The 60,948-nt window shown below is 33.9% G+C and overlaps 1 protein-coding gene and 2 long non-coding RNA genes across 8 annotated transcripts in view; 2 read left to right on the top strand and 1 right to left on the bottom strand.

Annotated features, from left to right (window-relative positions):
* Positions 1–8,697: 8,697 nt before the first annotated feature.
* Positions 8,698–46,140, bottom strand: LOC115958520 (AT-hook motif nuclear-localized protein 2-like). Of its 5 annotated transcripts, none has more exons than XR_004084551.1 (4): positions 45,891–46,140; positions 45,673–45,753; positions 43,745–43,812; positions 42,091–43,334 (listed from the first exon to the last, which is right to left on the bottom strand). XR_004084551.1 is itself a non-coding variant. In XM_031076931.1 (3 exons), exons 1-3 carry the CDS (start codon positions 45,961–45,963, stop codon positions 8,841–8,843), a joined length of 330 nt encoding a protein of 109 aa, XP_030932791.1. In that variant the 5' UTR covers positions 45,964–46,140; the 3' UTR covers positions 8,698–8,840. The 5 variants fall into 5 exon arrangements, 1 of the variants encoding a protein (XP_030932791.1); XR_004084552.1 differs by having other exon boundaries at positions 42,091–42,557; XM_031076931.1 differs by lacking the exons at positions 42,091–43,334; positions 43,745–43,812 and adding an exon at positions 8,698–9,047 and having other exon boundaries at positions 45,922–46,140.
* LOC115958521 lies at positions 11,822–13,553 on the top strand. Its single transcript, XR_004084554.1, has 3 exons — positions 11,822–11,891; positions 11,995–12,061; positions 13,532–13,553. It is a non-coding gene; the product is annotated as an uncharacterized LOC115958521 (long non-coding RNA).
* Positions 46,141–57,157: 11,017 nt separating the features above from the next.
* Positions 57,158–60,948, top strand: part of LOC115954599 — a 5,087-nt gene continuing 1,296 nt past the window's right edge. For both annotated transcript variants that reach the window (XR_004083930.1, XR_004083929.1), the window contains exons 1-3: positions 57,158–57,462; positions 57,767–57,942; positions 58,247–60,948. The exon at positions 58,247–60,948 is cut by the window's right edge and continues 321 nt beyond it. This is a non-coding gene — a long non-coding RNA (uncharacterized LOC115954599). The remainder of the gene's footprint in view (positions 57,463–57,766; positions 57,943–58,246) is intronic.

The raw sequence follows: 60,948 nt of genomic DNA, 5'->3' as shown, positions 1-60,948 counted from the left end.
AGCTGAAAAGTATGGTGAAGAGCATAGACCTGTTAGGCGCAGAGTACTTTATTGCAGTATTGGCAGCCTTTTACTTGGGCCGCTCCTACACTGTGCTCGCCCTTTCTTTTAGGGGCACTCTGGGATGCCGAGGACAAGATCGTCCTCGGCCATATCCCTAGGCCATTTGGACTTTCATTGTGTGTACTCGACAATGCCTCTACTTGGCTCGGGCCTTGGACCCTAATGTAAAGTAGACCGGGGTCATAAATTCTCTGACCCCACAATTTCATTGAGATTTTATTTATTTTTTTGTTTTTTTATTTTTATTTTTATTTTATATATATAAGATTTGAGATTTTGTTAAATCAACAATAATGTACATATTAACAATTAACGTTGACTTCTAGCCTTATAAATATATATATATATATATTTATATATATATATATATATAAATAATATCCATTAAGGTTTGACTTTTAGGTGGCGTTTTATATTTATTGACATATTTACGTATTAATCACACCTATCTTGGTACTTTTTTTTCCCTTTCAAGTATCAAATTTTTTTTTATTGTGTTCATATATTAAAGAGAAATCCTATGTTCATAATATTTTCACACAAATTCTAAGTGGTAGGTTGTTGTTGATTATTGTGCGTGGACAAAAAAGTAATTAAAAATCTCTATTAAATTTAATTAGTTTTTTAATAATATGTAATATTTATATAAATATCTATTACCTCTATTAAATTTAGTTAGTTTTTTAATAATATATAATATTTATATAAATATCTATTAAGTTTAATGTCAAAAAATTCATCTTATCCTTTAGGAATCTTTTTTGTTAAGGATTCTAATTGGTCTAAAGTGACTAAGAAAAAGGAGTTAGCTGGCCGAGTGGGAGATGGTATGTGATGTGACCCTCTTCCAAACTTAAAAAAATTAACATAAACTTATATATATATATATATATAAAAATATATATAATATTTTTGGTATTTTATAGTACTATATTATTTTAGTTAAAAAAGGCAAATTTTCCTAATCAAAAGAAAATTAAGAGTGAACTGAGAAATAAGAGGTTTAGAACCTTTAAGCAAGGTTATTGTTTTATTTTTACACTAAGATACGGAGTTCCATGTCTTGAAGATGCATACGTGTCTTTCTTTTATATTAATATATTTCATATTAATTTTCTTTTTCTCAAAATTTTGATGTAGATGGTATACATAGATCTGAAGATCACATAATTTTTTTTTATCATCATTTTATTTTGGAATTTGCCAATGTTTAGTAAGGATTAGAAAATTAAAATCCTAACAACATGCATGTTTTAGAATGATTTCATTTCGACTTATTCTTATATTTTTATTATTGTAACCACAGAACAAGGATTTTTAGCTATGAATAATAAATATTGTTAACAGTAGTCTTCACAACAAAAAAGAAAGATGATTTATAATAGACTTTTTGATTTTATAAATTGAAAATGATTCGTAAATTAATATAGAATCAATTATGACTTTCGAGATGTAGAAAAATGTTGAATTCCATTTTGGTAGATGATTAATTCAAAATGTATTGGTGAAAAATTATTATTTTTATTTAATTACACTTTATCACCCTAAATTAGACACCAGATTACACTTTACACCCTAAACTATTTGAATGCACACTTTGCATCTCAGCATTACTTATTTATGAATTAAAAAAAAAGGAAAGACATTAAGTGCCTGTTTGGATTGATTGGGAAATTATTGTGTACTCCTGGAGTATCATAAATGTATACTCCCTTCTCTCACATGAATGATGGATCCTACTAATTAAATTCATGGTGGGACCCACCATTCCTGTGAGAGGGGGGTTATGCATTTATGGTATTCAGGGAGTACCTAATAATTTTCTGGATTGAGAGGGGAAAGTGGAGGAGTGGAGGGGAGTAGAGTAGAGTAGAGTAGAGTAGAGTAGAGTTGGCTGTAAATAGGTTAATTTACTCTATTTTACTCTACTCCCCTTCCATTCCCCTCAATCCAAACGAACCATAAATAATTTAGTGCTTCCTTGAAATAGAAGGCAAAAACCAGGCTGAGCAGTGCCTAGATAACTAGGAAAAAATATATATTGGTAAACCACTTAAGCATTTCCATACATGGGAAATCCATCTTCCACTTTTCTAAAATCTGTCATTCTTGAGAGATTAATTACCATACAACAAATTAACAAGTACCATTAGCCATTGCTGCAAAATAAAGGACAAGCATGTAGTATGGCTTAGCTTAGTTTGTTTATTTATTTATTTATTTATTTATGATAATTCAATAGTTATAATATGGGAGAGGAAATTTGAACTCTAGATATCTCCTTTGAAAGCACCAAAAGAAACTAATTGAACTATAAGACTCTTGACTAGTTTGTTTATTATTATTACAAAGAATATTTATTTTATGTTAATGTGATCCCTTTCTAGGCCTTGTCCACCGGCTGCCAATCAATTTCTGAATTTCATGCTAAAATGAGTGCAACCTTTTCTCATGGTTTAAAATGTACCCATTTTCTTTTTTCTTTTGCTAAGTATGGCTTAAATTGCATAGGTCCTATACAGGCATTCAATTTTTACATGGTACAATTGTCCAAGACCTATATAATCTGTAAAATATTTAAGTCCAAATAAAGACGTGTGGCTTTTAAGTTTTAACATTGCCCATCATTGTAAGCCTCTAAGAGCATTCCCATTGGAACTGCCAAATGGGAAATGTAGGTTTGATTTAGCATCAAACCCTTAAAATGATGCTCCATCCGAGCTGCTAAATGATGACAATTGTAAAAAATTTTACGATGTTGTTACAGTGCCATCCTAAATGTAGTATGGCACAGTAGCACTATTGTATTTTTTTTTAATGACTTTTATTCTCTCTCTCCTTTGTCTTCTCTTTTTCTGGGCTGAGAGATGATCTCTTTCTTTCTCAACTCTCTCTTTCTTCATCTACCCTCTCTCACTCTCTGACTCGCTGTTGGCCGGAGCATGGTCCGAGATCAGCGTGATAGTCTTTAGGTGGATTAGCGTGATCGGTATGATTGGCTTGTGATTTGCTTTTCTAGCGGTGGAGATCGGCGAGTTGTGTGGGTTTCTGGCGGTGGTGGGTTTGTGTCTAATGTGGGCATGGGTCAGGTGGTGCAGCAGCAGCGTGGGTTGGTGGTGGGTTTCTGGTTTTGATTTTGGATTTTGGATTTTGATTTTGATTTTGGATTTTGATTTTGGATTTGGATTTTGATCGAAGATCGGCAAGTGATTTGCTATAGATTTTGGATTTTGATTTTTGATTTTGATTTGGATCGGAGATCGGCGATGGATTTTGATTTTTGATTTTGATTTGGATTGGAGATTGGCGAGTGATTTGCTATGGATTTTGGATTTTGATTTTGGCTGGATTTTGCTATGGATTTTGCTCAGCGGAGGTGGGTAGTGTGACTAAGAAGCTAGACAGTGGTGGTGATGGGTGGTTGAGAGAGTAAGAGAAATAGAGATCAGAGAGAGAAGTGGGAAATATTTTTATTATTATTTTAATGTGTAGTATGGTAAAATAAAATTTAGACTATTGGGTATATTGTAAAATAGTATTGTATACTTGATAAAGTAGTTTTTTGAGAGGGTAAAATAGAATAGGATAGGATTTCGGGAGGTGAATGCTCTAGACATTTACAAATTATGAGAAGAGAATTATATAGCATAAAGTATAATATACATGGACCTGGAATATTTCAAGAATAACTAGAATACGTGTATGACCAAAAAAGAAAAAGAAAAAGAAAAAGAAAAAAATTTAGTCAAAAAGAAAAGGGATATTGACACCTATTGTTTTGGTAAGAATACATGATATATACACGCCAAACTGTAAAGCCATTTTGGACAATCCAATGCCACCAAAACATGAACAGAGTTTGGAAAAATAGTACCTGAATCAATGGTCTCAATTTATATGAACTTCGTGGCTAAATCTATACCTGAAACTTGAAACCAACATGGATATGAAATGAAGTTGGCCTTTGTCTAAGGCCAACTGGTATGATTAGTATATCATTGTTGAGGTTGATTTTTAATATCTCATTCCATTTAACTTTACAATCTATTATTCATCATTCATTTGTCTGTGTTAGGCGACTAAATTAGTTGATCCTCATGTTCTGCTTAGGAATTTATGATCTACTCTAAGACTAGTACGAAATCTTATCCTAGATATTCAAGTGATAAGTATCAATATGAGCCAGAAACTTCATGCCAAAGATTGCACCCATCTTTTTGTTCAAATTATGCAGGAGGTCATGTTGTTCAAATTATTGTTACATAGCTTTACATAATAAGATTCACAAACCAATTAGCAAAATCTCCAAAGAGATCAAATCTAAATGCCTAGGTAGCAAATTAACCTTGACTTTAAAGAACAAAATCAAATGTCTAGGTAGCAAACTTTGTCTCTAAAGAACAGGTCTAAATGCCTAAGTACTGAACCTTGGCTGTGAAGAACAAATTCCTAGGCAGTGAACCTTGGCTATGAAGAGCAAATTTAAATGCCTAGGTAGCGAAATTGGCTTCAAGAACTAAATTAAATGCTCAAGTAGTGAACCTAGGCTGTAAAGTACAAACCTAAACTCCTAGGTTGGGAACCTTTTTTTATTCATGCCAATTTGTTGTAAAAGTAGAAAAGTTGATATCAATTTGTTGTTATAGTTGAAGCCTTATTACCAATTTGATGTAGAGAGTGGCCTTTAGATAGCATTCCCACACAAAATTAAATGCGGAATATGGGTTTTAGAAAGATGTCCTAAACAAATAATTAATATGAAACAAAAATAGGAAAGAAAAAATAGAAACGAACACATATAAGAGAGAATACCAAGAATTTATGTGGTTTGTCATTTGACCTAGGTCCATAGATGGTGATAAGAAGAAATTTCATAAGTAAAAACAAATCTCTAAGTTTAGCATATATTATAAAGCTTTCAGCTAGATAAATTCTCTATAACTTATTAAATTTCCACTAGTCAGTAAACTAGAGTCTGTATTGACAGGTTTGAGATCTTAAAATAAAATTCATTATTCTTATAATAAAATCTCAATAGCTGTAAAACTTGATTCTAAATTTAAGCCCCATGATTAGTATTTTAACCCTCCGCAATCAACATATATGACTTACTACAGATTTTTAATCAACATTAATACAGACACTGTCTAAGTGACAGATTTGACACAATTAAATAGTAAATGATCATATTTTCATGTGCGGAATTTTATACCTACAGTGGACATGTTAAAATATATTAATAGGCAGCTAATTAACCATTTTAATCATCATGGCTTACAATAAAAATTCCAGAAGCAACCATAATAAACAGTCATCCTAATTTGTCTACTTCTTAATCACATAAAATCATAAACTAGCAAGAACCCTAGTCCAACTTAACCAAACTAACACCAATAATTTAATAACTCATCATATACAGCATAAATCATGATAGTTTTAACAAGTTATCAAACAAGAACTCCAACATGCAACCTACCAACGACAACCACCAATTAATCCATGCAATAGTTACATCCAACAATGATGAATTTCTATTAATATAACTAGACAAGACAACATAGACCACTTAAAACGTTTAAATTAAAATAAATTACCTGTCTTTCACGCTCTCGAGCTCGTTCCAAATACTCTTCCCGATCAAAATTCCTTCTAAATGTGTTATCAACCCCAACAATCTACACCAACAATCCCAAACGACAATTAATCGAGCCAGTTAAGTTATTTTATTTCAAAGATGAAATTTGAAAAATTTCATAATTTTTAAAAACTTACCGTTGGGGAGATTAAGAGGGGTCTGAGTGAGATTGAGAGAGAGGTTGTTTTGTTCTTGCAAGAAAACAACAAAATACCAAAATCCCATGAAGCTTGTCCCTCAAAAAGTCCATTTAAACCCAAAATTGAAACCCTAGATCGAAAATCAAAACCGTAAACCTAAAATCGAAACCCTAAACCAAAAATGGGAACCCTAAAACACAAATCAAAACAAACAATTTAAAAAACTTATTGTTAGTCGGCCTTGTGAGTGTGTCTTTAGAGAGAGAGAGAGAGAGAGAGAGAGAGAGAGAGAGAGAGAGAGAGAGAGAGAGAGAGAGAGACCCAAGGCTTTGACGGCGCCGATTCTTCTCTATTGACAAATGCCTGTAAACCTAACTCAAAATTAGTGAATCAAACCCTAAATATATTATTGCATACAGAGACAATGCAAAGTGTGAGAGAGAGAGAGAGAGAGAGTGTGTGTGTGTGTGTGTGTGTTATCAATCGATGAGAAGGGAATGGAGAGGAGGGAAGAGCGGAGGGAGGAAGGGGATTCGGAGAGGGTGGAAGTGAGGGAAGGAAGGGAGTGTGTTAGATAGAGAGGTAGCTTGAGATCGTTCAAAGTGGTCTGAGAGTGTTCTGTGGAGTTAGGGGCTTTTTCAATTGTGTTTCGTTGAGGGATTTTTATTATTATTTTTTTATTTATACTGAAAGTTGAAGCCACGTTTAAAGAATCGCAACTCCAACCATGTAGAAGCTACATTTAATCAAACGCAACTCTATAAATGTCTAAGCTGCATAGCGTTTATTAAATGCAACTCAAGCTATACAAAAAAAAAAAAAAAAAAAAACCCCGGATGGGACTGAAGTCGCGTTTTTAAAAATGCAGCTTCAGTTCTGGGGAGCTAAACACAACCTCACCTGGGCAAAATGCGGCTTCAGTGCTGGTTTATAGCTGAGTTTAGTAAACGCGGCTATAGGACCAAGGGTGGAGCCGTGTTCTTGAAAAACACGGCTAAAAGGAAAAGCTGTAGCCGTGTATTTGAAAAATGCGGCTAAAAAACACGGCTTAAGAATGCATTTTTTGTAGTGTGAAATGATGATAGAAGATATCATGATAACAAGGGTAGCCAATCACCGATTTCAACTACATCAAAAGATCCTACTCATACACCTGCAGAAACCTACATAATTAGCCTACAAATCAGATCTACCTCATAAGAAAATGTATAATCCTAGTTGGAAGTTCAGTACTCTTACCCTACTTCCTCTTAGAATAATCAATATCAAATGAAGACAATTTTAGTTATTCGAAGCAATACTTGATACATATAGAGAAACAAGATCAGGGAACAATATAGTCAGCAAGACTTTTGAGATAATAATCGATTGCAGTTTATCATGTTAACCTCCACGTAAAGATACATTGATATCAGTTCCAGACTTTCTAGAGTCCTGCATGTGCATGGCCACCCGGTTTTCTCTTTGGAAGGATGATGAAGAAGCAAGGTTTGGTCTTGGCATGCCTGAATTTTGATGTCCATTTCCTCCCAGTCCCTCATCATCTTCAGCACCAGAAAAAGGTATCACAGCCATGGTAGTAGCTGGTGTAAAAATAGCAGGGGTGGACTCATTTTTCAGCTTCTTTGGTTTCTGCTCTTGCTGGTTGCTTGGTAGAAAACTCCCTACAACAACCTGACTTGCTCAAATAAAAGATTAGAGGTATTCCAAGCCAAGGTTCACTAAAGTAAAAAAAGTATATAACTAGTGTTTCTAAGGTTGTCATCTTGCAAACCATAACAACCTTGGTTACTTTAACTTCTGTGGTTCTTGACAGTCAGGCCTCTACATTGATGCGAGAAATTCTAAAGCCCTAGAAAAGTTTTGCAGCATCTTAAGCAAGCCTAATGCACTAGTGGTAATTCTTAAAGATGTATAGAAAGAAGAAGAACAGTGGTAAAGTTTTCTATACCTCTTAAATGAACCTGTACGTTTTTAGATCCTTGTAAATTAGATTGTTTAACCTAATTAATTAACTAAGTGAATACTTAGGTTTATTATTCAGATCTAGGTTAAAACAATAACAATCATATCATGTAAAGCAGCGGAAAATATAAAGAACACAAAAATCTAATGATCCAAGAAAACTTAACGGGTAAAAAACTTGAGAATGATTTAACCTAACTATCCTCAAGGTAAAACCAATCACTATGCATGAAAGAATTGAATTTTGTACAATAGAACTTAGACCACTAAGATCCTATTACTAGCTCGAGTAGAAAACTTACTATCATGACCACGTGACAGCTCCGAGTCTACGGACTACTTCTTTCTTTGATCTACAGCAACCACAAGTTCTCTTACTTGTGACTTTAAGACTCCACTCAAAGGTTTTGGATCTTCTTGAAAGTTCTTTATGTAGCTACTGAAACCACCATCAAGTTCTTGATGCAAATCTTGATCTTGATAGCTCTATGTGTGTGTATGAAAATAAACACCTCTCAGATCTCACAAAAGATTCAACATACAACTCAACAAAGACCTTAGAGAGCTTTTGGGTACAAAACCCTAGATCTACAAAAGAGGCACAAGTTGCACTCTAATCTCTCTCTAAAAAGCCTTGTAAATCCCTCCTAGGGTTAGCTTATGATGTCCTTTAAATACTGGAAAAAACGGATTACAATTTAGGTTTCAAACAAATAAATTATGGCATTTTTATTTTTGCTGATTTTTGCTAATCTGCGACTTTCGATCGATCGAATCTAATTTTCGATCGACCGAGTCTTGTAGAAATTGAATAGTAATTTCCTGCAATTACTTGATTCCGAGCTTAATTTAAACCAAACTTTGAGCAAATCTAAACCTAAACTAAATGTTTTAATCATGGTTTGCTAACATATACAAATTGAAGTTCTAATATATTAGTTCCTAAAGTCTTAGAAACTAACATAACCATGTTCCAATCCTAGTGAAGGCAAGTGGACAATCAACCATACGCTCCCAGTTGCTGCTTCCAAGCTAATTTAACCCACCACACCCAATTGAAACATAAACATAAAAAGGCTTACCTGCACAGGACTGGCAGCTACCAGGAGTCTAGCAACTCCACCGCCAACAACACGGCCATCAGGGCTTGCCAAAGTGACACTCATCCCACCTAACCTACTCTTTGTCCCTTGAATCTCGGTCGGCATGAAAGATCCGGACAACGAAAGTATCTCAAAACGACCCTACAAGAAAATAATAAGAAGAGACCTTAAATACATAGAACATATATTGATTTAGTACAGCCAAGAAGATTTTATTCTTTCTTTATTTTGATTTCCCAATGTACTGACAAAGTACTCATCAAGAAAAACCCATTCTCTATTTCTTAAAAGAACTTCGAAGGGGTAGGATTCGTCGATTGTGAGGGTTAATCAATGTTTATCGGCTCCTTATTTCATTGGCTGTCAGTAGATGCAGAAAGACCAAGTGATATTGTAGATTTCATAGACTGCATTTTTCATAGTTTTGTTGGTCTTTCAGAGCGTATACACCCAGAAACACCCCATATTGAAGACCTGCTGTACTTCATTTTTTTAAGACAAATTATTCTTTTCCTATCAAATTATAGGTGTTTGTGCATGTGTGTGTATGCCTATATATATAATCTATTTCTGATCTACCTCTCAAATATGCTCCAGTTAATTCTACAAGCCCCACACTAATTCCTCAGGTCTCCTGTATATATGGGAAGAAGATATAAAGGCATGCAAAACATAAGTATACAACATGTAGAAAGTTGGCAACTTTTTTTTAATTCCTTATAAGATCAAACCAGTTTACAAAACTCCCATTTCTCTGAGGTCTTGAGAGGTGATTGGCAGGTGATATCCCCCCAAAACTCACCTCTTTTGTGTGGAGAGGCTGATTCCAGCAAACCCACATCATTTTTGAATCCTCTGTCAAATAAAATAAGGGCTAAACACCTAACTCTCCTAGAAGAAGGATCTCAGGCATTTAATATATGCATCCCCTCTTACAAACGTGTGGACCCAGTCGTGAAATGGGGGATGCATATATTGGATACAAAAGACAATTATTGTCTCTCTCAAGACCCTGCAGAAGCAAGAGCTTAATGCATTGTGTACAACCTTCTCTTTTCTTTTTTTCACTTCCCAACCATTTCTAGGACCCAACTTCCTATTGGGTTTTCAGATGATGAAATTCTTTAAAATCAATTTCTATATGACATGGCACTAGAACATCTATTTCTGTCAAACAACCAAAATCTTTTGACCTTTGGTTTGTTTGTTTGTTTTTTTTTAAAAATTAAATTTTATGGTCTATCACTTGTTCAGTTACAATTTGGGTTTTGTTCAATCTCCAATCAAGATTCTGAAACCTAGTTCCGAGCAACTTTTGTCCTCATTACAGTTATAGTTGAGGTGCATGCAACATAAAAGAGACATATACATCAACTTCTAAACACACCTGCATGACATGGGATTTGATTGGTTTTTGAAGTAGAAGTTCAAAAAATCTCTTAAACAACGAATGTAAATCAATCTCCACCACTATTTTTAAGATACAAATTAAAAAAGAAAGCACATTGGAATAAATTAAATAGATTGGAGGATAACATAGAATGATCCAAGGATTTGAGTTTACATACAAACTCTTATAGTGGATAATATTCATATTCATATTCCATAGTTTACTAATCAAACTAATAGTATGCTTGTGCGATGCACAGATTAATTTTAATTTCACATGTAGAGAAAGTGCTAAGCAATTACCAGTAAAGTATAATTCAAGAAAAAGATGATCATGATAAGTTTGAGAATAGTCAAGTTGATAAGGAAAACTTTCGGCATATTGGAAATTAACTAACATTTCTTGTAGGGTATATATTGGTATCTTTACGGCATAAAACCTCAGTCTATAAGCTATAACAATCAATTAAACAGCTCATCCGACTTTCGTTTTGTAAAGTTTAAACCAGAGTCAAGCATATGCATGGTAAGTGTCGATTGCCTTTGACATTTCCATGGAGTTTGGTACTACCTGCATTCTTTTTTGTTGGTTCTATTTAGGAAATCCAAATTTTTATGGGGACATCATTTTAATGCATTGTCTTTTAAACAAAAAAGTATATATCTTATTTTGAAATGATAGAGACGTATGATCCTTCATTGTCAATGGTTAATCAAGTGAAAAATACTACAATGATCTCCCTTGAGGTTTAATAATCTACAAGACTTGGCCCTGGGTTTGATAAACGATGATGATTTCCCACACTTTTAAGTGATTTCCCCTGACACTAAACTTATTTGCTGATTTCATGCTAAAAATGACCTTTTTTATACCCCAAGTATGCCCTTCTTTTATTTAGCCAGACTCTGGAAGGACAAATATTCCTTTTTGTCAAGTGAAATGGAATGAAAAGAAAGTGTCAGTTTTAACTTTGGATTTTAAAATCTTTCTTTAAGAAGGTATAGTTCTCATAAAATGTGGTGTTATCAGAAAATAACATTACCTATAAGCATTGTCTACCCTTCCACTATGACCAAGGAGGTTGTGTCCTGGATTAAGAGGAAAGTTGTTATGAATTCCCTAGAAAGTTTATTGTAGATTTAATCATGCTCATAAATTTGGGTGACCAAGATTAGGACTCAAATGCCTTCTCCCCTGCCTCTTCAGTGGAGGTCACATATCAATCAACACATGACATTTTGAATCTCACACAAGTTCTATTATTGTCCTCTCTAGAACACTTTCTATCATTTATAGCTGATTTAACATGGGCAAGTGCTTGCACACATGCATGCATTTTCAGATTTGACCTCAAATAGAAAATAGCAAGTATTTGCAAAATCATAATCAGGCCCCAGTTCAAACAATGCATCTGAGATGATTTATAACACCCCCCCCCCCCCCCCCCCCCCTTTTTTTTTCCCTCTGATCAGGTATGTGAAGCAACAGCACTTGGTTGACGTAACCGAGATCTATAGCCAGCTGAGATTGGAGAAAAAGCTGCGCTTTTTAAAGCTTGCCTACCTACTATTCCTATTCTTCGTTTCTCTGTTCTGGTATTCTGATAATAGACATTCTTATACCCTTGATAAATTGCCGTTTACACTTTTAGAGCAACTTTGGTGAGATGTGTTCCCTATCATGTACAATCTCTTTTAGGATGATTTGGAGTATTGCAGATGAACCTGAGTAATCTGGAATTATTGCATCTGACAAGCATGCTGCTGTAAGTTTATAGTACTTCTAGATTACCGTTTAGCACAGGTCATATGTAAGCAACATAAAGTTATAGATGATGATTTTTTTTTTTTTTTTATTTTTTTTTTTAGCATGTTAAAGCAATTCAATTTTTCTTGAGGAGTCACTTGGAAAAGGGAACTTAAAAAAAATGGATTTTAAGTGACACCTGCTCCCAATGGGTTTTGAACTCCCAATCTCCCTTCACCCATTCTCATGGGGGAAGGAAGTGCCATTTGAGCTAGAGCTCATTGGCTGTAAAAGGATTATTACATCATGATCATGTCATAACATGTATTGTGTCTGATACTTGTATTGAAGTATGGATGAACTCTTCCTCCCGAACTTTATTTTGTACTTATAATTTGAGAAATTAATAAATATCTGACAAATGATAGTTATCAATTACATGTTCCTCACAATTCTCTCCTTTCTTTTTTAACTTTGTTAGGTTCTAAAGTCTTAGGATTTTATGTATTTAGAACTCTAATTTGTATTGTTGGCAAACCATGATCAAAACAATGTGTTTAGAAGTGTTTTAGTCTAGCTCAAAGTTGTTCTTTTATGTAAAGTTGGAATCGAGTTAAAGCAGGAAAGTATTATGCCTTTCGGCCTGGCTCGATCGATTGATCGAAAGACAAACTCGATCGATCGAAGCTCGGGCAGAATGATTTTCTGCAGAATTTTCCAACTCAGCCCTAAGTGTTTTAAAAATGTTTTTAGGGTTTCTTTTTTGTCCTAAGTATAAAAGGCAAACCCTAGCCACGTTTTAGTGTTGCTTATAATTGCGGTTTGTGTAAATCTCTTGTGAGATCTAGAGGAGTTTTCCTTTACACAAACTTAGGGTTTTCAAGGAGAAGATTTATTTACGCCTTAATGATCAATTCAGTTGCTGTCATTGAAGGTTAAAGAAAATACAAGCGGGTGTGCTTGTATCTAGTGGTGAATCCAAGAAAGAAGGAGTCTGTGGATTCGGAGTTTGCACGTGGTCATGTCAGTAAGTTCTACTGGTTGGTAACAATAAGAAGTCGAGCGTGGGGGCTTATAAGTCTTATTGTATGAACTTCGATTCTTTCAAAATAGTGGATTCAAGTTTACCTTGAGGATAGTTAGGTCAAATCCTCCTCAGGTTTTTACCGGTTTGGTTTCCTAGGTGATCATATCTTGTATTATTTATTTTCCGCTGCTTTGCATGATTTGATCTTGTTATTGTGGTAACCTAGACTTGTTTAATTGGACTAAGTAACAACTTGGCTAATTACCTAGGTTAAATCAATTGTTTAAGGGGTCTAAAAACCATTAAACTTAAAAAAAAAAAAAAAAAAAATCTCTCCTTTCTTTTTAAATCAAAATTGGTCCATGTTACATTCAAAGCTTCCCCTTGATTCATGTAGTATCAAATTCATGCATTGCCTCTTTTCCCTCATGAGTCTGATTTACTCTTTCTGGTTAATGCCAGGTACTTTCGATGGATTACACTAGCCAAAAAGAAAAAGGAAAAAAAAAGGGGGGGGGGGGGAGGGGATGGGGGGGAATTTAGATACAGTTTTTTCTGGGATAATTTTCGGGAAGTCTGTAAATTTGGCCGGAATTCGGCAACTTATATTGTTGGTAGTGCCATTGATGCTCCACTTCTTCTATGCATTGCAGGCATTCTTTTTATTGTTGTATTAAGTTTTACATTGATACAAGGCATGAAGTAACAAAAGTTATGGAGGTCGCCCATTGTGCTTTTCCAAGTGATACATGCAACAGTTAAATAGAAATGATGATCTTTTAATTCGCTAGTATAAGTTTGGCTTTGGCATAGAATTACTTATCGTGGAAACTTAGAATTACTTATCTTGGAAACTTTGTTTATATATATCTTACCAAGACACGAATGATTTGATGTCTTCCAGGCCGAATTTCCATATTGTTAATGTTTGTTTTGTTTGTATGTTGGGGATGGCTTCTCTGTGCATGGATTTATTCAAGAACAAATAACTAGAATCCAAATAATTATTAGGGTGGACCCTTTAATGCATCGCTTGAGATTTTTTGGTGAACTATAGACTAATAAGAAAGTCGTAACAAGCATGTTTCCCATGTAAGATTGCTAAAATTAATTTTGTATAGCTGAGGCAACAAAACTGATGCTCAATGTGTCAATTTTGGAATTAATAAAACATGGTTAAGGATTATATTGTGGAGGAAACACTGTATCAGCTAAAATGTGTTCGCATTGACTGAGGATATTAGTGTTTATTAGAGGCTTACATAACTGGTAGATAGATTGAGTTGACAAGTCCATACATATTAATTTGCTATTTCAGGAAGTTAATATCTACTAACTTGTGTAGATAGATTCATACATACACGTATGTGTATATATATACTTTAGAGAATCTATGTATATTATGGAAAATACTGACAGAAACAAGCCAACAGCATACGAGAACACTAGGAAAGTAAGCTTTGTGAGCAACTATAAATTTAAAGACAATAAATTTCACAATATTTTTCATAATTGTTAAGGTGATATGTTATAATTGGTATATAATAAAAGTGAAAGCAGTGGCGATGAAAGTAAGCTTTGTGAGTAGCAATAAATCTATGACAACAAATTTTATAATATTTTTCATAATTGCTAAGGTGATTGGTTATGAATGGTGTATAATAAAAATGAAAATAGTGATGATTCGAATGAAAGTAACGTTGCACTAATCAATCTACCACCTCAACAAATTGTTCCTATGAATGGTGTATAATAAAAATGAAAATAGTGATGATTTGAATGAAAGTAACATTGCACTCATCAATCTACCACCTCAACAAATTGTGAGATTTGTTGCTGATGCATGTAATGGTCACAAGTGACATAATAACATGTATTGACTGATACTGACATGTATTGACTCAAGCGTGAACTGAAGGCACTAATTCAAGAATTCTTCTTTTAAGTCTCTACTCTTAATGTGGGTAGGCAGGGTCCAACCCACATGGACTTAACCCAAGTCTATGCGGGCGGTGGAACATGTGTCTAGACTATATTAAATTCCAACTACTATGATCGTTGTTGTGATTGTTCCATTAACGTTATCACGAAAGGAGAGACTATCCTATAACTATGACAACAAAACTCATAACACAAACATTAATGAAACAAATTAAGCAATTCAATTCTTAAAATTTCACATAAATTTTAACAAAAAAGTTTGATATAACTAAAACAAACAGCAAAAGAAAAACTTTAATCTTAAAAAAAAAAGGAGTGAAACATGTCACCTTTGTGACAATACCACTATCGTGACCACATCTTCAAAATCACAACCAAGTAATGTGAAAAATTTAAAGTACAATCACGGAAAATTTTAAATTTCACGATCAAGGAAACCAAATAACCAAATCTGAATCTATGGAACTAAAATAATAATAAAAGAGTTTGGTTGGGATGATGAAAAAGTGAGGGAATAGAAAATATTGTGAAAATAGAAAATATTTTAGTTTTCCACTATGTGTATTTGATAGAAAGGATGGGAGAGTGGAAGAATTGAAATTAAATTTTTAGTATGCTTATTATAGTCTAAAATATTGAGGTAATAGGGGTAACAATGTCTTTTGCATCTGTCACACATTTTCCTCCCCATTTTTCTTCCAATTTTGGAGGATACACATCATTTTCCATCCACCCAAATTTCCAACTAAATGATAAAAACTCTAATTTAATTTTTCTTTCTTATTTTTCCATCCTTCAACTTTTTCTCCCGTCCAAATCAACCATTAAAGATTGAGAGAAAGATTAGATAATAAGTTGATAGAAGAATTAATAAATCATAGAAATAGAAATCTCAATTGACACTATTAAAACGAACCAAATGATGTTGGACTTTTTTTTTTGTTGAGAATACTAAGTATTTTAACACACACACGGAGAAAGGGGAGAAAATTTTAAAGAAACTGACAATAACGTATACCAAAATGATGTTGGACTTTAACATAACAAATTTAGAGAGAAAAAAAGTAATAATAAAGTAGTCTCTAGATATAGAGCATAAATGTTGTTATCAAATGATGTTATGAAAAACAAAAATTATTGCTTAAAAATAATTTGTGACATGGCACTTTGAGGATCATGTATTTTTAATCCTCCCAAAAGGAAAAACTATGTGATAGAAGCTCAAGCTATTGCTAGGAATTTTTCCAATGGTTAATGAATCTTAAGTGACGAGTTAGTATTTTAGTATGAAAAACATTGGCCATTGATGAATGATGAGAAGAGAAAGTCATTATGGATTATAATGTTTTAGGCATAGTTGTAGTATCAAACAAATTATTTAATACTAAACAGGGCCAACCTATGAACCTGACCTGATGAAAAAAAAAAAACAATGTAAATCTTAAGATTTGAAATTAATTTTAATAAAAATTTAAATAAACTAAAACAAACAACAAAAGACAAACTGTTATCTTTTAAAATGGAAGAGAAACATGTCACCTTTGTGACAAATTATCAACTCATCTAACCTTTCTCTAAATCTTTTCATCTTCTCTTTTATCAATATTTAAGTTCCAAAGCATCATATATATTTAGTTATTTGGTTTTTCGATGGTAAAAATTTCTGGGACTGGACTTTTCGTGATGCTTAGTTGTGGTCTTGAAGATGCTGTCATGATAGTGGTATTGTCACTTGATATATAGAGGAAGATTTGAGAGGTGTTAGAAATAGAAAGCTTAATCGATACTATTCAAACGAGCCTAATGACTTTGGACTTTAACGTAGCAAAGTGCTTTTAACAAAGTGGTCTTTAGATATCTATTGATGTTAGGATAAAAAATAAAGAATAAAAAGTCTTTTTCTTTTTCTTTTTTTTTGCTTAGAAATAAGTTGTGACAAGGCTCTAATTTGGAGATCATCTATTTTTAATCCTATCAAAAGAGAAGTTGTATGATGGAAGCTTAGGCTACTGTTATAAGTTTCACATGATTTGTGAGTGATAGAATTATGTGGTTAAATGATTAAATTTATTATCTCCTAATAATTTAAAATTTTGAAATAATTAGTAATTTAACATTGTATTAGAACGAATCTTGAGTTCTCAATCTACACTATATGCCATTTAAAATCTTATGTGTCGAGCTTTACCTATTAAAAAAGAGTTTAAATCTACACGAGGAAGAGTTATTTAATACCAAATGAAGGATAAAGGATGTTGGGCTTTGTGGAGCCTAGTTTTGTTTTATCCGGTTCGACGACCTGACCCGACCTGAATAATATTACGTGGTTTTTAATGGGAGATTTATTGAGGCTTAGCCCATTGTGGAACCGACTTTGGTGATTAGGGTTTTATAGGGTTGTTGCCATGTTTTTAAATTGTGAAAAATATTGTAGCCGCATGTTGAATTTTCTTTTTCCCTGATAATAGTGAAATCTCTACAACTTTGTGGACGTAGACAAATTGCCAAACCACGTAAATATTGTCTTGTGCATTTGATTGCTTTCTTTGACATGTGTTTTCTCTATTTTTTTTGTTTCTCACATGTTGAGATTTTAGTTAAATTCCCTACAACTGGTATCAGAGCTTAGGGTTAGGTTTGAGTGGGAGCAATGGTAGAGGAAACAGGAAAAGCGTCTGGAATAGAAAAGTTTGATAGCATAGACTTTGCATATTGGAGGATGTAGATTGAAGATTATCTCTATGGGAGAAAATTGCATCTGCCTCTTTTGGGGACGAAACCTAAGAGTATGAAGGCTGAGGAATGGGCGTTTCTTGACAGACAGGTTCTAGGAGTTATTAGGTTAACTCTGTCTAAGTCTGTTACACACAATGTTGTAAAGAAGAAGACCACAGCAGATCTGATGAAGGTTTTGTCCGGTATGTATGAAAAGTCATCCGCAAATAACAAGGTGCATCTGATGAAGAAATTGTTAAATTTGAAGATGACAGAGAATGCATCAGTAGCACAACATCTGAATAAATTTAATACTATCACAAATCAATTGTCATCTGTAGAAATTGATTTTGATGATGAGATTCGTGCTCTGATCGTCTTGGCTTCTTTGCCAAACAGTTGGGAGGCAATGAGGATGGCAGTAAGCAATTCTACAGGAAAGGAAAAGTTTAAGTACAATGATATACGAGATTTAATTCTGGTTGAGGAGATTCGTCGAAGAGATGCAGGCGAAACCTCAGGATCTGGTTCTGTCCTAAACCTTGAGACAAGAGGCAGAGATAATGACAGAAATTCAAATCAAGGCAGATCAAAATCCAGAAATTCTAATTGGAACAAAAGTAAATTTAGATCAAGCCAATAAGTATAATGTTAGAATTGTGGGAAAATAGGTCACTTTAGGAAGCAATGCAAAAGTCCTAAGAAGAAGAATGAAGATGATTCTACTAATGTTGTAACAGAAGAGGTATAGGATGCATTACTTCTTGCAGTAGACAGTCCACTTGATGATTGAATTTTGGATTTAGGAGTTTCGTTTCATACCACTCCACACCGAGAAATCATACAAAATTATGTTGCAGGTAATTTTGGTAAGGTATATTTGGTTGATGGTTCAGCCTTGGATGTTGTAGGTATGGGAGACGTTCGGATATTGTTGCCCAATGGATCTGTTTGGTTACTGGAGAAGGTTCGACATATTCCTGACCTGAGGAGGAATCTAATTTCTGTTGGACAACTTGACGATGAAGGACATGCAATACTATTTGTTGGTGGTACTTGGAAGGTTACAAAGGGAGTTAGGGTATTGGCTTGTGGAAAGAAGACTGGTATTCTGTATATGACCTCATGTCCAAGAGACACAATTGCAGTTGCTGATGCAAGTATTGATACAAGCCTATGACACCGCAGACTTGGTCACATAGGTGAGAAAGGGATGAAGATGTTACTGTTAAAAGGAAAACTACCAGAATTGAAGTCTATTGATTTTGACATGTGTGAAAGTTGCATCTTAGGAAAGCAGAAAAAGGTGAGCTTCTTGAAAACTGGCAGGACACCGAAGGTTGAAAAATTGGAATTAGTACACACTGATTTGTGGGGGCCTTCTCCAGTTGCATCCCTTGGAGGTTCAAGGTACTATATCACCTTTATTGATGACTCAAGCAGAAAGGTATGGGTTTATTTTCTGAAAAATAAATCTGATGTATTTAAAACTTTTAAGAAGTGGAAGGCCATGGTTGAGACAAAAACAGGTTTGAAAGCAAAATGTTTGAGGTCAGATGGAGGTTTTAGTGAGTATTGTGCTGCACATGAAATTAGGATGGAGAAGACCATTCCTGGGACACCACAGCAGAATGGTGTGGCTGAGCGCATGAATAGAACTCTCAATGAGCGTGCTAAAGGTATGAGGTTGCATGCTGGACTACCAAAAACTTTTTGGACTGATGTTGTTAGCACTGCAGCTTACCTGATAAACCGAGGACCATCAGTTCATATGGAGTTCAGACTTCCTGAGGAGGTTTGGAGCGGTAAAAAGGTAAAGTTTTCACATTTAAAAGTTTTTGGTTGTGTTTTTTATGTTCATATTGATTCTAATGCTCGTAGTAAATTTGATGCAAAGTCTAAAATATGTTTTTTCATTGGCTATAGTGATGAGAAATTTGGCTATAAGTTTTGGAATGAATAAAACAGGAAAATCATCAGAAGCAGAAATGTAATATTTAATGAACAGGTTATGTACAAAGACAGGTTAACTGTAGTGTTAGATGTTACAGAGATAGATAAAAAGAAATCTGAATTTGTCAACTTAGATGAATTGACTGAAAGTACTGTCCAGAAAAGGGGTGAAGGAGATAAGGAGAATATAAATTCACAGGTAGATCTGAGTACACCTGTAGCTGAAGTTCACAGATCTTCCAGGAACATTAGACCTCCACAGCATTATTCACCTGTTTTAAATTATCTCCTGTTGACTGATGGTGGTGAGTCAGAGTGTTATGATGAAGCCATGCAAGATGAGAATTCAAACAAGTGGGAGTTAGCCATGAAGGATGAGATGGATTTCTTGTTGGGGAATCAGATATGAGAATTGACTGAATTGCTAGTAGGAAAGAAGGCTTTGCACAACAAGTGGGTATACAAAATAAAAAATGAGCATGATGGTAGCAAACGTTACAAGGCCAGATTAGTTGTTAAAGGGTTCCAACAGAAGGAAGGCATTGACTACACAGAAATATTTTCTCCAGTTGTGAAGATGTCAACAATCAGAATGGTACTGGGAATGGTGGTTGCAGAAAAATTACATCTTGAGCAGTTAGATACGAAGACAGCATTCCTTCATGGTGACTTGGAAGAAGACCTTTACATGAGTCAACCAGAAGGGTTCATTGTTTAGGGACAAGAGAATCTAATTTGCAAACTAAGAAAGAGCTTGTATGGCCTAAAACAAACTCCTAAACAGTGGTACAAGAAATTTGACAGTTTTATACATAGAATTGGGTTCAAGAGATGTGAAACTGATTACTGTTGCTATGTTAAATTTTTTGACAATTCTTACATCATATTACTGTTGTATGTGGATGATATGCTTATTGCAGGGTCTAGCATTGAAAAGATTAATAATCTAAAGAAGCAGTTGTCCAAATAGTTTGCAATGAAGGATTTGGGAGCTGCAAAGCAAATCCTTGGTATGAGAATCATTAGAGACAAGGCTAATGGTACATTGAAACTTTCACAGTCAGAGTATGTAAAGAAGGTTCTCAGCAGGTTCAACATGAATGAAGCTAAATCAGTGAGCACACTCTTGGGTAGTCATTTCAAACTAAGAAAAGAACAGTCACCGAAGACAGAAGAAGAAATGGTCCATATGAGCAAGTTGCCCTATGCCTCAACTATTGGCAGCTTGATGTATGCTATGGTATGTACAAGGCCAGACATTGCACATGTAGTGGGAGTTGTGAGCAGATTCTTGAGTAGGCCTGGAAAGCAACATTGGGAGGCAGTCAAGTGGATTCTGAGATATCTGAAGGGTTCATCTGATACATGTCTTTGCTTCACAAGTGCAAGTTTGAAACTGCAGAGTTATGTAGATGCTGATTTTACTGGTGATATTGATAGTAGAAAGAGTACTACTGGGTTTGTTTTTACTCTGGGTGGTACAACTATATCATGGGCTTTAAATCTACAGAAGATTGTTACTTTGTCTACTACAGAAGCTGAGTATGTTGTAGCAACTGAAGCTGGAAAGGAGATGATTTGGCTACATGGTTTCTTAGATGAATTGGGTAAGAAGCAGGAGATGGGCATTGTACACAGTGACAGTCAAAGTGCATTTTTCTTGCCAAAAATTCAGCTTTTCATTCAAAGTCGAAGCATATATAGACAAAATGCCACTTTATCCGTTACCTTGTTGAAGATAAGTTGGTAATACTTGAGAAGATTTGTGGATTTAAGAACCCGATAGACATGTTGACTAAGGGTGTCACTATTCAGAAGCTGAAACTGTGTGCAGCTTCACTTGACCTTCTAGCTTGAGGATAGGAGGATGAGTTGCAGGGATGAGGGGATTGTGTGTTTGGAGGATTGCAGTTGATGTTGGTGATTGAACTAGTCTCCAAGTGGGAGATTTGTTGGGTTTTGTGGAGCCTAGTTTTGTTTGATTTAGTTTGACGACCCGACCCGATCCGATCCCGAATAATATTGCATGGTTTTTAATGGGAGATTTATTAAGGCTTAGTCCATGGAGTGGAAACTTGGGCCAATAGGCCTAAGCTAGAGTGCTCATGGATAAGTCTCATGGGGGTCCGGGGGCAGTGCCCTTGAGAAATTTTTTTTTGGCTCGTTTAGCCCATTGTGGAACCAACTTTGGTGATTAGGGTTTTATAGGGTTGTTGCTGTGTCTTTAAGTTGTGAAAAATATTGTAGCCGCACCTTGAATTTTCTTTTTCCCTGATAATAGTGAAATCTCTGCAACTCCGTAGACGTAGGCAAATTGCCAAACCACGTAAATATTGTCTTGTGCATTTAATTGCTTTCTTTGATGTGTGTTTTCTCTATTTTTTTTTTTTGTTTCTCACATGTTGGGATTTCAGTTAAATTCCCTACAAAGGAAACCGATGGAGAAATTTGCATGAAGTTGGCTATTCAGTCTTTTATTTATTTTTGCTAATGTGCAGTAGTGAGAAGCCAACTGGTTGTTGGACTGACTTGTGGTGTGTTCCGGCGAAGCGCCAAGTTATGACTCTTCATTTGGATTATTTGTGCTCAAGTGTGAACTTAAAAGACACATTGCAAAGTATTAGAGTTGATTAGGACACAATCGGATTGGTAAGAAAATGTTCAGCAAATTACATGAAAAAAAAAACGTACGGCACTTGCGCATATATATATATAGAAAAATGAGAAATTTTAGTGGAAAAGTCAACAGCTAGAACATGTACGAAAGGCATCTACAGTATGTACGGAATATTAACAAGTGACATGCATGCATGTTTTGACTATTCTCTCACTTTCTCAGACACGATCAATCTCAAAGGCCCCAGTTCAATCGACCATTCATTTTTTTCATTAATTATTATCTAATCAATTTGAACATAATGAGTAATGACAAACATTATTGGAAAGTTCATCTTGTTATAAACTCTGTATTCTAGAAAGGTTCGATTGGGAAAAAAGGGGAAAAGAAAAGAAAAGAAAGAAAAAAAAATTAGCAAGTTGCGAGGTGATGATAGTTAAGTTCGTGAATAAATTAATCAAGGTGATATAGTTGGAATTGGAAACTAACTTTTCTTTGGAAAATTGAAAGAAATTGCTAAGCAATTACCAGTAAAGTATAATTCAAGAGAAAGATGATAAGTTTGAGAATAGTCAAGATGATAAGGAAAACTTTCGGCATATTGGAAATAAACTAACATTTCTTGTGGGGTATATATTGGTATCTTTGCGGCATAAAACCTCAGTCTATAAGCCTGTAACAATCAATTAAACAGTTCCATCTGGCTTTCGTTTTGTAAAGTTTAAACTAGAGTCAAGCATATACATGGTATGTGTCGATTGCTATTTGCTAGCTAGAGGTGTTTAGTCTTCTACCACGTGATCAATGCATAGTCAGAGATAATTAAAGATGTACACTTTCAACAAAATAATTGAAGCAACTTGCACTTTTAGGTGAAGAGCACTACCAATGGCTAAATCAAACTCAAAGATTCCACCATCTGATGAGACTAATGTATAAAACCATCTCTTTCATATTAATTTGATGGTCCCACAACCTACAATGATAGGTTTAAGATCACTTCAAAAAAAAAAAAATGATAGGTTTAAGATTTTTTTTTTTTTTTTAAGTAGTAGTTAAAAATTTTTAAATTATACAAAATTTAATAAAAAAAGAACTTTAAAAATCAACATTAAAAAAAAAAAAAAAAAACCACACACACATATACAAATATATGAAATTTTAGTATCTTACGATTTCTTTTTACAAGTTTTCATATTTTAAAACTGTTGTATAAGAGGTTCACTATCAAAGTTGATACTGCAAAACTAAGAAGAGTATAAATGTCGGCATTATTGGGAAAAACTTATGGCCACAATATCTCTCTTGGTATACCTTTTTTTTAAAAATAAAAATGAGAAATGAAATTAAATATTATTTTATGAAATGAGTTAAATGAGTTACCAATCTAAATGATTGAAGATTTTTATTTATTTTTAATGGGATTTTTGTTGAATATTTTGTTCATTTATTAATATTTTGACCTAATCTTATTATTGTTTGGACTAAGGATTATATTTGGAGCTAAGATTATTTTTAGAATAGTGCTAATTTGGTTTCTTTTTTCTCCTGGAAGTTCATATATTCTTGTCATACTTGAAACTTCCATCTTATTAGCATTGGTAGAGCTAGGAAATATTTTTCAGGGGGGCCAAGGTAAACACAATAAAGTTCTTATTTATAAAAAAATGACTAAAAAAATCTTAATTTCACAAAATAACTATAGCTTAAAAAGGTTGCTTTTACACTCTTTCATGGCACTAAAATCACTTATAATTGATGCTAAACTAAATTGGTGCAAACAACATGAGAGGTCATTTTTGCATCAATTGTAGATCTTTTCCCCATAAGTTATTACAGAATATGAAATCCTAAATATTAAATTTTATAACCTCAATACCTCAAATTGATAGAATAAACAAGTTTATAACGATTATTTAATTTAATTATCCAAGCCACTAATATCAATTAAACAAACAACTACCAAATTACTATTATCAAATTATAATAAATTTAATTTAAGTACTAAACTACTCAGTCATGCTAAGGACCTACAACTGCATTACTCTATTCTAGTCCTAGACCCATAGTTATTTAGTTTTTAGGACTGAAATTGTTGTATATATTTTTTGTCAAAAATATTAGGCGGGGCCACGGTGATTAATTTCTTCCTATTTTTATTTTATATTTCATTTTAGTACTATTATTTAAAGATCTTCCAAACTCAAGGGGGCCGGGCCCTTTGGCTCTGCCTGTGCTTATTAGTGATAAGTACCCTACTGGTATAGTTTAATTCTTTGGTTGGCTGCCCCCTTAGACACATTATGTAATACTAGGACCCCACTCCTTATTTACAACTATCATATGTGACATATTGTGACTAACTCTTTGTCACTTTTATATTGACCCACAATTTTTTCTCTACTACTTACAGTTTAACACATTAAAGTTGTGACACAAAAGGGTATGATCTAGATTTTTTTTTCTAAATACATTAGCATAGAAAAAGTTTCTCTCCAAATTAGTCTGGAGAGAAATCATTCAAACTCCTCTTATATCATTTTATTGAATGTGAATTTTGAAAATATAATTGTTAAATTGTATGTTCTTATTATATCATCTATGCTTGCAAAATTTCAAGAAGATCAAAGATCCATATAACTATGTTATCAATTAAATGTTTAAATTTCATGTTTTTGTGATTTAAAATTTATGCATAAAAAATGAGTTCATTAATTAAATAGTAAATAACATCCAATTTTAATAAAATTTTACATGCGTGTTAAGAACATACAAAACATGCAATCCAGCTATTAGAATATCAAATTCATTTGAACCACCCCCCCCCCCCCCCCCCCCCCCCCCCCCAAACAAAAAAAAAAAAAAAACTGGCCCACTTGCTTCACTTACAAACAAATGGAATAAGACAGGTACATCTGGCCTGAAATGATGTCTAGAGTGACCAAAACATTGTACTTTTTCAAGAATACTAGGGCATCCCCTACGAAAGGAAAAACAAAAAGAGTCAAAAGAGACAAACATTTATGTTCAAAGTAGGAAGAGTGTACAATCTTGAGTGATCCCTTCAGGCATGAGTAGTCAAAGTGACAAGTGATTCGATCACGTAAATTTCTTTTGCTATTTCCCTGGATCGAAAACATCATGTTACATGCAACTATGCAAGTTCCATTGATCTGTTGTATTTGTATGGTAATCAGGATCAGAACTCTATTATTTATTCCTAACTTGCCGTCAAGGTTCGGAAAGGAAAAAAGAAAAAAGATGTTATTGTTAAAAAACAGACGACATGCTGTGTATAGTAGTTGAGGTCAAGGTTATCAAAATCAGAATCCTACGTAGGATCGTGGGAGGTAGGTAGGATCGTGAATCGTAGGATCGGATCATAGATCGTAAGATCCTTCCTATTTTCAGATTTTAAGTAAAAAGTCTATTGATAGTGACATTGTATGTTATATAATCACTTAAAATATGAACCCATCCATTAAAAAAAAATTGCATCATAAAATGTAATTTGCACACACTATATTGTTCTTATGTCATTCTAATGAAACAAAATATATTTAACTTTTAACATAATGTATCTAAAAAGTTCAGTACATATTTAATTAGCAACTAAATACCAAAATATTATCTACACATATGGAAAATGTTTTTCAAATTCTAAGCTCCAAATCCAAAATAAGTTAGGCTAGTTAGCATATAAAAACTAGCTAATTACAAATTTACAATATGTAATCCAAAAGAGAATTCTCAATCTAAGGTAAACTAGCTAATTACAAATATGAAATTCAAAAGAGAATTCTCATTCTAAGGTTCTTCTAATCTAATCACTGTTATTGTCATATCCCATTTCATCATCTAAATATTTTAGGTTTTGTTTTTGAAAATGTTAAACTTAAGTACTATAGGTTTTTTTGAGATTTTATGTTGACATAGGGGTAAATTTGGGACTTCAATTCATTATTGAGCTTCTGATAACTCGTTGGGCTTGTGGGTTTAGGTGGATTATTTTACCCAAATGAAACTCACTTAAAAAAAAAAAAAAAAAAAAAATCAAGCCAAATGGTAGGATTGGTAGGATCCTACGATCCTAGGCGATTCTACGTACGATCCTACCATTTTTGCGATCCTGCTATGATTTTAAATTTTTTAGTGAGGTGAGATCGTAAAATTGTGCGATTTTACAATCTAGATTGCGATTTTGACAACCATGGTTGAGGTAACTCGTACGTCACTAAGATTTTTTTTTTTTTTTTTGAGGGGGTTACTAAGAAGTCAATAAGGATTAGTTTACAGGACAATGATAGGTTTATATTCACCACTTATGTAAATTGTACACACTCATATACCCATTATTCCGATGTGGCTAATTTTTGCCATATGGAAGGAAAAATTTACAATTCTTATAAACTATAAATCTATAATGCACACCTGGAATTTTCTTTGTTTATATTTAGAATATTTTCACAATACTTTCATAATAAATTTTATGTGATATGTCATATGTCGTTATTTGCTGTTATTGGTGGACAACAATGTTCAAGTGTGGATTTAAATTAAAAACCTATAACAACATGTTAACTAAGATTTGCTGTGAAAATTTTGTGGATATAACACTTCTTGAGTGCTCTAAAGAACTCTCTTTTCTAGCTACCAATGAACTCATAAGGAGAGAGTTGGATTTTTGTGTTTGGATGAACAACACGCATAATATGTAAATCTCACGATTAAGGCTCAAGGCGTGGAAATTTCAATTAAATAAAAACTCTGAAAAATATATCATAGGGAAGAACACTCTTTTAGGTTTAAGAAGGTTACTCGGCATAATCTTGATACAGTAGCCTCCCTTCTCTCAATTTGTGCACAAGAGTTGGTTTTATATAGGAAATTATTAGGTTAAGTCTTTAGGCCTTTAAAGTTGGTTTACTATTTGCTGCAATTTGATTGAGCAAACTCTTGGGTACAATACAATTATATTAACTTCAAATGATCATGTTTTACTTATTTCAAATCTAGGTTTGGTCAAATTTGTGTCATTTCTTAAGCCCTGAGTGTTTACATACTTTCGAATGAAACAAGTTTCACTTAAAAATTTGTTATGGTGTAAAAAGTAAGAGTAAAATATCATCAACTAGTCATCATTGAGCAAATCAAAACCTTGTCGTCTTTGAGCCAAACTCAAACCAAATGCAATTCAATTGATAAAACACAAATTTGATATGTTTTGGTAATAGAATTTTCAACATATCTATGAACCCTAGCAGTCTCTCTATTTGGCAATTTTGTCACAAAACATCACAAACATTTTCAACATTCACATTAAGATTCTTAGCATTCCCAATTTTTGACCCTTCAACCTTGGGGTTTCAATTTTTGTTGCCTTGGCTTGATAGGCAACACAAGATGCTTGTCTACTCTTTGATCTAAGAAAATTTAATGCAATTCAGTTGAGTGTGACCATACCTTAGTGGTGACAGGTAGGAGCATGCTAGATTTAGGAGAAGGTTTAGACTTGGGCTTTGGGACTTGAACTTCAGCTATGGGGTCTTTTGCCCTCATGTACCCGAACTTGGTTAGCCTTATTATGGCTTTTGAGTTTTGAATAGTAAGGAAACAAAGATTATTTTCCTTCATTACTAGCAGGGGACTATGATGTAGATGGGAGTATGGGATAAAAGATCCCATTTTAATGAATCATAAACCACTCCTGTCACAACTTGAGTTTTGAAAACTGAGCATTTGAAAAAAAAAATTCACTTTGAGAACTTCTTTAGTTGAGATCTAGACTTATCAAGCTTATTTTTTAAGTTCTTGACCTTCTCCATGAGGGAGGCATCCCCTTCCTTACACTTTATTGTCAATTTGTCGGCTTGATCAACATTAAACCCCAAAAGTCTTTCCAGTACAACATCATTCAATTTTTCTCTAGGGATTTCTTAGAAATTTTCTTCAAATATATACATTCCCTAAAAATCTTATTATAAGCTTCTTGAATTTCATATTCTTCATCTGAATAATTTGGAAACGGCTCATCATATCACATTCATTGGACTCATTTTCCTAAGTGAAGCTCTAGGAGATAAGTAATTTTATTCTATCAATGTAAGGGGGAATAATAAGGGATTGCTACTTATCCATTGAAAGTAGGAGTCAAAAATCATAGTCAAGGAAAGATTCTTAAGTAGTGTAACTAAACTCCGATACCAATTGAAATAAATAAAAACAAAAAGGATTTAGGAGAAGGTTAGTTTAGACTTGTCTACTCTTTGATAGGCAACATAAGATGCTTGTCTACTCTTTGATCTAAGAACTATTAAAGCAATCTAGTTGAGTGTGACCATACCTTAGTGATGACACCTAGGAGCATGCTAGATTTAGGAGAAGGTTTAGACTTGGGCTTTGGGACTTGAACTTCGGCTATGGGGTCTTTTGCCCTCATGTACCCGAACTTGGTTAGCCTTATTATGACTTTTGAGTTTTGACTAGTAAGGAAATAAAGATTATTTTCCTTCATTACTAGCAAGGGACCATGATGTAGATGGGAGTATGGGATAAAAGATCCCATTTTAATGAATCATAAACCACTCCTGTCACAACTTGAGTTTTGAAAACTGAGCATTTGAAAAAAAAAAAAAATTCACTTTGAGAACTTCTTTAGTTGAGATCTAGACTTATCAAGCTTATTTTCTAAGTTCTTGACCTTCTCCATGAGGGAGGCATTCTCTTCCATACACTTTGTTGTCAATTTGTGGGCTTGATCAACATTAAACCCCAAAACTCTTTCAAGTTCATCATCATTCAATTTTTCTCTATGGATTTCTTAGAAATTTTCTTCAAATATATACATTCCCTAAAAATCTTGTTATAAGCTTCTTGAATTCCATATTCTTCATCTGAATAATTTGGAAACGGCTCATCATATCACATTCATTGGAATCATTTTCCTAAGTGAAGCTCTAGGAGATAAGTAATTTAATTCTATCAATGTAAGGGGGAATAATAAGGGATTGCTACTTATAAATGGAGTCAAAAATTATATTCAAAAAAAGATTCTTAAGTAGTGTAACTACACTCCGATACCAATTGAAAAAAAATAAAAACAAAAAAGATTTAGGCCCTCAACAACTTTTTCTTTTAGAGAGTTTCAACTTATAACGTCTACTCTTGATAATAACTCTTCATCATCAATCCAAGTCACCAGTTAGTTTTTTTGAGTAGGCAGGGATTGAACTCTAGATTTCTTATTCAACTATCAGAGATTTTACCAGTTGAACTAATTGGAACCCACAGACCCTCAACAACTTAAATGGAAAATTAATTGATAAAGTTATGGTTTATTTCAATGGATAACACAAACAGTTATCTTCAGCCAGACACTCTTAAAAACACCAAATCAAAAGCAATAAAGATATAAAAAAGTAAAAGACACAAATTTGGTAAGAAAGTGAAAAACCGATTAAGAAAATTTCAGAGAAAAAATCACTTTAGGGGATTTAACCTCATAGAAAATCCACTATTATAATAAAGGTCGGTTTCATATAGGAGATCATTAGCTTAAGTTGTTGAGCCTTCAAAGTTGGTTTACTGTTTGTCGCAATTTCAATCCAACAAGTGTCTAGAAAGGGTACAACCAATTCTTGGAGACAAGTTGTGACAACACAGCCTAAATCTAAATCATTGTACCCAACAAATTGGGTTTAAGCAGGTCCACAAGGTTTAAATAATAAATACGTCGGCATGCATACACCATACTAGAAACCCAACCACCAATCTTTATTAGAGAAATATATTATCCGACCTAACCCAATTGACCAATACAAACTCTCTGGTCCTTGTCCATTGGCTTCTATATAGTTTTAGTAAGAGAAAATGAATACGCAGAAAGGTACTTGTGCAATGTTCCAGCTATAAAAGTCTGATTGTAATTGACATTTGATCACTCTTGGAAGATTACTGTAAATTGAATCTTTTTTTTTTTAATACAGATAAATATTCTACTCTAGTCTAATTTAAGTATATATGTGTGTAAAACTCTCTTCTAAAAATTTGAAAGCTCGACTCTTGTCCCTCACACTCCATAAATACTTATACTTGTGAAGTGACCATCGCACCAAGAGTATATAAACTGAATCTTTTGAATATTATATACATATGCACAATAGTTTTCTAGATTATGAATCTTCCTCCATAGAATAAGTCCGAAACTTTTTTTAAGAAGACTTGTAGTCAATAATTATTATTTTTTACAGGATATTTCCATTTCACTCAAATTAACAGATGCTCGATCGCATCAATGATTAAGCTGGTTTGGCAACCGAAACCTTCTTTATTAGACTTTGCTCTAGCTAGTAGACTTTTAGTAAATTTATCTTAAGTAGATAATATTTTAATTGCTTAACACACTTGCTTTTACCCAATTAATGGAAGCTAACATCATTGGAAATTTAGCAAAACTTGGCAGCTACGGATGATCTTTTGCTTTTTCTATTGTTTTGGCTGTGTTAGGAATGTACCTACCCAAAATAAGAGGCCGTGACTGTTATGAATGATCCCACGTTATCTGTGTAATCAAAATTTTAAATTAGAGGTTTCTCAAAAAAATTAAATTAGATTAGAGGATTTATCTTACTATTTTTTAAATAATAAAAATATTAGATGGTTTATCTTAAGCATTGATATGAGAATTAAGTCATTTGTTAAGGTTATATAAGACTGATTAGGGACTCTGAAAACCTGACCACCCAATTAGTTCGATTTGACCCGAAGGGTCATAGGAGGTTTCTACGAGTTGATTAAGTGAATATATATCAAGTGGAAGAAGCTCATTTTCTAGGGTTTCAAGTCAAATGTCAAATGGATGATAATTTCTCCGAACTAATTAATTTGATTTTTATAGAATTCATACCCCTTTTTTACACATGCATATATGCTTGCCACTGGTATTTTGGAATACACCTTTTGGTTAACATATAAATTATAATGTAAATGTAAGTTATAATTTGTTTTTTCCATGCTTGGTTTCAATTCATTTTTTGAGCCTATTATTAGAGTTAATATAATTATTGTTATGCTTAATCTACCTCATATAATTTAAGTTGATTATAAATATATATTTCAAAAAATTAAAACAAATAATTAATAATTAATAAATAGCCATTAGTATATGAAGTTAAAATATTAATCTAAATGTAATATACTCAAATAAGTCGTTCAGATACTTAAAGGTAACATGAAAAAAATAAATTAACTCGGAAGTATCAACAATATGATCATATACTCTAAAGACGTGATATAACTTTATTATTTTGAATTCATTTATGTATGCCTTAATTTTTTAAAGACATGATATAACATTTTTATTTTGAATTAATCTAAAGGCATTAATTTTTTAGATTTCATTTCCAATTATCAAAAAGTGACTCGCTCGTAATAGTGATTCATGGGGGGTGCATGCCCCATTATTTTTTTTGAGTTTGATGGTGAGAAATCATTCCAAGCACTGCAATTGACTATATGATCAAGGCCGAAATTATAACTTTAAATAAGTTGATTTTATAAGACTCAATAAAACCCTATGAACGTATTGAACATAGCGATATGTTCATAGAAATCAAAATACTGCAATTATTTATGAATATCTTACATTCATACTTATGTACTCTTCTAAATCATATTATTGTAATTATTTATGAATATCATACAATTCATTATTCGTACATATTTCAAGCAAATAATGTACATTTGCTGAGTCGTAATAGTGCCTTTGAAAAAACCAGAACTATCAAGACTATAATCAACCCCCCCAGAGAAACTCTTGGTATATACATATATAAAAACTTAAATTTACAACGACTTTTCAACTAACTTGCATTTTTTTTTCTTGAACCTTGGAAGCTAGAGCTCGTTTATTGAAACTCTGTAGCTGCTATGCAAAGAAACCTCTCATAAATCAACTCCTCTCTCCATTGCCTATGGCCCTTGGCAATGAAATCTTCAATCCTCGTCTCCAAATCCTCAGCTTGCTCATCATTACTATCAACATCATCATCACTACCTTCACCATCATCACCATGATACTCGTCACTATCATCATAATCTTCATCTTTTGTATCATCATCAAATTCATATACTGTAAGAGGGAAAGAAAGAAAGTAATCAAAATCTCCATCGGATGGCTTAAAACTCCCACGACAGATTGTGATAACAATAACATTAAACACGAAAAACACAGCCCCCCGACTAGACTTTTTCAAAAAAATAAACTCGTACGTAGAAAGAAAAGGGTTATGCTGTTTAGAAGCTGAGAGTGACAAAGAAAAGAAGATAAAGAGGATTAGAAGGATTATTAGGCACAAAAGAAGTGCAGGAATATTGGAAGCTATCTTCATGCCAAACTCGGTACCTGTAATATTGCCTAGCTCTCATGTGAAGAAATAGCTCTCTTTCACTCTCTTTATATATGACGATGTGATTGAATATTATTCATTAAAAAGTTAAGAAATCTTCTGAGAAATTTACGGAAAGTCTACTTCTGAAAGTAATAGGAGGAATACTTTTTTTTTTTTAAGGAATAGTTAATTGTATAAGACAAATACCATTTTATATTTGATTATTTTGAAGAGATTGTATAAAACAATTGCAATATACATGTACTTTCTGTTTTCGTTGCCGTCTATGTGTATATATACATTTATATTTGTCATTCTGTACACTTACATGTGTGCTTTGTACATTCCACGCAAATCTTGATTGCAAAGTAAGAGGAAATTTCCCAGCTGAATTCTCTGACTGAAGAAATTGACGCTGATAAAGGAACAATAAAAGAATATGCAAATTTGCAATAAAGAACGAAAAAAAATTCTGACACCTAGTCGTGACATGTCAAGTTCACTGACATGTTAGATAATAAATAAATAAAATAGAAACTTGAGGTCAGGTCAGAAATATGATTATCATGTAATATAAATTATTCCATCATTTCTTTAAAGTTATTTTAACTTTTGAATGTGCCTTTATATTAAAACTTTATTCTACCTCTCTTATGTGTTTGATTCTAAAAAAGAAAATTAATAGTAGTATTTATTATTTATTTATTTATCTAAGGTCAACTCTCATGTCATCTAGATTCTAGAACCCTAAAGTATGAGTTCCTTGACAAGTAAGTACTATTATGTTTATAGCCAAGTATGGTCTCCACAGCTAATTGTCCCCTTATCCTATTTCAGGCTATTTGTTCGGGGAAAAAAAAAAAAACCTAATGAAATTTAATGTAAACGTCATTTTTAACCTGATTATTGTTTATATATATATATATATATATATATATCTGTATGTATCGATTATCAGTCAAGTTTCATTGAGATTTTTTTTTTTTTTTTTTATATATATATATATATATATATAAGATTTGAGAGCTAGGCAATATAGAACTCTTCCTTTATGAGGTTTGGTCTTTAGAGAATCCTTTTTTGGGTCCAAGTGCATGATATCCCGATTGCTTATATGAACCAAGCTACGGCAGAAGAGCTCTGTTCTGTGATCGGTGAAGTGATTCATATGCCAGGGGGTCCTTCGTTGGGCGGACAGGGATTTTTGAGAGTTAGAGTACATGTGGATGTGACTCAACCCCTCTGTCGTGGAAGAATTGTGACGCTTGAGAATGGAGAACAATCATGGGTGGCGTTCCGGTACGAGCGGCTACCCAATGTATGTTACTGGTGCGGGTGTTTGGATCATGCTGATAAAGACTGCGAAGTCTGGATTCATAGCAATGGTTCTCTCAAAACCAAGGATAGGAGGTATGATTCTAGTATTAGAGCCCTTCCTTTTTATTCCTCCAGCAAAAATGTTGTTTGTGTGCCTGGATATTTTGAATCACAGAAACAGAGACTGAAGGAAAAGGCTGCACATGTGAAGAAAGCCAACAGGAGCAGAAAGGACGATCATCCGTTCCGACCAACGATGCAGACAGAAACGGAAGGTGCTGATATCCTGGCTGGCATTAATGATGATTTGAATTTAAATAGGGAGGATTCTTTGCCTTGTTTTCAGAGTCATAATGAGGCACGGACAGTTGACATGCAAAATCCCATAAATCCGGAGAGGATTTTCGGGGATTTGGAAACGCATGAAAATCTTCAACATCTTGGGCCGGGCTGTGTTGGCAATGAGACTAACGTGGACCCAACTAGCTCATCTTGTGGACCTGGATTAAAAAGCCTAAATTGTGATACTCCTTTAGTGAAACCGGGCCTGGTGAGGGAGACTTCAATCAAATGGGTGAGAGCTACTCGGTCCAGTGGTAAATCTGATGAGCTTGTTCATCCAACAAATCTGGGAAAACGCCATGCAGAGGCTTTTGTACACGAGCTGCTGGAAGCAAAACATCGGTCCAAAAATACTAAGCATGGTGATTCAAGCACAAGTCCAACGGTGGAGGCTATTCAACAGCCCCGCCGAGAGCTATGAGTTGGTTATGTTGGAACGTGCGAGGGCTTGGGAACCAACGCACCGTTCATGAGCTTGCATTGTTAGTGCGGGCACAAGATCCTGCTGTCCTGTTCTTGGCCGAGACTTAGGCAGACGAAGATAGGCTGGCGAAGTTATGTGATGATTTACATTTTGATGAGAAGTGGGTTGTTCCAAGAGTTACGAGGGCTGGCGGACTAGACTTGCTTTGGAAGAACACGGTACAAATTACTGTAGATTCATCTTCCCTTAACTATATTGACGTCATCGTCAACAAAGGGAAGGATGACTCTTGGAGATTTATTGGTATGTATGGGGTGCCAGAAACTGGGAGGAAACATGAGACTTGGGATTTATTGCGAACTCTTGATCGGAAATTCAGCTTGCCATGGTTGGTGGCCGGTGACTTCAATGAAATCTTATTATCACATGAGAAGTTTGGCGGGGCATTGAGAAGTGAAGCAGCTATGAGAGATTTCAGAGAAGTTGTGGATGATTGTGGGCTACTGGATTTGGGGTATGTGGGTAAAAAATATACTTGGCGGGGCAAACGTGGTGACGGTATGGTGTTGGAACGGCTTGACCGAGCTTTAGCTACACAAGCTTGGCTTGCATTGAACCCAGCCACACAGGTGCAGTGTATTAGATCAAATGTCTCTGATCACTATCCCATAATTGTCAAGCCTGAAGGTATTGTGGGAAGACATTGCAAATTGTTTAGATCTGAACACATGTGGCTAACAGAGAGTGGTTGTGGTGATACTGTTAGGGAGACTTGGATGACTCACATGCCGTACTCGTCCTCTCAGATAGTGTTGGAGAAAATCAAGCTTTGTGAGGAAAAGCTAATGGAGTGGAGCAAACGCTCCTTTGGTAGTGTGAAGAAACAGCTTGAGGAGAAGTCTAAACTCCTAGAAAGGGCTGAATTTGCGGCGGCACAGGGGGCTGATTTTGAAGCAGTACGAATTCTTAGAGTTGAAGTGAATGAGTTGCTTGAAAAAGAAAGCTTGATGTGGCAGCAACGAGCAAGAGCTTTGCACCTCAAATCTGGTGATAGCAATACCAGATTCTTCCACAACAAAGCTTCTCAGAGATTTCGACGTAATAGAATTGTGGGCTTGCTTGATGAATCCAATTCTTGGTGCATGGATAGATCACAGGTTGAGGATATAGTTTATGGCTTTTATTCTAGCTTATTTACATCCTCTAGACCAGCTAGTGCTCATGCTGTGTTGGAGGTCATCCAGCCTTTAATCACTGAGGATATGAATAATGGTTTGACTAAGGAATTCACAAGACATGAGGTAGACATTGCCCTAAAAGAGATGGCCCCGCTCAAGGCCCCGGGTCCTGATATGGTATGCCCCCTCTTTTCTTTCAATCTTTTTGGCATTTGATTGGAGATGATGTCTCCAAAGCGGTTTTAGATTGTTTGAATTCATGCCATATTCCTGAGAAGTTTAATTTCACTTATGTTACTCTTATTCCCAAAGTGAAGAACCCCGAAAAAATATCTGAATTTCGACCTATAAGTCTCTGTAATGTTATTTACAAGTTGATTTCTAAGGTGTTGGCAAATCGTTTAAAACCTTTATTACCACTTATTGTTTCCGAAAATCAGAGTGCTTTCCAGGCTGGCAGGGTAATTATTGATAATATTCTTATGACTTTCGAAACCTTACATTACATGAAAAATCATCAGAGTGGTAATACAGGTTTTATGGCTCTTAAACTTGACATGAGCAAGGCTTATGATCGAGTTGAATGGTCCTTTATGAAGGGTCTATTGGAAAAGATGGGTTTTCGCAGAAAATGGGTTGATCGTATGATGGAATGTATCACTACTGTTACTTATTCCATTCTGATTAATGGGGAGCCATCTCAGGTCATCCACCCTAGCAGAGGACTCAAACAAGGAGATCCTCTATCTCCATATCTCTTCCTTCTTTGTACTGAGGGTTTGCATGGCTTACTAGCTACGACAGCTGCCTCTGGCGAGATTAGAGGTATATCTATTTGCAGGGGTGGACCCCGATTAACCCATTTATTTTTTGCAGATGATAGCTTGCTTTTCTGCATAGCTTCGGTCCAGGAATGTATGCACATCCAGGACCTTCTGTCTACTAATGAAGATGCATCCGGACAAAAGCTGAATAGAGATAAAACTACTCTTTTCTTTAGTAAAAACACGGATAGAGGGATTCATGATTCTATCATAGACCTGCTTGGTGTTCCCGAAGTAAAGCAATATGAAAAATATTTAGGCTTGCCATCCTTTGTGGGAAGGAACAAAAAAACAAGCTTGGCTTTTCTTTAGTAAAAACACGGATAGAGGGATTCATGATTCTATCATAGACCTGCTTGGTGTTCCCGAAGTAAAGCAATATGAAAAATATTTAGGCTTGCCATCCTTTGTGGGAAGGAACAAAAAAACAAGCTTGGCTTTCATCAAAGATTGGATTTGGAAGAAGCTTCAAGGGTGGAAGGAGAAAATTCTATCCCAAGCTGGGAGGGAAGTTCTTTTGAAGGCGGTAGTGCAAGCCATTCCCACATATTCTATGAGCTGCTTTAAGCTTCCTATTACACTTTGCCATGAGATTGAGGCAATGATACGGAAGTTTTGGTGGGGTCAACGAGGCACTAGAAGGCGTATTCATTGGGTTAAATGGAGTAAAATGTGTAGGCCTAAATCGCTTGGAGGTATGGGTTTCCGGGAACTACAAAAGTTCAATGATGCAATGCTTGGCAAGCAAATTTGGTGTTTATTACAAAATCAAGATTCTCTATTCTACAAGTTTTTCAAAACTAAAATTTTCCCGCATGGGACCATTTTTGATGCTAAGGAAAATAGAGGATCCTTTGCTTGGAGAAGCATCTTGAAGGGAAGAGAAATCATCAAGCGAGGTTTGAAATGGAGAATCGGGAATGGTTCAAAAGTCTGTATTTACAGTGATGCTTGGCTACCTGGGTCTCAGCAAGGCAAGATTTTATCCCCTGTTATAGATGGTCAAGCTGATGCAAGGGTGTATAGCTTAATAAATCATGATAGTTTGTGCTGGAAGAAGGATGAGATTGATAAGTGTTTTATACCGGAGGAAGCTGCACTCATTAAGGCCATTCTGCTCAGTCTTTTCAATAGAGAAGACGTTCCATATTGGCCCCATACCAGGGACGGTGTCTTCTCGGTCAGGTTTGGGTACCGGCTCTATTTGGACCTTGCTGAAACAGAGGTCGCCAATAGCACAGGTGCAGCAGACGCTACGACGGTGTGGAAGGATATTTGGCGGCTTCAGGTTCCAAACCGATTAAAGAACCTTCTGTGGCGAGCCGGGAATAACTCCTTGCCAACTCAGGCCAACCTTTTTAGAAGAAAAGTTCTCGACGATGTGCTATGTCCGGAATGCAAGCTTAACGCAGAGGATACTCTGCATGCGGTCTGGTCTTGCCCGAAACTGATTGATACTTGGAAAGCTCACTTCGTTCAACTTCAGGCGACCACTACTCACTGTGCATCCTTTCTTGACGTGATTGATAGAGCTTCACTGGAGAAAAATTCTTTCGAGCTTTTCGCAATGACAGTCTCTGCAATTTGGATGAGGCGCAACAAGCTCCGGCTGGGTGAAAAATCAACTCCATTGGGTCAGATTCTGGCTTTAGCTTTCGATGCTCTCAAGGAATTTCAGCAGCTGCGTCCTACACATGCGAAGATACCATGGACAGCTCGGGCAGTACATTGGAGACCACCACCTGAAACTTGTGTCAAGGCGAATTTTGACGGCGCAATTTTCTCATAGGCTGGACTAGCTGGCATCGGCATTATAATCCGGAATGAACAAGGATTAGTTATGGCTGCTCTCTCATAACAAATTCCGCTACCTGCTTCGGTGGAGATGGTGGAAGTGCTAGCGGCTTGCCAGGCTTTGGTTTTTGCTAAGGAACTCGAGTTTGATAGAGTGGTTGTGGAAGGAGACTCTGCAAATACTATTACCTCTATTAATGGAGGGCTCATGGACCACTCGGCTATGGGACATGTTCTGTTAGATATCAAAAGCTTAAGTTCTTGTTTTTCTTTTATTTCATTTCAGCATATTAATAGAGAAGGAAATTGTGTGGCTCACAAGCTTGCTAGACAAGCTGCCAGTATTCCTTTTTTGGTTTGGATGGAGTCTATTCCACCAGACGTTTTTGAGGTGTATCAACTCGATTTATTATAGATGCAATAATAAAATCTCTACCCAGAGGGGATTTTTCTCAAAAAAAATATATATATAAGATTTGAGATTTTGTTAAATCAACAATAATGTACATATTAACAATTAACGTTTGACTTTTAGCCTTACAAATATATATATATATATATATATATTTATATAAAATATCCATTAAGGTTTGACTTTTAGTTGGCATTTTATATTTATTGACATATTTACCTATTAATCACACCTATCTTGGTACTTTTTTTCCCCCTTTCAAGTATCAAAATTTTTTTTTTATTGCGTCCATATATTAAAGAGAAATGCTATGTTCATAATATTTTCACAACAAATTCTAAGTGTTAAGTTATTGTTAATTATTATGGGTGGACAAAAAAGTAATTAAAAATCTCTATTAAATTTAATTATTTTTTTAATAATATGTAATATTTATATAAATATCTATTACCTCTATTAAATTTAGTTAGTTTTTTAATAATATATAATATTTATATAAGTATATATTAAGTTTAATGTCAAAAAATTCATCTTATCCTTTAGGAATCTTTTTTTTTTTAAGGATTCTAATTGGTCTAAAGTGACTAAGAAAAAGGAGATATTTGGCCGAATGGGAGATGGTATGTGATGTGACCCTCTTCCAAACTTAAAAAAATTAACATAAACCTTTTTTATATATATATAAAACATTTTTGATATTTTATAGCACTATATTATTTTAGTTAAAAAAGAAAAATTTTTCTACTCAAAAGAAAATTAAGAGTGAACTGAGAAATAAGAGGTTTAGAACCTTTAAGCAAGGTTATTGTTTTATTTTTACACTAAGGTAGTTCCATGTCTTGAACATGCATACGTGTCTTTCTTTTATATTAATATATTTCATATTAATTTTCTCACTACAAGTAGGGGTGTCAATTCGGGTTAGTGTGTCGGGTTCGTGTCGTGTCAAGGTAGGGGTATTTGACTAAATGGCTCAACCCTAACCCGACCTATTTAATAATCGTGTCATGATCCTTCAACCTTAAACCGACCTGTTAATAAGGCGGGTTGACCTGACTCAATCCATTTGACACGTTTAATAAACGAGTCGTGTTGGGTTGACTCGAATGTAACACAACCCATTTCAACCTGCATAATATTAAATATAACATCCATCTAGAAATAATTTTTTTTACATCTCAAAAAGCAGTGCATATACTTCAAGTTTTCAACTTACATTCAAAATAATATAGTTCAACAAAAATATAGCATTCATCTAGAAAATAAGTTCTTTACACTCCAAAAGAAATGCATACACTTCAACCCAAATTCAAAATAACTAAGTTTAACAAAAATAAAATAACATATTTCAAAAAAAAATATAATATCCTTGGAACTCGTCAAATGCTAAGTATCGATATTAAAAGAATTTAAGTAAATAGTAGACTAATCCTGACTATGACCACGATTATCATCCATAGATTCTTTGTTGATGTCCAAATTCATAACATCTTCCACAAGCTCATCCAATTTTATTTGTGCAAGTTCTATGCCAAAAAAAAAAAAAAAGTATTAGTAGTTCTAGGGTCTGTAAAGTTTCAATTTCCAATTATATTCCTTATAAATTTTTGTAATTACTCACTTTTCTTTTTAAATTTAAAATATATGTTGGATATAAAAGGTATTTGACAAATCTAAAATAAAATAAATATTTATTTGTTAAATGAGTTAAATGGGTTGTGTTAAGTGGATCATTTCGGATTGACACAAATAAATTGGCGTGTCAAACGTGTTTATTGCGGGTTGACCCGTTTATGACATGTTTCTTATCGTGTCGCTTTCAAGTCGACCCATTTATGACCCAAACCCATTAAGGTCCAACCCTAACCGGAAAAAACCCGTGTCGGGTTCGTAGGTTGGGTTGAACATTAACACCCCTAACTACAAGAAATTTGGGTTTAGGTGATGTTTGTAAAACATCACTAAAAACCCAAAAAACGTCACTATAGAGACAAATGTTCTATAGCGACTTTTTTTTTGGTGATGCTAGCAATCGCTATAGATCTATTGCGACGTTTCTAAAAACGTCGCCATATGTGACTTTAATGACGTTCAAAAACTTTTAGTGACATTTTTTAAAATGTCACTAAATAATATAACATTTTTGAATATAATGTAGGAAAATACATTTAGCGATGTTTTTAAAACGCCACAAATAATCAAACCTATAGTGACTGTGGAGGCTAGTTAATTAGGAAAGTATTGTTAAAATAGTATTAACTAGGCCTATGGCCCAATCCGAGGACGTTAGACCATCCGAAGAGGCCCAAATAAGGTTATGAGAAGAATAAAATGAAGAGAGAAGTAGAGACAATATGAGATGGATCCAATAAGCGTCCGAGGTCAAAAGTCTTCTCGGCAACATGTGTCTGAGGTAAATTTAAGTGTCATATCATCACGAGCTTACTTCGGAGTTACATCACAACTAAGGGTGGGATATTGGACCAGGGATAAGAAAAGAAAGGTAAACAAATATCTTCAAAAGCTGCTACTTCCGTATTAAATGCCTCTCAACTAACTCTCTGACCGCATTAATATGGAAGTGATGCCTGAATAGTGATCAAGTAGCCTTACAGCTACTGATTGATGGTTTTGAGAGGTGCTGGATGGGACAGAAAGGAGTCCCCTGAATCTAACCTACACGTGTTTGGTAAGAATGACACCGAAATTGTAATATATAACATGGAAAAATGTATCAAGGGGGGATGGAGAAAGAAAAGGACTGGAACAATTGTACAATTTTATGATTGAATAAAACCATTTATATAAACTATTAAATCTGTTCCGAGGATAGATTTTTTAATCTTACTTATGTCAAACCGTCTTGAACTGTTAGATCTAATCGTTTTTCTTTTGAAATAAATCTAGTTCTTCCATCCATGCTCTATAAATTTATTTTTTGGGCCGTTAGAGTTTGAACCCAATTCGATTTTGGGACCAATTCCATTTCAGTCCTTACAGCGACATTTCAAAAACGTCACAAAAGCATTTGTCCTCCTGCTTTTTAGCAACGTTTTTAAAACGTCACTAAAACCTGCTCATAAAGTTTTTTTTTAATATTAAAAATGCTATATAAACTGCTCAAAATTCAACAATAATTAACATGAGCTTGTAATGATAACAAATGTTCAAACTAACACATTAACACCATTTCACATAGATGCAAATAGATATATATTTAATACCAATACATAACATGTGTCTAAAGTATCATCTTGAATTTAACAAAACACTTGTCTATCTACAAAAACAAAACCACCCAAATTATGACAATATTGTAAACAAAGTGCAATACTTTCAAAATAAATGTGGTTGTTCAAAACAACTATGTGATAGCACATCTTAAAAAAAAACCACCCAAACTATAACAATATAAACAACAAAGTACAATACTTCCAAAATAAATGTCTTTGTTCAAAACAACTATTTAATAACCCATGGAGTCCTTAAAACACTACATTTACCGCGATAAGCTAGTTTCTTGATGGGATGAAGCTTGTGATCTTTGTGGAGTTAGAGATTGATAATCTAAACCAAAACCACCCTGAATACAAATTAAGAATATCTAAGAAGTTCATAAAGAAATCATTTTGAGTAACAAAATAATAGTAGCTATACTTAAAAAATTTAAACACTTAACACTAAATACATTCTTAAAACATTAAAATTTAAACACTATATTCGACAGACGTCCTATCTCTAATATCCATCCAACTCTTGTCCATAGCTATAGAATAAATTTACACAATAAATACCTATAGCACGATATCTTGAAAGCATAAACCAACGGTTAATCCATATTTTAATTACTCTAACAAAACAAACCTATGCTTCTAAGAAAACAAGGCAAAATTTCCAAATTTGAGAAAATGACTTGCAAGTCACACAAGGTCCTAAGTGTAGGCATGAGTCTAATTTCATACGTAATTTATTAATACATTTGGTAACTAATCAACATCTCTTGAAAATTATCAATTAGTTTGCATGTTTGACATGTGAAAGAAATGAAATAATCAAACAAATATAACTCAACAATATCTATCAAAATTTTCAAAAATCAATAAACACTCCCAATACCAATTGAAACTACCTTATAACATCATGTAAGCCACCTGTTTCCTCCAACTCAACAATCCATCACAAAACAATTATCAATATCACAATATAGAATGCTTACAAGTATTGAAGTCCAAAACGTAATCAACAAACATAACTCAATAATATCCAAATTTTCAAAAAATAATAAACACTTCCAATATGAATATAAACTGCTTTATAACACCTTGCAAGCCCCCCGTTTGCTCCAACACAACAATCCACCCTGACAAAATTATCATAATCACAAATATAGAATGCTTACAAGTATTAGAAAAAAAGTAGTAATCGACAAACATAACTCAATTTCCTAATTTAATAAACACTCCTAATATCAATTGCAACGACTTTATAACACCATGTAAGCCACCCGCTTGCTTTAACACAACAATCCACCCAATACAATTATCATAATCACAAATATAGAATGCTTACAGGTATTGAAATCCAAAAAGTAATCAACAAATATAATTCAAAAATATCCATCCAAATTTTTAAAAAATAATAAACACTCCCAATATGAATATAAACCGCCTTATAGCACCATGCAAGCCACCCACTTGCTCCAACTTAACAATCCATCCCAACACAATTATCAATATCTCAAGTACAAAATTTTAAGCAAAAATTACTTACTATGCTCAAGCCAAGCAAACACCTTTCCAAAAAAAACCCAAACTTATCACAATAAGTGAGTGGTTAACCTACAAAATAAAAGAGTACACTTAAATGATGTGGAAGGAAAATAAGGGTGTCATTGCCAAAAAAAAAAAAAAAAAATTTAATCCCTTCAAATTTTCAGATCAGGTAGAGAATACTAAGTTGATCCCTTCAAAATATGCTTATGTGGGGAATCTTTATCCTTTTGTCCTTGTAGACAATGAATTATTTACTTTCAAACTCAAACTATAAGAAGGAAAATAAATAAATAAATAAAAATAAGAGGAATACTTTCATTCTTAACAAAAAGATTGACACATTTGGGAAATAGTAACTAACATATTTTTGTCTCCATTTCTATTTACCGAAGTGCTTTTGCAAGCCAGCCAATATACGCACAAGTTTACAAATTCTGCATCAAAGTACCACCTCCCTCTATCTCTTTCTCTTATACTCACACACCTCCCTCTATCCCTCTATCTCTTTCTCTATATTTCTTATTCTAGTTAAACTTATACCCCTGTGCCTGCCAAATTCTATCTTTATCTAAACCCAATAAAGTTCAAGCATTTCATCAATTCCATATACAATCTCAAAAAGCCTTTTAATATATTCAATTAAAAAAATCAAAACTAAAGCAAGCATACATACATATATATATATATATATATATATATATATAAACTAAAGCAAGCAAAACTTACAAGTCCCTTGTTCTGGCCTTTTTGTAAAAGTAAAAATCTTGAAATCCTCCCTTGATTGGATGATGTCAAGGTTGAATTTTCAAAATATTGATCCAAGAAAATATTATTTAATGATGTAACATCCAAAAGTTACACTAGTTGTAACTAGATCCTTACTCTAAAACAATTACTCCAAATTGAAAATATCAAATATCAAAGCATACAAGCAGAAAATAAAAGTCATGTCCACAAACCATGGTTGCAAAACTCATTAATGAAACCAGGGCCAGTTAAAGGTTCCAAGCCAGATCATCTTGTTAATTTGTTTACAGCTTGGTGTTGAAGTTTTCTTGTCATAAGTCAGGATGATTGTACTTTTTAATTTGATGTAATACGTGTGGATGGGAAATAATTGTGTTTGAGTTTATGCGTGATGTGTGTTAAGTGTCATATACTCATGCAATAAAGTTTCAAGATGAATATATACTTGATTCAAATTCAAATATGTCTAATTTTGCAAAGCAAGGTGTCAGTAGACACAATTGTCTCAGTCCACTTTACAGACTTTACTGCAACAATATTAGTACATTAATTGTAAGGTAGTTGCATTGGCCAATGTCCTCTTTAAACACTACCTTGTCAACCTTCAGATCAAACATTTGGCTCTTGGCATCACACCACCAACACCCTAAACTTGGCTAGGGTCTTGTGAATTATGTGAAACACAACACTCTATAATTTTGGTTACCTATGAATGGATCTTGTCAAACCCATACCCATGTAAGACTTAAGGCTAACTACATAAACACTAGGACCATCTGAGAAAAGCCAAATATGCAAGCTAAGCAAGTTGATCAACCACAATATAAGCAAAATAATGACCTTAAAAGAGAAGATAAAATTAAATAAAACAGGGCACAAATAATTAATAACAATTTTTTTTGTATTTCCCAGTCAAAAGTTGTAGGGAACTACTTAGTGGAGTTATTATGATGCTCTACTAAAAAATCTCAATATTCTTACCATTAACACTTCAATCTACTACTTTATTTTAAAGCCAAAGGCAAAAAAAAAAAAAAAAAAATCAATTAATAAGAGAGTAATATTTTGGCATCCTAAAAGTATCATACACAGTATTTAATAGATATGGGTTACTAAATGTGCTCCAAAATCAGCATCAAGATGGATAAGAAAAAGATAATAATAGGAAAAATGATTTACCTGCTCAAAACCAAGCATAAGATTATTCCACTCTATATTCCTAATAATCAACAAATTGAACCTAGCAAGAAGGAGTGCAACCTGGGCCAAAATAAATCACAAAATACCAAGTGAAACATTATCTATATGTTTCATAATAAAAAACTAAAATCAAAAGGTTCTTGTGGAAATATTTCATAATAAAACAACTAAAATGAAAGAAAAATAACCAAATCTACCAAAAATGAAGAAAATCTAGAATAAACTCTCTGTGTCTTTGTATCTTTCTCTTATTTTCATGGGTTGTGGCATGGGTATGGTGGGGAGGAGGGAGAGGAGTGAAGAAAGAGAGAGTAGATCGGTGGCTTAGGCAGTGGCTATGGCTAGGGCGGTGGGTACGGCAGTGGGTATGGGTGGCGGCATGAGGGGAAAGTAAGAAGAGGAGTTATGGGGAGAGAGAGAAGTGGTGTGAGGGGATAGAGAGAAATGGGAGCTGAATGAACATAAGAAAGAAAAAATAGTGTAGGAAAAAAAAAAGTGGGAAATGAAAACTGGGAGAAATTTTGTGCGGGAGAATGAAAGATTTGGGAGGAAAATATAGCGACGTTTTCAACATGTCGCTATAGAACTTTTGGAAACGTCGCTATAGAGCATCATTTCTTTTTTCCCAATACAGCTACAAGATAGCGGCATATTTAAAAACGTCGCTAAAAAACACCACCTAAACCCAAATTTCTTGTAGTGTCTTTTTTTCAAAATTTTGATGTAGATGGTATACATAGATCTGAAGATCACATAATCTTTTTTATCATCATTTTATTTTGGAATTTGCCAATGTTTAGTAAGGATTAGAAAATTAAAATCCTAACAACATGCATGTTTTAGAATGATTTCATTTCGACTTATTCTTATATTTTTATTATTGTAACCACAGAACAAGGATTTTTAGCTATGAATAATAAATATTGTTAAAATTAGTCTTCACAACAAAAAAGAAAGATGATTTATAATAGACTTTTTGATTTTATAAATTGAAAATGATTCGTAAATTAATATAGAATCAATTATGACTTTCGAGATGTAGAAAAATGTTGAATTCCATTTTGGTAGAAGATTAATTCAAAATGTATTGGTGAAAATTTATTTTGTTTATTTAATTACACTTTATCACCCTAAACTATAAACCAGATTACACTTCACACCCTAAACTATTCAAATGCACACTTTGCATCTTAGCGTTACTTATTTATGAAGAAATAAAAAAAAAAAGAAAAAAAAAGAAAGACATTAAGTGCCTGTTTGGATTGATTGGGAAATTATTGTGTACTCCCGAAATATCATAAATGCATACTCCCCCCTCTCACATGAATGATGGGCCCTACTAATTAAATTCATGGTGGGACCCACCATTCATGTGAGAGGGGGACTATGCATTTATGGTACTGTAGGAGTATCAAATAATTTTCCGGATTGAGAAAGGAAGGAGGAGGAGTGGAAGGGAGTATAGTAGAGTAAAGTAGAGTTGGCTGAAAATATGCTAATTTTGGGCTAAATTTACTTTATTTTACTCTATTCCCCCTCCATTCCCCTCAATCAAAATGAACCATAAAGAATTTAGTGCTTCCTTGAAACAGAAGGCAAAAACCAGGCTGAGCAGTGCCTAGATAACTAGGAAAAAAAAATATATTGGTAAACAACTTAAGCATTTCCATACATGGGAAATCCATCTTCCACTTTTCTAAAATCTGTCAATCTTGAGAGATTAATTACCATACAACAAATTAACAAGTACCATTAGCCATTGTTGCAAAATAAAGGACAAGCATGAAGCATGGCTTAGCTTAGTTTGTTTATTTTTATTTTTTATGATAATTCAAAAGTTATAATATGGGAGAGGAAATTTGAACTCTAGATATCTCCTTTGAAAGTACCAAAAAAAAAATTGAACTATAAGACTCTTGACTAGTTTGTTTATTATTATTACAAAAAATATTTATTTTATGTTAATGTGATCACTTTCTAGGCCTTGTCCACCGGTTGCCTATCAATTTCTGAATTTCATGCTAAAATGGGTGTGACCTTTCCTCATATAAGTTTTAACATTGCCCATCACTGTAAGCCTCTAAGAGCATTCCCAATGGAATTGCCAAATGGGAAATGTATGTTTGATTTAGCATCAAACCCTTAAAATGATGCTCAATCCGAGCTGCTAAATGATGACAATTGTAAAAAATTTTACAATGTTGTTACAGTGCCATCCTAAATGTAGTATGGCACTGTAGCACTATTGTATATTTTTTTTAATGACTTTTATTCTCTCTCCCCTTTGTCTTCTCTTTTTCTGGGCTGAGAGATGGTCTCTTTCTATCTCAACTCTCTCTTTCTTCATCTCTGTTTCTCATCTACCCTCTCTCACTCTTTGACTCGCTGTTGGCCGGAGCATGGTCCGAGATCGGCGTGATAGTCTTTAGGTGGATCAGTGTGATCGGTGTGATCGGCTTGTGATTTGGGTTTCTAGCGGTGGAGATCAACGAGTTGTGTGGGTTTCTGGCGGTGGTGGGTTTGTGACTGATGTGGGTGTGGGTCAGGTGGTGCAGCAGCAGCATGGGTCGATGGTGGGTTTCTGGTTTTGATTTTGGATTTTGGATTTTGATTTTGATTTTGGATTTTGATTTTTTATTTGGATTTTGATCAGAGATCGATGAGTGATTTGCTATGGATTTTGGATTTTGATTTTTGATTTTGATTTGGATCTGAGATCAGTGATGGATTTTGATATTTGATTTTGATTTGGATTGGAGATCGACAAGTGATTTGCTATGGATTTTGGATTTTGATTTTGGCTGGATTTTGCTCAGCGGAGGTGGGTGGTGTGACTAAGCTGGACAGTGGTGGTGATGGTGGTGGGTGGTTGAGAGAGTAAGAGAAATAAAGATTAGAGAGATAAGTGAGAAATATTTTTATATTATTTTAATGTGTAGTATGGTAAAATAAAAGTTAGAATGCTTATATTGTAAAATAGTATTGTATAATTGATAAAGTAGTTTTTTGAGAGGGTAAAATAGAATAGGATAGGAATTCGGGATGTGAATGCTCTACACATTTACAAATTATGAGAAGAGAATTATATAGCATAAAGTATAATATACATGGACCTGGAATATTTCAAGAATAACTAGAATACGCGTATGACCAAAAAAGAAAAAGAAAAAGAAAAAATTTAGTCAAAAAGAAAAGGGATATTGATACCTATTGTTTTGGTAAGAATACATGATATATACACGCCAAACTGTAAAGCCATTTTGGACAATCCAATGCCACCAAAACATGAACAGAGTTTGGAAAAATAGTACCTGAATCAATGGTCTCAATTTATATGAACTTCATGGCTAAATCTATACCTGAAACTTAAAACCAAAATGGATATGAAATGAAGTTGGCCTTTGTCTAAGGCCAACTGGTATGATTAGCCTATCATTGTTGAGGTTGATTTTTAATATCTCATTCCATTTAACTTTACAATCTATTATTCATCATTCATTTGTCTGTGTTAGGCGACTTAATTAGTTGATCCTCATGTTCTACTTAGGAATTTATGATCTACTCTAAGACTAGTACGAAATCTTATCCTAGATATTCAAGTGATAAGTATCAATATGAGCCAGAAACTTCATGCCAAAGATTGCACCCATCTTTTTGTTCAAATTATGCAGGAGGTCATGTTGTTCAAATTATTGTTACATAGCTTTACATAATAAGATTCACAAACCAATTAGCAAAATCTCCAAAGAGAACAAATCTAAATGCCTAGGTAGCAAATCAACCTTGACTTTAAAGAACAAAATCAAATGTCTAGGTAGCAAACTTTGTCTCTAAAGAACAGGTCTAAATGCCTAAGTACTGAACCTTGGCTGTGAAGAACAAATTCCTAGGCAGTGAACCTTGGCTATGAAGAGCAAATTTAAATGCCTAGGTAGCGAAATTGGCTTTAAGAACTAAATTAAATGCTCAAGTAGTGAACCTAGGCTGTAAAGTACAAGCCTAAACTCCTAGGTTGGGAACCTTTTTTATTCATGCCAATTTGTTGTAAAAGTAGAAAAGTTGATATCAATTTGTTGTTATAGTTGAAGCCTTATTACCAATTTGATGTAGAGAGTGGCCTTTAGATAGCATTCCCACACAAAATTAAATGTGGAATATGGGTTTTAGAAAGATGTCCTAAACAAATAATTAATATGAAACAAAGATAGGAAAGAAAAAATAGAAACAAACACACATAGGAGAGAATACCAAGAATTTATGTGGTTTGTCATTTGACTTAGGTCCATAGATGGTGATAAGAAGAAATTTCATAAGTAAAAACAAATCTTTCTAAGTTTAGCATATATTATAAAGCTTTCAGCTAGATAAATTCTCTATAACTTATTAAATTTCCACAAGTCAGTAAACTAGAGTCTGTATTGATAGGTTTGAGATCTTAAAATAAAATTCATTATTCTTATAATAAAAACTCAATAGCTATAAAACTTGATTCTAAATTTAAGCCCCATGATTAGTATTTTAACCCTCCACAATCAACATATATGACTTACTACAGATTTTTAATCAACATTAATACAGACACAGTCTAAGTGACAGATTTGACACAATTAAATAGTAAATGATCATATTTTCATGTGCAGAATTTTATACCTACAGTGGACATGTTAAAATATATTAATAGGCAGCTAATTAACCATTTTAATCATCATGGCTTACAATAAAAATTCCAGAAGCAACCATAATAAATAGTCATCCTAATTTGTCTATTTCTTAATCACATAAAATCATAAACTAGCAAGAACCCTAGTCCAACTTAACCAAACTAACACCAATAATTTAATAACTCATCATATACAGCATAAATCATGATATTTTTAACAAGTTATCAAACAAGAACTCCAACATGCAACCTACCAACGGCAACCACCAATTAATCCATGCAATAGTTACATCCAACAATGATGAATTTCTATTAATATAACTAGACAAGACAACACAGACCACTTAAAACGTTTAAATTAAAATAAATTACCTGTCTTTCACACACTCGAGCTCGTTCCAAATACTCTTCCCGATCAAAATTCCTTCTATGTGTTATCAACCCCCAACAACCTACACCAACAATCCCAAACAACAATTAATCGAGCCAGTTAAGTTATTTTATTTCAAAGATGAAATTTAAAAATTTTCCTAATTTTTAAAAACTTACCGTTGGGGAGATTGAGAGAGGTCTGAGTGAGATTGAGAGAGGGGTTGTTTTGTTCCTGCAAGAAAACAACAAAATACCAAAATCCCATGAAGCTTGTCCCTCAAAAAGTCCATTTAAACCCAAAATCGAAACCCTAGATCGAAAATCGAAACCCTAAACTAAAATTGAAACCCTAAACCAAAAATGGGAAACCTAAAACACAAATCAAAACAAGCAATTTAAAAAACTTACTGTTAGTCGGCCTTGTAAGAGTGTCTTCAGTGAGATTAAGAGTTCGAGAGAGAGAGGGAAAGACCTAAGGCTTTGTCGGCGCTGATTCTTCTCTATCGACAAATGCCTGCAAACCTAACTTAAATTCAGTGAATCAAACCCTAAATATATTATTACATATAGAGACAGTGCAAAATGTGTGTGTGTGTGTGTGTGTGTGTGTGTGAGAGAGAGAGAGAGAGAGAGAGAGAGAGAGAGTGTGTGTGTGTGTTACCGATCGATGAGAAGGGAATGGAGAGGAGGGAAGAGTGGAGGGAGGAAGGGGATTTGGAGAGGGTGGAAGTGAGGGAAGGAGGGGAGTGTGTTGGATCGAAAGGTAGCTTGAGATCGTTCAGAGTGGTTTGAGAGTGTTTTGTGGAGTTAGGGTTTTTTTCAATTGTGTTTCGTTGAGGGATTTTTTTTATTTATTTTTTATATATACTGAAAGTTGAAGTCGCGTTTAAAGAAATGCAGCTCCAGACATGTAGAAGCTGCATTTAATCAATCGCAACTCTATAAATGTCTAAGTTGCATAGCGTTTATTAAACTCAGCTCAAGCTATACTACAAAAAAAAAATAATAATAAAAAACCCTGGATGGGACTGAAGCCGCGTTTTTAAAAACGCAGCTTCAATCCTGGGGAGCTAAACGCTACCTCACTTGGGCAAAATGCGGCTTCAGTGCTGGTCTATAGCCACATTTAGTAAACGCGGCTATAGGACCAGGGGTGGAGCCATGTTCTTGAAAAACACGGCTCAAAGGAAAAGCTGTAGCCGCATTTTTGAAAAATGCGGCTAAAAAACGCGGCTTAAGAATGCATTTTTTGTAGTGTGAAATGAACAGAAGATATCATGATAACAAGGGTAGCCAATCACCGATTACAACTACATCAAAAGATCCTACTTATACACCTGCAGAAACCTACATAATTAGCCTACAAATCAGATCTACCTCATAAGAAAATGTATAATCCTAGTTGGAAGTGCAGTACTCTTTCCCTACTTCCTCTTACATTAATAACCAATATCATATGAAGACAATTTTAGTTATTCGAAGCAATACTTGATACATATAGAGAAACAAGATCAGGGAACAATATAGTTAGCAAGACTTTTGAGATAATAATCGATTGCAGTTTATCGTGTTAACCTCCAGGTAAAGATACATTGATATCAGTTTCAGACTTTCTAGAGTCCTGCATGTGCATGGCCACCCAGTTTCTTTTCGGAAGGATGATGAAGAAGCAAGGTTTGGTCTTGGCGTGCCTGAATTTGGATGTCCATTTCCTCCCAGTCCCTCGTCATCTTCAGCACCAGAAAAAGGTATCACAGCCATGGTAGTAGCTGGTGTAAAAATAGCAGGAGTAGACTCATTTTTCAGCTTCTTTGGTTTCTGCTCTTGCTGGTTGCTTGGTAGGAAACTCCCTACGACAACCTGACTTGCTCAAATAAAAGATTAGAGGTATTCCAAGCCAAGGTTCACTAAAGTAAAAAAAGTATATAACTAGTGTTTCTAAGGTTGTCATCTTGCAAACCATAACAACCTTGGTTACTTTAACTTTTGTGGTTCTTGACAGTCAGGCCTCTACATTGGTGCGAGAAATTCTAAATCCCTAGAAAAGTTTTGCAGCATCTTAAGCAGGCCCAATGCACTAGTGGTAATTCTTAAAGATGTATAGAAAGAAGAAGAATAGTGGTAAAGTTTTCTATACCTCTTAAATGAAACTGTACGTTTTTAGATCCTTGTAAACTAGATTGTTTAACCTAATTAATTAACTAAGTAAATACTTAGGTTTATTATTCAGATCTAGGTTAAAACAATAACAATCATATCATGTAAAGCAACGGAAAATATAAAGAACACAAAAATTTGATGACCCAAGAAAATTTAACGGGTAAAAAACCTAGGAATAATTTAACCTAGCTATCCTCAAGGTAAAACAGAATCACTATACATGAAAGAATTGAATTTTGTACAATAGAATTTAGACCACTAACATCCTATTACTACCTCAAGTAAAAAACTTACTACTATGACCACGTAACAGCTCCGAGTCCACAGACTGCTTCTTTCTTTGATCTACAGCAACCACAAGTTCTCCTACTTGTGATTTTGAGACTCCACTCAAAGGTCTTGGATCTTCTTGAAAGTTTTTTATGTAGCAACTGAAACCACCATCAAGTTCTTGATTCAAATCTTGATCTTGATAGCTCTATGTGTGTGTATGAAAATAAACATCTCTCAGATCTTACAAAAGATTCAATACACAATTCAACAAAGACGTTAGAGAGCTTCTTGATACAAAACCCTAGATCTACAAAGAGGCACAAGCTGCACTCTAATCTCTCTCTAAAAGCCTTGTAAACCCCTCCTAGGGTTAGCTTATGATGTCCTTTAAATACTGAAAAAAATGGATTGCGATTTGGGTTTCAAATGGATAAATTATGGCCTTTTTACGTTTGCTGATTTTTGCTAATCTGCAACTTTCGATCGATCGAATCTAATTTTCGATAGATCGAGTTTTGCAGAAATTGAATAATTTCCTGCAATTACTTGATTCCAAACTTAATTTAAACCAAACTTTGAGCATGTCTAAACCTAAACTAAATGTTTTGATCATAGTTTGCTAACATATACAAATTGAAGTTCTAATATATTAATTCCTAAAGTCTTAGAACCTAACAGAACCATGTTCCAATCCTAGTGAAGGCAAGTGGACAATCAACCATACGCTCCCAGTTGCTACTTCTAAGCTAATTTAACCCACCACACCCAATTGAAACATAAACATAAAAAGGCTTACCTGCACAGGACTCGCAGCTACCAGGAGTCCAGCAACTCCACTACCAACAACACGGCCATCAGGGCTTGCCAAAGTGACAATCATCCCACCTGACCTGCTCCTTGTCCCTTGAGTCTCAGTCGGCATGAAAGATCCGGACAACGAAAGTATCTCAAAACAACCCTACAAGAAAACAATAAGAAGAGACCTTAAATACATAGAACAAAAATTGATTTAGTACTGCCAAGAAGATTTTATTCTTTCTTTATTTTGATTTCCCAATGCACTAACAAAGTACTCATCAAGAAAAACCCATTCTATATTTCTTAAAAGAACTTCTAAGGGGTAGGATTTGTCGATTGTGAGGGTTAATCAATGTTTATCGGCTCCCTATTTCATTGGCTGTCAGTAGATGCAGAAAGACCAAGTGATTTTGTAGATTTCATAGACTGCATTTTTCATAGTTTTGTTGGTCTTTCAGAGCGTATACACCTAGAAACTCCCCATATTGAACACCTGCTGTACTTCATTTTTTTTAAGACAAATTATTCTTTACCTATCAAATTATAGGTGTTTGTGCATGTGTGTGTATGCCTATATATATAATCTATTTCTGATCTACCTCTCAAATATGCTCTAGTTAATTCTACAAGCCCCACACTAATTCCTCAGGTCTCCTGTATATATGGGAAGAAGATAGAAAGGCATGCAAAACATAAGTATACAACATGCAAAAAGTTGGCAATTTTTTTTTAATTCCTTATAAGATCAAACCAGTTTATAAAACCCCCGTTTCTATGAGGTCTATGAGAGGTGATTGGCAGGTGATATCCCCCCAAAACTCACCTTTTTTGAGTGGAGAGGCTGATTCCAGCAAACCCACATCATTTTTGAATCCTCTTTGTCAAATGAAATAAGGGCTAAACACCCTAGTCTCCTGGAAGAAGGATCTCAGGCATTTAATATATGCATCCCCTCTTACAAACGTGTGGACCTAGTCGTGAAATGGGGATGCATATAATGGATACAAAAGACAATTATTGTCTCTCTCAAGACCCTGCAGAAGCAAGAGCTTAATGCATTGTGTACAACCTTCTCTTTTCTTTTTTTCACTTCCCAACCATTTGTAGGACCCAACTTCCTATTGGGTTTTCAGATGATGAAATTCTTTAAAATCAATTTCTATATAACATGGCACTAGAACATCTATTTCTGTCAAACAACCAAAATCTTTTGACCTTCGGTTTGTTTATTTGTTTTTTTTTGTAATTAAATTTTATGGTCTATCACTTGTTCAGTTACAATTTGAGCTTTGTTCAATCTCCAATCAAGATTTTGAAACCTAGTTTCGAGCAACTTTTGTCCTCATTACAGTTACAGTTGAGGTGCATGCAACATAAAAGAGACATATACGTCAACTTCTAAACACACCCACATGACATGGGATTTGATTGGTTTTTGAAGTAGAAGTTCAAAAAATCTCTTAAACAACGAATGTATATCAATCTCCACCACTATTTTTAAGATACAAATAAAAAAAGAAAGCACATTGGAATAAATTAAATAGAATGGAGGATAACATGGAATGATCCAAGGATTTGAGTTTACATACAAACTCTTATAGTGGATAATATTCATATTCATATTCCATAGTTTACTAATCAAACTAACAGTATGCTTGTGCGATGCACAGATTAATTTTAATTTCACATGTAGAGAAAGTGCTAAGCAATTACCAGTAAAGTATAATTCAAGAAAAAGATGATCATGATAAGTTTGAGAATAGTCAAGTTGATAAGGAAAACTTTCGGCATATTGGAAATTAACTAAAATTTCTTGTAGGGCATATATTGGTATCTTTACGGCAAAAAACCTCAGTCTATAAGCTATAACAATCAATTAAACAACTCATCCGACTTTCGTTTTGTAAAGTTTAAACCAGAGTCAAGCATATGCATGGTAAGTGTCGATTGCCTAAGACATTTCCATGGAGATTGGTACTACCTGCATTCCTTTTTGTTGGTTCTATTCAGGAAATCCAACTTTTCAAAGGGGACATCATTTTAATGCATTGTCTTTTAAACAAAAAGGTATATATCTTATTTTGAAATGATAGAGAGGTATGATCCTTCATTATCAATGGTTAATTAAGTGAAAAATACTACAACGATCTCCCTTGAGGTTCAATAATCTACAAGACTTGGCCCTGGGTTTGATAAACGATGATGATTTCCCACGCTTTTAAGTGATTTCTCCTGACACTAAACTTATTTGCTGATTTCATGCTAAAAATGACCTTTTTTATATCCCAAGTATGCCCTTCTTTTATTTAGCTAGACTCTGGAAGGAAAAATATTCCTTTTTGTCAAGTGAAATGGAATAAAAAGAAAGTGTCATTTTTAACTTTGGATTTAAAATCCTTCTTTAAGAAGGTATAGTTCTCATAAAATGTGGTGTTATTAGAAAATAACATTTCCTATAAGCATTATCTACCCTTCCACTATGACCAAGGAGGTTGTGTCCTGGATTAAGAGGAAAGTTGTTATGAATTCCCCAGAAAGTTTATTGTAGATTTAATCATGCTCATAAATTTGGGTGACCAAGATTAGGACTCTAAATGCCTTCTCCCCTGCCTCTTTAGTGGAGGTCACATATCAATCAACACATGACATTTTGAATCTTACACTAGTTCTATTATTGTCCACTCAAGAACACTTTCTATCATTTATAGCTGATTTAACATGGGCAAGCTCTTGCACCTTTGCACACATGCATGCATTTTCAGATTTGCCCTCAAATAGAAAATAGCAAGTATTTGCAAACTCATAATCAGGCCCCAGTTCAAACAATGCATCTGAGATGATCTATAACCCCCCCCCCCCTCTTTTTTTCCTCTTATCAGGTACGTGAAACAACAGCACTTGGTTGACGTAACTGAGATCTATAACCAGCTGAGATGGGAGAAAAAGCTGTCTACCTTCTATTCCTATTCTTTGTTTCTCTGTTCTGGTATCTAATCTAATACTATATATAATAGCAGAAGCCTTTAAGGAGGTGTTGCCATGTTAGGAAAAATGGCCCCTTAAAATTCAGACACGTATAAGTTAAGCGATAAAATACGATGTTTAGCAATACTGTAGCACCATTTAAAAGCCTCTCTATAAATAATAAAAATTAACCGGTTAAAATACTATGCACACAGAGATAGAAATAGAAATAGAAATAGAGAGAGAGAGAGAGAGAGAGGCGATGAGGCAATGAAGGCTCCGTTCAATCTGATAAAAGAAAAAACCTCCATTAAAAAAACAAAAAAAAACCATTCCAGAGCACATATTTATAACAAAGTAGCGCGTCTAACTCTATCACTTCTTCACTCCATATTCGGAAGGTACGCATTGAATTTTTCTGGAACTTCTTACTAGCAAAGAGAGAAATATCTAAGGCTAGCCATCACCATCAATTTCCCCACCACCATCCGTTCCCTTTCCAGATTCAGACCATCAGATCACCAGAACCGACATCGACAACGGTACATTTTTTTTTCCTCAATTTTGTAGGTTTGTGTATAAAACGTTACTTTTAATTGAATTTTTTTTTTGTTCGGTCGGTTTAGATTTGATTCGTTTTTGTTATGGGTTTTTGGATTCTCTATCAAAATGTTTATTTTCTCAATTTTAGATATTTGCTTTTGTTTTGTTTTTTGTTTGTTTTTTTAGATTACAGAAATCACTAAAAAAATTGATTTTAGTTTGGGTACTTCTGTTTCTAATCTTAACGAAATATTTGGGATTGAATAAGTATAGAATTGAATGTTGCATTGATACTTATTTTAGGTTTTTTTGCCAAAATACGGTTGAGAGAGAGAGAGATATGTTGCAAAAATACAAGGAGAACCGAGAAAGAGAACAATAGAGAGAGAGATTCGGTCTGTCTCAATTTCTCTCAAGATTAGAATTCACATAAAGGCCTACTTCCTCCCAAAGTCTACGTCCTTCCAGAACTGCTACTGGTTAGTTTTTCTCTTTGCTTTTCAGTTTATACATTAAATTAGATCAGGTTTTAATAATTTGGCTGGATTGTTTTTAATTTGACTTTTTGGGTTATATTTCTGATTAAGGTGTTTGAGTTATTATTATTATTTTGTTTTGTTTTGTTTTGGGTATTTGGTTAAATTGATGTGTGGGTATCTATTTATGGTGTCCAATTAAAACTCAAATGAATGGAATGAAAGTCCTTAAGTGAGTTCCAGTCTCTTTTGGATACTTTAAAGATCAAAACAGAGCAATAGATAATTGGGTTTTTTCCTTTTTTAGGTCTTTTAGAAGAAGTGACGTGGATCTCTTTGGGGTATGCTTTTCAATTTGTTCAATCTATCATTTTTTTGAAGAATCAGGTATTACCTTCAAACAATGGGTATGACCTTTTTAATAGTTTGTTGAATTCATTTTTTTTCCCAATTTATTACACATGGTACAATTCTAGGTATTATACAAAAATGAAAAAATAAAAATAAAAAATGCCTCTTCAAATGTGGCATCATGATTATGTGAGCAAGGTATGTATTCTCTTCATGATATGTTGCGATCAGATTGTATTCTAATCATGCACCACAACTGTGTATTATCCATACTCTCAAGAGGATTGACTCTATATATCTTATGTGCCTACTTTGCTATAATGGATGTGGTTTAGTATGGTGTGACTAGGTGCCATGCATTTGGAGTCTCATTTGAGACTAACTGTGAGAGTTAACAAAACTATTTTTTGAGAAATTAATATAAGAAATGCATTTACTAAATAGGAGTACATTAATAGAAAAGACATTCCTAAATCCCTAAAAATTATTTGCAAAAAAATTGTAAAACCCAGGTTGAATCAAATGCAATCCAAATAGTGGTAATGTTTATTTGCAATGGTAAATATACGCATCACTTTATCATGCATAGTGGTAATGTTTATTTTTCATGACTTCTATTTGTTCAGAGTTTAGGAAAAAAAATTTTGTTTTGGCCAGAAGGAGATGATTGTTAAGAGATTGAATACATACTAGATTGCTTTCGAATATGCTTTGTTTGTTTTTGTGTTTTTCTATTAAAATAAAAATATATGGGAAAAATTGTGTGCTTCATATTTGCTTAAGTTGGTAGAAGTCTTGACAGTGATAAATTTTTGTTTCTCAAGGTTCAGCAAAGGTGAGTGTAGACTTATTGACAATTTTTTTTTCAAAGTGAAATTGGAAGTAGGAACAAATAAAGAAATAGCAAAGATTTTGTTAAAAAAATGTGTTACTTCATATCAAGGGATTATTTATTTAATATGTTTGTATGATTATTTCCTGCCATTTTAAAAAACCTTCTTACCCTTTCACTTTTTGTTGAAATTCAGATTTGCTGAATTTTCCCTGTCAAGTATGAAACTTAATAATTAATGAATATGCCAAATTTCAACTTGGATGGTTTAAGATCTGAAAGTTTAGACTGCATAGTTATGGGTTTACCCTCTTTCTATTGATGTTACGATATGAGATTATTACTTCTGGTAGTTATTTTGCGTTGCTGGAATTTTGCTCATGAAGAACAAGAAAAGGCATATATTTTAGAAGATGATTCAGTTATTGTTGCTTTGGTATATGAATAAAAATAATTAATTATTGAATGAGTTTTGAATTTTTTTTTTATTTACATATTCTGGAGTATTTAATAAAACCCAATTTCTTGATATGTTAATTTAAGTGCTATTTGGGAAGAATAGAAAGTAGTTTGTACCACCTGAGAAATTTCTTTTTAATGTTGCTTGTTTAGAAATGGATATGTGTTCTTCTTTCTACTATGCATTCTAAATTTTTTATTTTTTGTGGGAAAGGGTCAAAAAGAAAGAAATAAACTAAAGAATAGAGCACATGGTGTGTGTATAGTGTCTTAGGTAAATTTGGAGAACTATGTTGAAACGTTCATATGCTAAGAAGTTTTTTTCCCTGCCTAAAAAAAAAGAACCAAGAAATTAAACCAGAAATAATAGTCTATCTGAAGTGAAGGAAATGTCTATACTTGATGAAATGAAGGACTTTTACCTTTGTTCTCTGATGTAAAAAGTTAAGAAACAGAAAATATCCAAACTACTTGATGTGTTTAAATTTGTTAAAGATGAGATTTTAGATGTAATTCCTCCAGCATGTATGTGCTTCAACTTTGGACATTAGTTTAGTAAAAATTTTCTTGACACTATAGTGCTTATGACCATTACATGCTTGAAACTTCCATGGAGGAGATTTGGTGGCTTGGATTATAAGATGCATTCTTAGAATTTAGACTACAAAAGATTGAGCAAAGTGTAACTTGGCAGAGAAAAAATATGAATTTGTTTTTCTTTTCCAATTTTGTTTTAGGTTCTTTTGTGGTTTTCAACTTTTCATAGATTTAATTTAGAGTGTTTCTTCCAATAGATATTAAAATATTGTTTCTTTGTTTTTATACATTGGAATTTTACCTTATATTATTATTGAATACGTTCTCCTTAGTTTTCGTGATTGTTATAGATTAGCAAAAATAGTTTGAGTGGATTATGAATAGAAGTGCACTTCTACTAAAGAAAACAATTTTTGAAATGTGGAGCTCAAAAGGTTGTATTAGCTTCTATCATTTTAGAGGTTACATTTAAACATGGACAACAATCATCCATTTAGCACACCAAAGAATCCATTTTGTTCTTATTGTGTATACCTTTGTAGTTGGCATGTTCAAGATGGACAAAATAAAAAAATAATGCATGTGAGAAGATATGTATTTGTCATCATTTTTTTTTCCAAGTGCTATTGTGCTATAGTTTTTACAGGTGAATGATGAGGGCCCAATTCATCCAAGTGAAATAGAGCTGGCACTTACAGTTCATTAGGGCTAGAATATGGCTTAGCTCACTAAATGATTTTTGGGTTAATGAGTTCTTAGACTTTATTTTCTGCAATGGCGAATTTTGGACTTTTGACAATGTTATTAAACCTAACTCTATATCCCACAAT

The sequence above is a fragment of the Quercus lobata genome, chromosome 8 (assembly GCF_001633185.2).
Source record: "Quercus lobata isolate SW786 chromosome 8, ValleyOak3.0 Primary Assembly, whole genome shotgun sequence".
NCBI lineage: Eukaryota > Viridiplantae > Streptophyta > Magnoliopsida > Fagales > Fagaceae > Quercus > Quercus lobata.
The sequence above is the reverse complement of the archived record's forward strand: the minus strand, read 5'-3'. Positions and strand labels throughout refer to the sequence as shown.

Excerpts from the sequence above, each read along its gene's own strand:
- LOC115958520 (XM_031076931.1), bottom strand. The coding sequence starts at position 45,963 with ATGCCACAACCCATGAAAATAAGAGAAAGATACAAAGACACA. Across the intron at positions 45,754-45,921 it reads GAGAAAGATACAAAGACACA|GTTGCACTCCTTCTTGCTAG; the intron begins GAGAGTTTATTC and ends ATTTTGGCCCAG. Across the intron at positions 9,048-45,672 it reads TTATGCTTGGTTTTGAGCAG|GGTCGTTTTGAGATACTTTC; the intron begins GTAAATCATTTT and ends ATTTTCTTGTAG.